Source organism: Salvelinus namaycush, chromosome 41 (assembly GCF_016432855.1).
Source record: "Salvelinus namaycush isolate Seneca chromosome 41, SaNama_1.0, whole genome shotgun sequence".
Lineage (NCBI taxonomy): Eukaryota > Metazoa > Chordata > Actinopteri > Salmoniformes > Salmonidae > Salvelinus > Salvelinus namaycush.
In genome coordinates, this window is record NC_052347.1 from 13990434 (window position 1) to 14059016 (window position 68583).

The following is a 68583-nucleotide window of genomic DNA, read 5'->3' on the forward strand; positions in this document are numbered from 1 at the left end:
GGATGTCAAGCGCATGGGAAACAAAGACACAGGAGCCAGTGGAGGCTGCTGAAGGGAGAACAGCTCATAATAATGGCCGGAACGGAGCAAATGGAATGGCATCAAACACTTGGAAACCATGTATTTGATACCATTCCACTGATTGAGCTCCAGTTATTACCACGAGCCCGTTCTTCCCAGTTAAGGTGCCACCAACCTCCTGTGACAGGAGCGTTACTGAACTGTCACCACAAAGCAAATGTAATGCGTGGGGTTTGGGCTTTAACATCTAACATATTACTGTCATGACAACTGTCATGACAATGGCCCATGATGGGAGCGATGGTGTTGCTCTACACTAGTGAGAACCAACTGTTTGTATCTTCGCCCCAGAACACGTTCCTCCTCACCTCAGCCCCCCTGCGCTGCGCACACAGATGACTCATCCAAGGGACTCAGGGGGAGATGGATTGTGATCCACTGGCTTTTTCTTTCTCTGAAATCCTTCACTCCATAGCAAGTCCACCACTGGGGGACCATCTGCAAAGGAAAGCTGATCTTAACAAATAATAATGCACACGGCTTCAGAATGGAAAACTGTCAATTGACAATACAGTAGCCTATACCCTGTTCAAGAGTTTGGTTTACTGGACCTAATGATATGGGTGTTTTAGATGTAATTATTGTTTTGCAAGATATTGTTGTGGATTGAAGATACTTGAAGACTCAATAATTTCTGCGGCATTTACCTGACAGCTGAGAGAAAGGCACAGCTGGTTGCAAATTACCAGACTCTGCGTCAGTGAAGACACCTCACTGCATTTCATTTGCAGGCCAAAAAAGCATACAATCAAGCAGCTGCACAGAGAGAATTCAGACGCATTACTTCCAACCCACCCTAATTGGAAGCTGCTGATTCTCAGCTAGCTCGTTCTCATATGCGGCGTGGGCCGAGACATTAAACAATCCCTGCACAGAAGATAACACGCCTCACCAATTAGAGACCATTTCTGGCAAACACATTTTTCTCTTTTTCTTTCTTCCTCCTGCCCTCCTCTCCCCACCTGGACTTCCCCTCTGGTTGTGAGTTGTTATGACAGAAAAGCTCAAAGCAGGTTCAGACAAATCAATTCCTTGTAAATACAACCCCATAGTCAGGGCTGTATGCTCCCCTGCTGTATGTATGTTGTTCCCTTGACAAATGATTTTGACATTTACACAAGTGAAACTAAATAAGAGATCTCATTGTACATGTCAGATATGGAGAGAGGTGGCACATTGGGAGGGATCAGGAGGCTGCCCACTGGAAGCTGTTGGTGGAGTGGAGGAATATCTCAGGCCTCTCACAAAGGGCCAGAAGAATAACCCAGCATGCCTTAATAACATGCGTCCTGCTCCAACTGGATGCAGCCACTCTTCACAGTTTTGTTCCCTGGCAACATGTCACCTTGCCTTTCAATGTAATGTTGTTGTTATTGATGAATGTAGAAATGAAGGCTGTGAGATGATTCTTTTTATAATTGAAAGCATGGTGTTAGAGATAGCATGCTGAGGTGAGGGGGTTTAAGTTAACAATAGAGGTGTTAGAATCTAAGTCAACATCATATCAAATTCATATGCTTTACAACATTAATCCAGTAATAACTTAAGCACTGTGCGTTTAGTGACATTAAAGAAATTAAGTATAGGTTCATAATGGCATCTCAATTATATATAAAGGGCATTTGAATCATGTGGTTTTGCAAATTTGCCTAGGAAGCATAGGTGAACACAAGTTGCAAGAGATGGCCTTTCCAACCTTGCATGTTGCTGCCTGTCTTTCTACTGTATCTCCATTGACCTGTGCCCTGTGACTGTGACTGGTATAATTTAATTCATTAGTGGAGGATTAGAAAACTGTTGAAGTGTGACAATGAGAGATTGAATCAATACTGGTTGATAGAGCTGTAAAATAATACTTCTATGAAATTGTGTTATCTGACTCAGGGTTGAGGAAGAGTTGATGAGAGTTGAGACCCTTTCCTCCATCACATTCTATGCATTTCTGCAACCTTTTCTAGATCAACTTGAACAGTATTTGCATTTATAACAACATGTATTCTGAAAAGAATCTAACAATTGGATGATCTAGTGTACAACAGCTAAATAATGTACATCTTCAATGTATCAAGTTACTGTCGATTATGTCTCAGTTCCCAGTTCAATATGTGATGTGCAAGATCTTTTAAACCATTGGCTCAATAACCGGAGATAGGAGAAATTACAATGGCCAGACATTGACTTGCTTCCAAATTGCATGGAATCTGTTTATATTTTCTATTCATCTTTATCACATTGACAGTGAGGATGTGACATAATTTTATGTGACATTTCTGTCTATTGGCTCAGAGCTGGGCTCAGTATTGGTGACCACTGGCATTTTGCAGTCCCTATATTGAACCCATGAGCTTCTTCTGAGAGAACAAATCACGCTGTGCCAGCGACTGTCTTTCAGCTGTGGATTGGACAGGTCCATGTAGGCTGGCTATTGGTTCACTGCAGTGGTCACCAAGACTTTGCATTGGAACACACTGGTACCCTTCCTTACAAGAAAGACCATTTCTCACACCCATTGTTCAACATAAGATAGCATGGGCCACCATGATTCAAGGGCTTATCACTCCCTAAACATTTTTATACCAACATGTCCTAATAAGAATTCCCCATTGCATTATGATTATGGTATACAAAGGCCATAATGGTTAATTCTCTCTGTAATCATCCAGATAGTTTTTGTTAGTGTTAATTTCATGGGTACAGTTCAGTGGAGGCTGCTGAGGGGAGGATGGCTCATAATAATGGCTGGACAGCAAATGGAATGGCATCAAACACATGGAAACCATGTATTTAATGTATTTGATACCATTCCACTCATTCCGCTCGAGTCCTTACCACGAGCATGTCCGCCCCAATTAAGGTGATACCAACCTCCTTTGGTACAGTTGAAAAACACTTGGAATCAGATGGACAATTGAATGCCATTGAAATACACATACTGTATGTGGAGCAAGATGTCACAGTAAATGGCCAGTGCCTTTTCAGTCTCTGTGCTGTCGAACCCAGTGATGTCAGAAAGCCCCTGGGTGTGACAGGCCAGCAGCAGAGAAGACCACAGGGATGGTTACCCTGATTCTCTCTTTACTCCCAGACTCATGAGACCATTAATGAACAAAACAACTATTCCAGGTGCAACACAGCAACTCACATATGATGACCACAGACAGTGACCATCTCTCAAACACTATCTGCTGCACGTTCAATATTCACACTCACACATGCAGTGACCGGCTCTGAAACACTCTCGCAACCTCAAAGCACCTGCAACCAAATCAGTCACACACAGGAAGATATGACACTTTTATTAGTGATATTATGGCAGCATATCTGTGAGGTACAGAACAGTAAAGGCAGAGACGGTGAGAGTAACACCTCTAAAGTGTTTTCATTTTTGTTTCACATGAGTCATTCTGAGTCACTCCTAGCAACTTTGCGGCATAACAAGTCAATTATTGGGCTTTTCTCCTGTATATCTCAGCCTCTTTGAGGAAGAAAACAACATTTAAGGAATGTAATTTGCAGGTTATTTAGTTTAAATGCACAAACTATTCAATATTTTAGCTATGCTATGACATTACAATGTCATAGCATCCACAGTACATATTATTTGTTCTTTTGTTGCACATATTGTCATTACTATCTAAAAACACTGGAATAAAATAATATAGACATGTCTATAACTCCTTATAGTGCACAGTAAATGAAGTGAATTAGCCTATATGAAATAGAAACCATATCATAACATAACTAGCGACTGACTGACTGTAGTAAATCTAACATCTCTGTCATAACCCTAACATGTCCTAACATGTACATGATCTATAATGAAACAGTGCGACCCAGTGGCAGAAAAATTAATTAGTTGAAATTGCTGTAAAGCGCAGAGCCGACAATATTGTTACTTTAAAATTTACTTGACTCAAGAAAACAATAACACAATTAGTGGATTCGGATATTTCAGCCACAACCGTTGCTGACAGGTGTATAAAATTGAGCACACAGCCATGCATTCTCCATACACAAACATTGGCAGTAGAAAGGCCTTAAAGAAGAGCTCAGTGACTTTCAACATGGCACCGTCAAAGGATGCCACCTTTCCAACAAGTCAGTTTGTTAAATTTCTGCCCTGGTAGAGCTGCCCCGGTCAACTGTAAGTGCTGTTATTGTGAAGTGGAAATGTCTAGGAGCAACAGCGGCTCAGTCGCAAAGTGGTAGGCCACACAAGCTCACAGAACAGGACCGCAGAGTGTTGAAGCACGTAACGTGTAAAAATGGTCTGTTCTCGGTTGCAACACTCACTACATAGTTCCAAACTGCCTCTGGAAGCAATGTCAGCACAAGAACTGTTCGTCGGGAGCTTCATGAAATAGGTTTACATGGCCGAGCAGCAGCACATAAGCCTAAGATCATTATGCGCAATGCCAAGCGTTGCCGCCAATGGACTCAGGAGAAGTCGAAACACGTTCTCTGGAGTGATGAATCACGTTTCACCATCTGGCAGTCCGACGGACGAATCTGGGTTTGGTGGGTGCCAGTAGAATGTAACCTGCCCCAATGCATACTGTCAATTGTAAAATTTGGTGGAGAAGGAATAATGGTCTGGGGCTGTTTTTCATGGTTCAGGCTAGGCCCCTTAGTTCCAGTGAAGGGAAATCTTAACGCTACAGGATACAATGGCATCCTGGACAAATCTGTGCTTCCAACTTTGTGGCAACAATTTGAGGAAGGTTCTTTCCTGTTTCTGCATGACAATGCCCCCATGCACAAAGCGAGGTCCATACAGAAATGGTTTCTCAAGGTCGGTGTGGAAGAACTTGACTGGCCTGCACAGAGCCCTGACCTCAACTCATCGAACACATTTGGAATGAATTGGAACGCCGACTGTGAGCCAGGCCTAATTGCCCAACATCAGTGCCTGACCTCACTAATGCTCTTGTGCCAGCAAGTTCCAGCAGCAATGTTCCAACATCTAGTGGAAAGCCTTCCCAGAAGAGTGGAGGCTGTTATAGCAGCAAATGGGGGACCAACTCCATATTAATGCCCATGATTTTGGAACGAGAGGTTTGACGAGCAGGTGTCCACATACTTTTTCTCATGTAGTGTAGCTTCATAGTCCACGTATTTTGATGGCTGGGGTAGAATGTTTAGATGGTTTATCGTTTAGTCCATAGCTAAATAGTTTTTTCTTTTTTTGTCCCTCTCTGTGCAAATGTTCTGGTGGCCCTATTGTAGGCTACCCTATCATTCTGAATGTATTAATATGGTCTCATTTTATGCAATGTATAAATTCCCAATTAGTAGACAATAATGTTCAGTGAATGTAACTTTCACTTTAACAGATGACGTAACCTAATTTAATTCAATTTGTGCTGCTTCAGTTTTTTGCGAGAACTCCTCTGCTGTGGAAACGAACGAAGCGCAGTTCTGGATTTTGGTTTGACTGGTAGAAAGAAGGATGGAGTTTCTGACAGGGAACCCGTTTACTACACCAGTGGGCCAGCGAATAGGTAATTGTTACATTTTAACTAATAAAGTAGGTTTATAGTGGTTTGGCAGGTGAGTTTGTAGATAGTTTACATTGTTGCATCGGACATGACTCGCTACAAGACATTGGTAGGCTACTGTTGGAAAACAGACGCTATCACTCCATAAAACGCCACTAGATAATCCGTAGGCTATCGAAAGGGAAATTGGCGTTATTGGTTATGTATTTAATAAGAAACGAAACTGTGACAATTGCTTGTTTATAGTTAGTTAATTGATCAAGATTGACAGTACAAGAAGAGATTAGATTACGCTATTGACACTTGCACCGCACAATAATACCCTAGAGGCGGGTTTACAGTGGTTTAATCCTCAATTTAATTGGCCAGTTTGGGTATTGTTGGTGGTCTATAGACCAATCGTTTGGCAAGCTCTGGGTGGGGCGGTGAAAATTGTTCCCTTCCTTCGTGACCTAATTTTAATAAAGGGGCCTTTAATAAAAGGGCCAATGCAGCCATTTTTATCTCGATATCAAATCATTTCCGTGTAACCATGCAGTACCTTACTGTGAATGTTTTAAATTAAAATTGTCAAAAATAAACAATTTACTTCGTAGCAAAGAGCAATTTCTCAAGCAATAATTTTGCTAGGACTGGGAGAGGAAAACTAGCTGTTTTTTGCAGAGGTTTGGAACTCTTTCTTATTGATATATTAACTAATTTACCAGGTAGACCAAAACGCCATCCCACCAAAACAGGCAACAATTTCAGGTAGACTTTTCAAACATCTATTACACTAAAAGGTCATTATCATTTTCACAATAGTACACTGTATTATTTCCACCTAATAGTGTGAATATAAATATCAAACACAGGTAAATCACATTTTTGACTGCACTGGGCCTTTAAGAAATAATAGAATAACATGCATACTGTAGATCACAGGTGTCAAACTCATTCCACGGGGGGCCGAGTGTCTGCGGGTTTTCGCTCCTCCCTTGTACTTGATTGATGAATTAACATCACTAATTAGTTAGGAACTCCCCACACCTGGTTGTCTAGGGCTTTATTGAAAGGAAAAACCAAAAACCTGCAGACACTAGGCCCTCCGTGGAATGAGTTTGACACCCCTGCTGTAGATGTTTCATAGTGAGTAACATTGCTGATTTAATCATTAATCTGCTTGCCAACTTGTTTTTATGTAGACTACAAGTGGCCTACTATTTTATCTTATAAGCTTGAAAATTCCCCCGTGATGTAATTATAGATGGAAAAACAATCTGCCTATTTTAATGTATATGACCACAATGAGACGGTACAAGTAGGAGAGGTTGTTCTACTTTCTCAACTGAGCTAAATCCTCTTTCTATCCCCTCCTATTCAGAGGAATGAAGACAGAACATTTTAAATTGTTTAATAAGCGTCTGCTAAGGAACCTAATGCTGGTCACATGAACCAGTCAGTTGGATGGAGAAAGAATGAGTTTGACAAACAAAAAGGGATTTAACTCGCATGGATGAGTAGAGGCATCAGCAAAGTAGGCTAATAAACAGCTATTGAGAGTTGTGTTATGAGGCAGAGACCGTTTCACAGTGACTATGTCTTCCAGATAATTGTATGCAAAATGAAGTGCAATGTCTCAATTGTTTTTGTTCTCAGAATATGCAACCAGTTCCAGTCTCCAGTCGGAGGACTGGGCCCTCAACATGGACATCTGTGACATCATCAATGAGACAGAGGAGGGGTGTGTATCCTCTGTTGACATAATGGGCTGTTTTTTCCTTTGACAGCTTACTGTATTGTGCTCTTGTTGTTTGAAGTTGATTGTTTACCTACAATGATTACAGGCCTAGAGATGCATACAAAGCAATAAAGAAGAGGATTGTTGGAAACAAGAACTTCAGAGAGGTCATGCTGGCATTGATTGTGAGTGTCACATTTACCTCTCTCATTCACCATACTTTTTCCTTTTCTTCATGAACTTGTAACCTAACTTTCTTTCTCTCTCCATCTCTCTTATGTCATGTTGGTTCTCAGGTACTGGAAGCGTGTGTGAAGAACTGTGGCCACAGGTTCCATGTGCTAGTCTCAACCAGGGAGTTTGTTGAGGGGGTTCTGGTCAGGTCCATCTTACCCAAGAACAATCCCCCTCTGGTCCTGCATGACAGGGTGCTCAGCCTTATACAGGTGAGAGATGGCATTGGTACTCATACCTTCAGTAAGTCACAGAGCTGTGTTGGAATTGACTGCTAGCTATTGTCGGGTGTGTGCTGTTTATGATGTGTTTGTCTATTGTTCAGGCATGGGCAGACGCATTCCGCAGCTCGCCAGCTCTGACGGGCGTGGTCTCTGTATACGAGGACCTGAGACGGAAAGGACTGGAGTTCCCCATGACTGAACTAGACGGATACTCCCCCATTCACACTCCAAATAGGGTATACCTTCAAACAATGACTGGTGAAAATGCATGCATGCATTTCCTCACTGACAAATACAGAGTACAACTTTCTGCTAAACCTCTCTAAAGCTGTTTTAACTCCCTAACACTAGTCTCTAACTCAATTGGTCCCTGTGCTCTGTCCACCAGACTGTGCCTGATAACGGGCCTACTGTCACTGTATCTGCTGCACCCTCATCCCCCAGGCCTGTCCCCATATCACCACAGCTTCCTGCATCCCAACAGAGCGAGCAGGGACCCCTCACCTTCACACCTTATCAGGTGATTGGAACGCTCCCGTCATACAGGGGCCTCTAAAATGGCATGGCTTTTATTTTAGTAACACAACAATCTTTTGCATGCAGGCTGAATTCACTCCAGGGCATTACTTTAAAATCCAATTACCTTGTGCACTGTGGATGTTTCACAGTTACTTGTTTCACATTCAGAATTTATAATAAAAGTTGATGCTTTACCGTATTATGCCAACCCCACCCCACACAATTTAGCATATGAGTGCTGATGCCATTGACTCCTATTCCAGGTTAAAAAGTTGAAGACCGACCTGGGAGTGGTTCGAGGTAACCTGACAGTGATGTCAGATATGATGTCTCAACTGGATCCAGCAACAGCCAAGCATTCAGACACAGAGCTGCTTCAGGTTAGTTGGTTCACTCGCTGGGCTCTCTCTATGGCTGTCCATCCGTGGCTGTGACACATGTCATCTGTTTGTATCCATCTCTCTTTTGTCCATGGCTGTCTTTTCACTGACTCTGTATCTCCTGCTCTCTCTGTCTGTCAGTAGGAGTTGTATGCAGCATGTAAAGACATGCAGGATAAGATAATGGAGCTGGTCCCAAGACTCAGTGAGGAGAAACTGACCGAGGAGCTGCTGGTTGTCAATGATGAAATCAATGCCACATTCACTCGCTACCAGAGGTATTGTCCTAAATTATCAACATCAGATAGTCAATAATTCTTGCTATGATAGCAGTATGATTTTCATTATTTCCTTTCCAGGTTTCAGAGACAAAGAGCTACACAGCAGGTAAGTGTTTTTTCTTAAGGATCTGTGGTCCTTTACCCTCATCACAAATGCATGTTTGGAAGAGAAATATGTACTGTTCAAGTTCTTCACATTTTTCCCAATCGCCTAGAGCCCGACCTACGTCAACCTTATTGACCTCAGCGCAGCAATCAAGCCTGTTGTTACAGCTCCCACCCACAGCCATCTCAGCCGATCAACAGTGGACACAGTGTCTAGTCAGATGACAGGACTCAGTAAGTAACTACAGTGTTCCTCTGATAGAGGTTCTCAATGTGTCTCTATAGTACAATTCATTCTCTTACCCTGTTTTCCACATAGGTATGAGGGAATTCGTTGACTTTGCACAGAACAGGAGCATCTCACAGACACAACTTAGACCGAGGTAATAGACAGCTCCCGAGGTATAACAAATGGACTAGTGCTGTTGTCTTGTCACTCCCTGGCTTGTTTAGGTAATAACAGTCCTGCTCCAGCTAAGCTGGTGCACTAGTCTAGACCGGAAGTGAACCTGACTGGCTCAGGATGGCTGCTTATCTCTCTCAAGATATTTGTGCCCTTCATTCGGTCAATAAGGATTATGAATGGAGTCTGACATGAACTGCAAGCTTACATAGCTAGTGAGAAAACTGCAAACATTTGCAATACAAATGTTGAAGGAATGTTCCTCCACTGTATTTGGTTTTCCAATAAAGTTGTTCATACTTTGGCCAATGGTTACTTGTGGAGATGGCTATTATTCTACTACTATATGTACACTGTAAACGGCATAATTTTCTAAGCAGTGAGATGTGTGTTTCAGTGAGCGAAATGAAGGTGTTGCCGACAGTCTGACTCAAGCACAGAACACCAGATTACACAACACTGAAACGGTCAGTAACCCCAGAATGATTTAACCCAGGACAGATTTGAAAAGATGTTTGTTTAGGAAGGGCATTGCTTGTGTCCATGGAGTCCTTATGCCCTGTGGAGTGTTACTAAGTGTCACTAATATGTACAATAACCCTGTGTCTTAGGTAATGTGTTGGTCTGCCCTGCCTCTATATGTGTAAACAATGTTCTGTGTCCTGCCACAATTTCATGTGCAAAATTGGCAATTTTGTTAGTGCTATAAGATTGTCTGTCTCTGTTTTGTCTCCTTCTTCATAACCCAATGGTTTTGTGTTATGGCATACATGTCTACCGGTATCTTTGTTCATAAATAAAAATGTCTATCTGTGTAAAGGGTGACAGCCCAGACTCCACCACCCTCAGCTCCTCGACACAGTTTGATTGGATGATGGAAAAGGGAATGGTGGGTCTGATTGGCTGGCACAGTGCCAATCCATTTGCATTCTACCCCTGGGGCTTATGCTGGGATGTTTTGCATTCAAGCATGTTTAGTGTGTATTTAATGAATGATTGTTTCCTTTCCGTCTTTGTACTGAGATGGTTGTATGATCTTTTTTCCTGTGTGCCTGATCTGGTTATTTTTTAGCTTACTTTGATTTTTGCATTCATGTGTAGAGTGTTATAAGTGTTCATTTCTGAAACTGATAGATGGTGTGTATTGGCACATCTTAAAGGGATACTTCTGGATTTTGGCAATGAGGCCCTTTATCTACTTCCCCAGAGCCATATGAACTCGTGAATACCATTTTTGTCTGTGTCCAAAATGGCCTCATTGCCAAAATCTCCAAGTATCCCTTTTAAATCATAACTCTTCTGAATCATTACTATACTTGCTAATTTACTCCCATTCTGTTCTGTTTTCCCTGCCGTACCTTTGGTGTGGTGGATGGATCCTTAGTTTCCCCTGTCTAAAATAAACTGGTTTCAATCAGAATACTAGGGGTCAGCATGTTTGAATGGTGGTTGTGTAGATTGCCCAAGAAAAATCTAATGGTAATGGTACTCCAGAGTCTGGTCATCACAAGAAAACAGTGGCTTACAGTAAATCCTGACAGTAACCTCTTGCCTAACTCCCCCAGATCCCTGTGAGTCAGACGTCTGTGATGGATGACATTGAGAAGTGGCTGGATGTGGACGAGGTGGGTCACTGTTAGCATTCACTCATTATCATGGTGTACAAGCAGAGTCCAACTTGGTTCCATGTTATACCAGTGCCAGTCCTTGCACCCTCTCTCTAATTTGGTTTTATGGACTTTATGCTTTACCCCAGCAAATGTAACATTCCTGAATTCTTGAAAATATTCAATTTTGTTTGGACATGTAACTTTTGGCGTGAACACAACAGTCATGGCTTTCATGTGTGTTATGTGTATCACAGGAGGACGACATGGCTGATTCAGAGGGTGTGACAAGTGAGGGTGAGCTTCTATTTCTTAGTTCCTCATCCAGCTCTTATCCACTCCCTGGGTATCGCTATGTAGATCCAACAACAGTTTAGTTTGCTTCCTTGTACTATTACAAAGTCCTGAGTAATCCCTTTTTGAGACCGACAAAGCCCGCCTAAGGCAACTTCTCCTTCTCCCTCCTTTTTAGAGTTTGACAGGTTTCTGGCAGAAAGAGTGAGAGCAGCGGAGCGACTCCCGTCCCTGAAAGCTTCTTCTCGTGACGACAACAACCACTCAGAATCATAGGCCAAGCCGCAACCTGTCACATAACCAATGCCATTTTCCCAAATAGTGTGAGAGGACTGAACTGCCTGAATGTATGATTAGCACATACAGTGAGAAAATGACTGGTGGGAACAACTCCTCCTGACAATAGGGTTGTGCTACTGACACTCAGGTACATTACAGAACTACTTTATGTTCAACTCTCCTGGGTTAAGGTCTTCATCTAGTATGTTTAATGTATATTTTTATGTTAAGGCTAAATGAACTTGGACCAAGTGTTTTTAACTTACACTAAAAGAGTGCTTTATGATAAGAACTTAAGTCGTCCAGTGCCACTATGTATATGGATATCCAGTTGAGGAGGCTGGTGGGAGGAGCTATAGGAGGATCGGCTTATTATAATGGCTGGAATGGAGTCAAACGTGGTTTCCTTATGTTTGGTACTGTTCCATTTATTCCATTCTAGACATTATAATGAGCCTGTCCTCCTATAGCTCCTCCCACCAGCCTCTGGTATGGCTGCGGATACAAACATTTGCACAATGATTAAGTTTAATTCCTGTTATGTTTCTTAGAAGAGAATGGAATATGCCCAATATTTTCAGATGAACATTCAATGGTGTGCATTCCAGAAAATGCAGGCATGATAAACACAATGTTAGTAGATTGCAATAAGATATAATTAGGGGAAATTAATTATGTGATGCTCATGATGAATCCCATTTGTAATACAGAACACTTTTAGGAAGAGCAATACAAACCTAATTGTTTCTGGAGTACTTGAAGTTTATCAAATGTTACACAATGTCAATCAAGAACTTGTTCTCAACTGGCCTACAAGGTTAAATAAAAAATGAAATACGTTAATATTAAACACAGATGAAGTCTTAAAGATAGTTTGCTTTTATTCACTCTGGGAGATGAGGAGTTCAGCGTGTGGTCTGATTTCATGGTTCTGCAAATATGACTGATTTCTGTGTTTGTAAAATTGGTATACCATAATTCCACTAGTCTGTGACTGTGAATAACACAAAAGGTTTTGCAGTTTCCAATGTCATTTAAAAAAGCATGTTGAATCTGTCAAGTACTTACAGGAGTGATAATGCTTTTGTCATATCAACTTTAAAGGTGTCTGAAGAAACTGGGATGCCATAGCTTTTACATGGAACAGCAAAGGGCTGAGAGGAGCTCCAAACAGCTGGGGCAAGGGGAAGTTGAACTATGTATTTTTTCCTGATTATAAGGAATTGATATCCCAAGTTCAACGTTTTAAAAACGATCGTGCCTAAAACCAAAGTATGGAAGAGGCAATTTAGAAATGCGTTGTGAAGCATAAACTCAGCCAATGTTTGGTTCTCTGAAATACTGCATTTTGATCTGTAAATCTCTATTCTGCATGGTATCTAAACTATACTGAACTAAAATATAAATTATGATTTTACTGAGTTACAATTCATATGGAAATCAGTAAATGTAATTAGGCCCTAATCTATGGATATCACATGAATGGGCAAGGGTGCAACCATGGGAGGGCATAGGTCCACCCACTTGGGAGCCAGGCCCAGCCAATCAGCATGATCAGCATGACAACTCCTACTGAATCTTTTTTATCAGTGGTTTGGTTTTCTATAGGTTTAATTGAAAATTAAAATGTTTTATTTGAAGTAGGCTACTTTCTGTTACTTGCAAATTAAATGTGCGAACCCCGCTTACCGGACAACTGGCCATGTGAAACGAACTCGCCCAGAGTGTGGTTATACCACGGCGTTTCTAAACCCAGAAGTGCAACATCGCGAGACTTCCAGCCCGGGATTTAGGTTTTGAGATGTAAAACATTATTCCTTAGTTGTACATTTTCTCGAAATCCAAAGGCACAACCTAGATTCGAGCCAATGTCTTAAGTAGTTTAACATGTTATTACTCCAACCTCGTGAAAGTGACAAACTGAAACGTTTTTATTTTCGTCAAAAACCATTTTACATCGAAGGAGTGCCTTTGATTTGACTGCCTGCACATGCGTAGTTAGGCGCCAGACGACCACTAAGACCCGATGACGTGATTCTACGCATGAGTTTAGCCAGCCAACGTCGCCTACAAGTGTGATCGGATAAACTGTCTTCATACTGTACTGTCTTTGGCTATATGTTTCGAGACTTGGTTAGATTCAGAAAGCACCTCTATACTCCCATCGCTTCTGATTGGTGCTCCATGATACGCCCACGTGCGTTACATATCACTCTGACGTCACTTACAGTATTTTTGGCCACGCCTTACGTTGTTATCCTGTCTAGTCACAACCTATTAACTGCTTGGAAAGATTTTGACAGAAATTCACCATGCCTCTTCGAACAGCTGTCCGTTATCTTAGTGCCCCAATAAGATATATTTTGAGACCCTCAACTACCACCTCAAACCGCTGCTATGCAGCTATCGCCGAGGCTAGATCGGTGCTGGAGCATGAACTTGAAACGATCCGAACTGGTGGAACGTGGAAAGGAGAAAGAATAATCACGTCCAAGCAGGGTCCTCATATCAACGTGGACGGCAGTCGTGGCGGTGAGTAGTCTGACGTTATAGTTAGGGGTCAGCTCACCAACTTTCAATTATATTGATTTGCCTACCTATGTATTGCTGTCCTCAAGTGACATGAAAAACATGGCAAAAGTTGGCACCGTGGAATTTAAGTCTAGCCTACCCACGTTGTCTAACGAGGTCGAACTTGTTGCATACAGACAGCTAAGAGTTGTAGCAAGCTAAGTTCGCTAGCAAGTTTACCTACTAGTTTAGTCTTGTTCGCCCCATCTGAACTTCGCGGAAATTCATCTCAGCCTGGTGGTGTTGGGGTAGCTAGCTACATGACCGAGACTTGCCCTACTTGGCAACTGGAAGTTATACGTGTGCTTAGTGTTATCGTGATTTGTGGTGGCTGCTGGTGTTGTTAAACCCATATTTCTGCCACCAACGTAACTACTAAATTGTTACTGTTCACTTTTGTGTACCAGAGAAAGACTGACCCCTAGTGCTGATTTATGAATGGCTTATGTCCTCTCGTGTACAGCTGGCACTCTTCTGTATTTGCCAGTAAGTACACAATGGTAGAAATCCATCACTCATACTCCCTCCAGCAGTCATGCAAGGTCACTGTGGTAATTGTTACTGGTAAATCAAGATTTCTCTGGCGGTTGGGTCAGTATTGTTATGATGTGCATGTCCTCTGGAGAACCTGACTTATATATGCTTACCTATTGTTTCTCTCTCCCCCTATATAGACATATTGAATTTCTGCGCAAACAACTATCTGGGCCTCTCCAGCCATCCCCAGGTAGTGGAGGCAGGGATTGAGGCCTTGAAGAAGTATGGTGCTGGGCTGAGCTCAGTGAGATTCATCTGTGGCACACAGGTAACCTAAAGACTGCTTGCTCAAGTGTTTCTGGTGGTTCTGTGTGAGTTCACATTACTCTGTGATGGTGTCTCCTCTCATTCTCGTATTACCATATGATCCCCAGGACATTCACAAAGATCTGGAGCAGAAGCTGGCTCAGTTCCATGAGCGTGAGGACTGCATCCTATATGCCAGCTGTTTTGACGCCAACGCAGGGCTATTTGAGGTTTGTGATTCTTGAATAAATGAACATGTGATTAACTGTTTTATACATTCTGTTGCATGGTCTGTCTTTACAGTTTCTGTGCCACTGTATTAAACAGTCCTAAAGTAGTAATGCACTCTTTTTCTACGTCAGGTTCTGTTGGGCCCTGACGATGCAGTTCTTTCTGATGAGCTGAATCATGCCTCTATTATTGATGGGATCAGATTGTGTCGGGCCAAGAGGTTCAGATACAAACACATGGACCTGAATGACTTGGAGACCCAGCTGAAAGAGTCCCAGGTAAAGAGGGTGCTATACACACATTGAAATAAGAATCTCCTTGAGGTGATTATGTGGGATAATGACAGCGGGGTGAGGAGTAAGACAGGCATCATCTGCTGTCCATCTTCCAGCTGGAGGATTTCTAAACCCTGTCTTCCCCATCCTAATACCTGCACTACTTTCAGCCATTACACATATTTCTTAGAATATGATTGCACAGTATATTTTTTTTAATTAAGGGCTCCACCTTTCATGAAGCTTATTATGCTGAATCCTCTTGAAATCCATGAAGCTTGAAACCATAGTGATGGGTAAATTAAGGTTGCTGAATTGATTTGCTGAATTGGTCATCATGGCTCCCTGTCCTCAGTCATCTCGTCTACGCCTCGTTGTCACGGATGGTGTGTTCTCCATGGATGGTGACATGGCTCCATTGAAGGGGATCTGTGACCTGGCAGAGCAGTATGGAGCCATGGTCTTCATTGACGAATGCCATGCTACAGGCTTCATGGGCCCACGAGGCAGGTGAGTGAAGGTCCGGGTGGAGAGAAAAAAGGACAGATGGAGAAATTATGCTAGAACTTTAATGATGTAGTTATGCCTAGGAAAACTAAAAAGGATTATGCCGACCAATAGTGTTATTACATTTTGTTTGCAGAGGCACAGATGAGCTCCTGGGAGTGATGGACAGGGTTCACATTGTCAACTCTACTTTGGGAAAAGCACTGGGAGGTGCAGCTGGTAGGTTTCCCTCTGTTTTGACTCATATATGGAGTTGCATAACGGTACTGTATGTTCTCAATTGTTATGAAATGTCACTATTGACAATGTAGGCTGTGTAATTGAACTCCATAAATGGATGACAAAACTAACTTGAAAATGTACATTGATACAGGGCATTTGGAAAGTATTCAGACCCCTTGACCTTTTCCACATTTTGTTGTGTTACAGCCTTATTCTAAAATGGTTTTTAAAAAACTGTAGTAAATTAATTTGATTGGACATGATTTGGAAAGGCACACACCTGTCTATATAAGGTCCCACAGTTGACATTGAATGTCAGAGCAAAAACGAAGCCATGCGGTCGAAGGAATTGTCCGTAGAGCTCGAGACAGGATTGTGTCGAGGCACAGATCTGGGGAAGGCTACCAAAAAAATGTCTGCAGCATTTAAGGTCCCCATGGGCCCACGAGGCAGGTGGCCTCCTCAGTGGCCTCCATCATTCTTAAATAGAAAACGTTTAGAACCACCAAGACTCTTCCTAGAGCTGGTCTCCTGGCCAAACGGAACAATCAGGGGAGAAGGGCCTTGAGTCAGGGAGGTGACCAAGAACCTGATGGTCACTCTGACAGAGCTCCAGAGTTCCTTTCCTCTGTGGAGATGGGAAAACTTTCCAGAAGGACAACCATCTCTGCAGCACTCCACCAATCAGATCTTTTCCAGACGGAAGCCACTCCTCTTTTTCAGCGGCAGAGACTTGTCAGGATCGAGGGAAAGGTGAACGGAGCAAAGTACCGTGAGATCCTTGATGAAAACCTGCTCCAGAGCGCTCAGGACCTCCGACTGGACAACGACCCTAAGCACACAGCCAAGACAACGCAAGAGTGGCTTTGGGACAAGTCTCTAAATGTCCTTGAGTGGCCCAGCCAGAGCCCGGACTTGAACCCGATCGAACATCTCTGGAGAGACCTGAAAATAGCTGTGCAGCGACCCTCCCCTTCCAACCTGACAGAGCTTGAGAGCATCTGTAGAGAAGAATGGGAGAAGCTCCCCAAATACAGGTGTGCCAAGCTTGTACCGTCATACCCAAGAAGATTCAATGCTGTAATCACTGCCAAATATGCTTCAACATAGTACTGAGTGAAGGGTCTGAATACTTATGTAAATGTGATATTTCAGATTTTTTTGGGCGGGGCTGTAACATAACATAATGTGGAAAAAGTCAAGGGGTCTGAATACTTTCCAAATGCACTGTATAAGGTGGATATGGGTTTTCTATCTGTTTTCTCTCAGGTGGGTACACAGTGGGTCCTAAACCTCTGATTGACCTGCTGAGGCAGCGCTCTCGTCCGTACCTCTTCTCCAACTCCCTACCCCCTCCTGTCGTGGGCTGCGCTACCCGGGCTGTCGAGCTGCTCCTCGCTTCCAATGAGATTGCCCAGAGTGTCGGGGACAAAACCACGAGGTGGGAACCGGGGAAGGGACTGGGGCCTCTGTTTTGGTGAATGTGGTAGACACCATCTAAGCTTATGGAACGGTTAACATAGGAGCACGGACAAAAACAGATAAGCTTTTTTGTGTTGGCCTTTGTGAAAAATACGTATGAGCTAAATCATGAATGGGACATGTTTGAAAAGAGCAATTGAATGACCTTGAGATTGACTAGTCTCTTGTGCTGAAAAAGTCACAAGATCTGTATTTATTCTGCATTCAACACTTTTGCTTATTTCATCTCTTATCTGTACTGTGTTCTTCACAGGAGGTTGGGGGCACATTTTAATTGGGGAGGATGGGCTCGTGGTAATGGCTGGAGTGGAATAGTATCAACCATTCCGTTTGCTCCGTTCCAGACATTATTATGAGCTGTCTTCTGCTCAGCAGCCTCCACTGGTGTCCTTCCACACATGTTTACAGTTTCAAGAGCACTACATGTTTCCCAGAGAAACCAGTTAGCAACAATGACAGTTGAAGGCATTGATACTGTATAAGGAACGAGTGCCATTTCTGTAATGTCATTATTCTCTCACTCTCTCGTAGGTTCAGAAACAAAATGACCGGTGCTGGGTTCACCATCTCAGGCTCTGACCACCCTATCTGTCCTGTGATGCTGGGAGATGCTAGACTAGCCTCTCTGATGGCTGATGACATGCTGAAACTAGGTGAGGCAACAGTTTAGGCTGAATATGAATGGAGCACAAGCACATTTCAAGCATTATCAAACATTACAACAGTCTGTATATTGGTTTGAAATACTCTATGGATTTTTTGTCCACTAATTTTATAGAACTGAACTACACTGCTCAAAAAAATAAAGGGAACACTTAAACAACACAATGTAACTCCAAGTCAATCACTAGTCTGTGAAATCAAACTGTCCACTTAGGAAGCAACACTGATTGACAATAAATTTCACATGCTGTTGTGCAAATGGAATAGACAACAGGTGGAAATTATAGGCAATTAGCAAGACACCCCCAATAAAGGAGTGGTTCTGCAGGTGGTGACCACAGACCACTTCTCAGTTCCTATGCTTCCTGGCTGATGTTTTGGTCACTTTTGAATGCTGGCGGTGCTTTCACTCTAGTGGTAGCATGAGACTGAGTCTACAACCCACACAAGTGACTCAGGTAGTGCAGCTCATCCAGGATGGCACATCAATGCGAGCTGTGGCAAGAAGGTTTGCTGTGTCTGTCAGCGTAGTGTCCAGAGCATGGAGGCGCTACCAGGAGACAGGCCAGTACATCAGGAGACGTGGAGGAGGCCGTAGGAGGGCAACAACCCAGCAGCAGGACCGCTACCTCCGCCTTTGTGCAAGCAGGAGCAGGAGGAGCACTGCAAGAGCCCTGCAAAATGACCTCCAGCAGGCCACAAATGTGCATGTGTCTGCTCAAACGGTCAGAAACAGACTCCATGAGGGTGGTATGAGGGCCCGACGTCCACAGGTGGGGGGTTGTGCTTACAGCCCAACACCGTGCAGGACGTTTGGCATTTGCCAGAGAACACCAAGATTGGCAAATTCGCCACTGGCGCCCTGTGCTCTTCACAGATGAAAGCAGGTTCACACTGAGCACATGTGACAGACATGACAGAGTCTGGAGACGCCGTGGAGAACGTTCTGCTGCCTGCAACATCCTCCAGCATGACCGGTTTGGCGGTGGGTCAGTCATGGTGTGGGGTGGCATTTCTTTGGGGGGGCCGCACAGCCCTCCATGTGCTCGCCAGAGGTAGCCTGACTACCATTAGGTACCGAGATGAGATCCTCAGACCCCTTGTGAGACCATATGCTGGTGCGGTTGGCCCTGGGTTCCTCCTAATGCAAGACAATGCTAGACCTCATGTGGCTGGAGTGTGTCAGCAGTTCCTGCAAGAGGAAGGCATTGATGCTATGGACTGGCCCGCCCGTTCCCCAGACCTGAATCCAATTGAGCACATCTGGGACATCATGTCTCGCTCCATCCACCAACGCCACGTTGCACCACAGACTGTCCAGGAGTTGGCGGATGCTTTAGTCCAGGTCTGGGAGGAGATCCCTCAGGAGACCATCCGCCACCTCATCAGGAGCATGCCCAGGCGTTGTAGGGAGGTCATACAGGCACGTGGAGGCCACACACACTACTGAGCCTCATTTTGACTTGTTTTAAGGACATTACATCAAAGTTGGATCAGCCTGTAGTGTGGTTTTCCACTTTAATTTTGAGTGTGACTCCAAATCCAGACCTCCATGGGTTGATAAATTTGATTTCCATTGATAATTTGTGTGTGATTTTGTTGTCAGCACATTCAACTATGTAAAGAAAAAAGTATTTAATAATAATATTTCATTCATTCAGATCTAGGATGTGTTATTTTAGTGTTCCCTTTATTTTTTTGAGCAGTGTATTTTTGAAAAGCTTGATCAAAAAGATTTCTGTGGAATTACAAATGAATGGACACACATCAACCTGTAGAGGGAGACAGAGATATACTCATTGATTTTTTTGTATTCAACAATTTTGTCTCACAAAATGGGAGCTGACAACAATCAATGACCTAATAGTTTATTAGCTGCAAACTACACTGCTTGAATACTAGGGCTGGAAAAAAATATTCATTTGAATCAGTCTGGCCTTTCTTGAAGAACCGTAGTCTTCAGTGTTATGTCTATCTACTACAAGTACCCATTATTCTGTCTCCCACAGGAGTGTATGTGATTGGGTTCTCCTACCCAGTGGTACCAAAGGGCAAAGCCAGAATCCGGGTCCAGATCTCAGCGGCCCACACTGACCAGGACATCGACCGCGCTGTAGATGCTTTCATACAGACAGGCAGGAAGCATGGAGTTGTGTCTTAAATAGAAGGACTTGTGGATCATTTTGCTGCCAATAAGCAAGTTAAAAAGACAAGCAGCTTGCAGAGTTTGGACTGTGGTTACAGGTCACACAGGAGGCCTATGAATGACAGTGCGACAAAGATAATTTATTACATACAGGGTAATGTATTACAGATGAAGCTCAATTGTGGTCAATGCTATTTGTGTTGCTTTTGTGTTGCAGTTGAATGAATAAAATACTTTTGTTAACAGAACGTTGGTATTTTCCTATGGAGCTAGCTAGATATGGTTGTAATACTGGGTAAGCTAGAAGATATATTAAAGTCTTGTTTTTATTTAGAGCAATACACGTGTGCTTGCATCAACAGTAACTTTGTAAACACAACGAACAGGGTTGTTGTTCCAGTTTGTTGTAACGCCACCACAATGTAATGTACCTGGCTTAGTCATATTTATTTTTGATATTTAAAAAGAAATCCTTGTTCTTTTCCCGCCACAAACTCTTGCAAGTCCCACCTTTCTACAATCAGGACACGCCTCCTGCAATGTATTCAGCCAATCATTATCACTCGTCGATCATATCTACCAATGGCAAAGCGTCACTGTTCGACTTCGCGGGAAAGTGACGATATTTATTTGCCGCGAAAGAGTCAGCGTGGAATTCATTGTCCACAGAAGATCACCAAAACTGTTGCTTTTAGGATAATAAATATAATTTTCAGCACTTTGTAGATATAATCGGTGAATTATGTCTGGTTTCGACGACCCTGGAGTTTATTACAGTGACAGCTTCGGCGGTGGAGATGGACCCGGGGATGAAGGTGGAGTGAAACGGAGCCAGATCAAGAAACGATTCCGTGAATTTCTTCGGCAGTTCAGAGTTGGGACCGATCGCACCGGTTTCACCTATAAATACAGGTAAGATCGAGATTGTATTAAGTGCCACGAAGTCATTGTCGATGGCCACCGCCTGTTGGTGTGATGTTCCACAGATGCCCAACGTTAAGTTAGCTAGCCAGTTACTGTAACGTTAGCTAACTAACTAACACTGATCACCACAATGGTCTTGAAGGAATAAAGTTTGACTCTTCAACGTCCTGTGATTGAGTTTGTATTTCGTTTTTGTTTGCCCTATGATTATATTCGTATTCTGTTTTATTAAGCTATTTATATCTTATTGTTCATGTTGTATTGTTGACATTTTCTGCTGTGTAGAGATGCCCTTAAGAGACACTACACCCTGGGGGAGTACTGGGTGGAGGTGGAGATGGAAGACCTGGCCAGCTTTGACGAGGACCTGTCAGACTGCCTGTACAAGGTGCCCTCTGAGAACCTGCCGCTGGTGAGACGATTGAATAGACTAATAACAGACAAATAATTTGAGGAGTTTTAATTGGAGCAATTGCAGGCTGAATAATTAATGTATTTGATGGATTCCTATATTTTCTGTTGCTGATCTTATCATGCTGATCTTATATTCTATTTGGCAAATAATTATATCTGAACATTATCCCTTTAAACTGAGCCCTGGCATTATGATTGACAGCTGGAGGAGGCTGCCCAGGAGGTGGCTGACGAGGTGACCCGCCCCAGGCCCCTGGGAGAGGAGACAGTGCAGGAAATCCAGGTCATGCTGAAGAGTGATGCCCATCCTGCCTCCATTCGCAACCTCAAGGTAAGAGACTCTGAGGATGCAATGCTGGGCCTTTCACCTTTCAGTTGGTTCATGTAGAAGGTGGCATGAAAGATTCCCTCAATTTTCCATCCATGTAACATGCCATGACTCTGAACTCTCCATCTCTTTCTCTCTGGTAGTCGGAGCAGGTGTCCAGGCTGGTGAAGGTCCCTGGGATCGTCATCTCTGCCACGGCTGTGAGGGCCAAGGCCACCAGGGTGTGTTTGCAGTGTCGTGGCTGTCGTTCCGTCATCAGTAACATCTCAATGCCCCCAGGCCTGCAGGGCTACGCTCTTCCCCGAAAGTGCAACACGTGAGTGCAACCCTCTGAGTTGAGTGTTTGTGTACACTCCAGTGCATGAAAAAATGCAATAAGTCATTGTGTGTGTGAAATCATCTGCTTTATCATTGTGTGTGATTTCATTCTTAAACATATCTCTCTCAGTGAGCAGGCAGGCAGGGTGAGGTGTCCTATAGATCCCTACTTCATCATTCCAGACCGCTGTGTCTGTGTGGACTTCCAGACCCTCCGTCTGCAGGAGTCTCCAGATGCTGTGCCACACGGAGAGATGCCCCGCCACCTGCAGCTCTACTGTGACAGGTAACACACACAGCATCGTCTGTGTGCCTCAATATTCTCAATTAAATACAATTAACACATGCCCGATATACACAGAGTGCAAAGTGAGACCGACAAGTACATACCACATTACAGCTCATGTTCTGCCTCCCGTCAGGTACCTGTGTGACCGTGTGGTCCCTGGGAACAGAGTGACCATCATGGGGATCTACTCCATCAAGAAGGTGGCCCAAGCTAAGGGCAAGGGCAGAGATAAAAGTGCAGGTGTGGGCATCCGCTCCTCCTACCTTCGTGTGGTGGGCATTCAGCAGGACACAGAGGGAGCAGGTAGGCAAGATAAGGCTACTAGAGGTTAGATTACTTATCCAACATTATGTCCTATGTGGGATAGTACTATAGATATAATGCTATCTTTGTCTCTCAGGTCGTGGGGCCACAGGGTCAGTCTCCCCTCAGGAAGAGGAGGAGCTGAGAGCGTTGGCCTCCTCCCCCGACGTCTACGGCTCCCTCGCCCGTTCCCTCGCTCCTTCCATCTACGGCAGTGATGACCTGAAAAAGGCCATTGCCTGCCTGCTGTTCGGCGGCTCCAGGAAGAGGTGAGTCATAACCATTGGAAATGGCATGTAGAATTCGATTAGATTTTTGATGTGTGTACATTTCTCTCCAGTGTGTATGTATAATGACCTTTCCTGTCTCAGGCTGCCTGACGGGCTGACCCGTAGAGGAGACATCAACTTGCTAATGCTGGGAGACCCCGGTACTGCTAAGTCCCAGCTGCTCAAGTTTGTGGAGAGGTGCTCTCCCATTGGGGTAAGGATGGGCTTGATGAATGAATATAGGTATATGTGTGTGTATATTCCAAGATTAATTGGAGAGAAAGAAAAAAAAAATATATATATATATACAGTGGGGCAAAAAGGTATTTAGTCAGCCACCAATTGTGCAAGTTCTCCCACTTAAAAAGATGAGAGAGGCCTGTAATTTTCATCATAGGTACACTTCAACTATGACAGACAAAATGAGAAGAAAAAAAATCCAGAAAATCACATTGTAGGATTTTTAATGAATTTATTAGCAAATTATGGTGGAAAATAAGTATTTGGTCACCTACAAACAAGCAAGATTTCTGGCTCTCACAGACCTGTAACTTCTTCTTTAAGAGGCTCCTCTGTCCTCCACTTGTTACCTGTATTAATGGCACCTGTTTGAACTTGTTATCAGTATAAAAGACACCTGTCCACAACCTCAAACAGTCACACTCCAAACTCCACTATGGCCAAGACCAAAGAGCTGTCAAAGGACACCAGAAACAAAATTGTAGACCTGCACCAGGCTGGGAAGACTGAATCTGCAATAGGTAAGCAGCTTGGTTTGAAGAAATCAACTGTGGGAGCAATTATTAGGAAATGGAAGACATACAAGACCACTGATAATCTCCCTCGATCTGGGGCTCCACGCAAGATCTCACCCCGTGGGGTCAAAATGATCACTAGAACGGTGAGCAAAAATCCCAGAACCACACGGGGGGACCTAGTGAATGACCTGCAGAGAGCTGGGACCAAAGTAACAAAGCCTACCATCAGTAACACACTACGCCGCCAGGGACTCAAATCCTGCAGTGCCAGACGTGTCCCCCTGCTTAAGCCAGTACATGTCCAGGCCCGTCTGAAGTTTGCTAGAGAGCATTTGGATGATCCAGAAGAAGATTGGGAGAATGTCATATGGTCAGATGAAACCAAAATAGAACTTTTTGGTAAAAACTCAACTCGTCGTGTTTGGAGGACAAAGAATGCTGAGTTGCATCCAAAGAACACCATACCTACTGTGAAGCATGGGGGTGGAAACATCATGCTTTGGGGCTGTTTTTATGCAAAGGGAACAGGACGACTGATCCGTGTAAAGGAAAGCATGAATGGGGCCATGTATCGTGAGATTTTGAGTGAAAACCTCCTTCCATCAGCAAGGGCATTGAAGATGAAACGTGGCTGGGTCTTTCAGCATGACAATGATCCCAAACACACCGCCCGGGCAACGAAGGAGTGGTTTCGTAAGAAGCATTTCAAGGTCCTGGAGTGGCCTAGCCAGTCTCCAGATCTCAACCCCATAGAAAATCTTTGGAGGGAGTTGAAAGTCCGTGTTTCCCAGCAACAGCCCCAAAACATCACTGCTCTAGAGGAGATCTGCATGGAGGAATGGGCCAAAATACCAGCAACAGTGTGTGAAAACCTTGTGAAGACTTACAGAAAACGTTTGACCTCTGTCACTGCCAACAAAGGGTATATAACAAAGTATTAAGAAACTTTTGTTATTGACCAAATACTTATTTTCCACCATAATTTGCAAATAAATTCATAAAAAATCCTACAATGTTATTTTCTGGATTTTTTTTCTTCTCATTTTGTCTGTCATAGTTGAAGTGTACCTATGATGAAAATTACAGGCCTCTCTCATATTTTTAAGTGGGAGAACTTGCACAATTGGTGGCTGACTAAATACTTTTTTGCCCCACTGTATGTATATATTTCAGAGCAATCATGACACTCCCTCAACATAGATTTAAACCAGAATTACAAAGATGGATTCCAGAAATGTCATTTGCTGACAATTAATCAGCATGCTAGTGACCCCTATCGAAAGCGCTAACCCGTATCTTCCCTCTCTCTCTCTTCCTCTGTCAGGTGTATACCTCAGGTAAAGGCAGCAGTGCTGCTGGTCTGACGGCCTCTGTACTGAGGGACCCCGTCACCCGTGGCTTCATCATGGAGGGAGGAGCCATGGTGCTGGCTGATGGTGGGGTGGTGTGCATCGATGAGTTTGACAAGGTATGGAAACATGGACAGAAGTACATCAATTGCTGAGTACTTGACTAGTTTGTTTGCAGACTCTTAACTATCTCTCCTTCCTCTCAGATGAGAGAGGATGACCGAGTAGCCATCCATGAAGCCATGGAGCAACAGACCATCTCCATTGCCAAGGCTGGCATCACCACCACCCTGAACTCCCGCTGCTCGGTGCTGGCCGCTGCTAACTCTGTGTTTGGCCGTTGGGACGACACCAAGGGAGAGGACAACATTGACTTTATGCCTACCATCTTGTCCCGTTTTGACATGATCTTTATCATCAAGGACATCCATGACCATCAGAGAGACATGGTGAGGGAACACACTTTAGTCTTCTGTGTGTGTGGGGGGGGGGTTTATGCACAGGGATACTGAACACGGCCCAGGCTAGCACAGTGTAAACACTATTGTCCTTTTCTCTCTCAGACTCTGGCCCGCCACGTGATGAACGTCCATCTCAGTGCTCATACTCAGACTGAGGGTGTGGAGGGAGAGATCACACTGGCCACACTGAAGAAGTACATTGCCTATGCCAGAACGTGAGTCTTAAACTCCTTTTTTTCAGCAGATTTATTCTGTGTAGGTTAGATTCTGTTTAGATTGAGTTCATGCACTCTACTTGCAGAGAAACAATACTAGACACTAGTATGTACACATGGAGGGATTTGGTTTGTAACGGTCAAATGTGCCCTGACAGGAAATGCGGCCCACGTCTCTCTGCGGCTGCAGCTGAAAAGCTGAAGAACAGATATGTGGTGATGAGGAGTGGAGCGAGGGAACATGAGAGGGAGAGCGACAGGAGAGCCTCCATCCCCATCACTGTCAGGTACCTATATGATACTTCACCTGCCAACATCATTACCAGTCAGGATACTGTCCATCTTCAGTGTCATAATGCTTTGTACTCCGTGGTCCCCTGCAGGCAGCTGGAGGCTGTGGTGCGCATCTCTGAGTCCCTGGCCAAGATGAAGCTGCAGGCCGTGGCTGGAGAGGAGGAGGTGGACGAGGCCCTGCGGCTCTTCCAGGTGTCCACACTGGATGCTGCGCTGTCCGGCAGCCTCTCTGGTGTGGAGGGCTTCACCACTCAGGAGGACCAGGAGATGATTTCCCGTGTTGAGAAGCAGCTGAAGAGACGCTTTGCCATTGGCTCCCAGGTGTCCGAGCACAGCATCGTCCAGGACTTCACCAAGCAGGTCAGTTACACTAGTCTACTTTGAACAGAAGACGGTACCACTTGGTCAATTACATGAAAGTACTTTGGGCATTGGAATGTTTGGCATTTGTCTATATGATTCAGTGCTGTCCTCAGTTGGCCTACGTGTTGCCCTGTAGCCTGTTTATCTGTCCACTGACCAGAAGCTCTCTACCCTCTCCCATATACAGAAGTATCCAGAGCAGGCCATCTACAAGGTCCTTCACCTGATGATGAGGAGGGGAGAGCTGCAGCACCGCATGCAGAGGAAGGTGCTCTACAGAGTCAAGTAGTCTCTCAAAACGATGCATACGCACAAAGATTAAGTCACGATGGGCTTTGTAAATAGTAGAAGGGACAGGCGTCTCCTCGATTCACTCTTCCTCACAAGCCAGTGGACATCTTCATGAAGTCACGTCGATACGTCTTCTCCATCCTAGGCCATGGTCCGCCTACAGAGCCACTGATGTCTACCTTTTCATGTGTTGCTTTGCCAAGTTAAGCCAACAGTTATTTGCTGTTCTATTGCTCTCATAAGTATTTTGGTGTCTATTCTTTTTAGTCAAACAAATGATGTTAAGGAGGCAATTTGGATTAACTGTGTTGAATTGTTTGGGGTAAGAAAATTGACAAGAGAATGCCTTTAAGATTGTTAATGTTAAATCATTAATTGTGTAAGGTATTTTGTATTGAAAATAAATAGCAAACTTCTTTATTTAGACATTTCTTATGTTGAAATGGTGTGCATCATTTTTAATGAAACATACTATGTACACAGAATTGCAATTAATACAGCATGTCAATTTTCATTTTAAGATTGCCTTATGCATTTAAAAAAGTACAGTCATGACAAAGTGCTGTAAGTGCACACACCCTTAGGTGGTCATGATTAGTGAAGTGATTCGGTCAACTACATATATACATATTTAAGGACTTATTTCAAGGCTTTAGAACACATAGATACCCATCCCGACTGTTGCTAAAGCAACACAAATACCCAGTGACAACTGCACGATGGACAAAGAAGGGATGAGAGCTGGCGTCTTGGCCTTTACTTGGTCCCCTGCAAAAGCAAAATAAGACCTTTTTATAACACACAAGGAAGGTGAAAGATCCCATTTCCAATCAGCATATGAGCTTGTACTTACCATAAGCGTCCTCTGTGACACTCAACATTTTCTGTAGATCATTGAAGACCTGTACGAGAAATAACACAGGATGTCTTCATTGAACAAGACGTACACAATCAGCAATATGCTATGGCAATGGCACCCAGTAACCCGTTTACACTGCATCGTTGACTTGACCTTCCCAGTTTCACTTCCTCTGCACAGTTATGTTTAGCTACTTTTAATGTCACATGCACAAGTACAGTGAAATGCCTTTCTTGTAAGCTCTAAACCCAACAATGCAGTAATAAATAAGAATGTAATACTAAAAATAAAGAACAAATCACGAGAAAAAATAAGAACACGAGAAAGCATACTATATACAGGATCAGTCAGTTCCAGAACCATATTTAAAATGTGCATGGATGCTGGAGTGATATCGGTAGATATGTGTAGGTATATATGATAAACAGAGTAGCAGCAGTGTGTGTAGTCAGTATAAATGTATGTGCATATTATTTGTGTGTGAGCAAATTATGGAGTGAGTGTTTGTGTCTATGTTAGAGTGTCAGTGAGTGTGCATACAGACTGCAAAAATAAAATATAAGGGTCAACTCAGTCTGTGTAGCCATTTTGTTAGCTATGTAGTTAGCTATTTAGCAGTCTTATGGCTTGGGGTTAGAAGCTGTTCAGGAGCCTGTTGGTGTCAGACTTGATGCACCGGTACCGCTTGCAGTGCAGAAGCAGAGAGAACGGTATATGACTTGGGTGGCTGGAGTCTAACGATTTTCCAGGCCCTCCTTTCACACTGCCTGATATAGAGGTCCTGAATGGCAGGGAACTCGGCCTCAGTGACGTACTGGGTTGTCCGCACCAACTTCTGTAGCGCCATGCGATCGAGGGCGGTGCTATTGCCATACCAAGCAGTGATGCAGCCAGTCAAGATGCTCTCAATGGTACAGCTGTATAACTTTTCATAGTGACTTTTCATTACTGTATTAGTTCCCATAACCTATATTCTTACCCAGTTTGTTTCCTCCCTCTTCCCTTTCACTCACCTGGATGTTGAGTTCGAAGGCCATGATAGCCTCCTCAAGCACCACCTCCCTCTCATCCTTGGTCAGCTCGATGCTGTTCATTCTGCTCCTGTACAGCTGCTTGAAGCGGTTAGGGCTTGACACTCCGGGGAAGGAGAAAAACGACAGTCCCTCTCCGCTGCTTAACCCAATTGACTTCTGGGTAATCTTCCCCAAAATTTGTCCCCCTGACAGGTCACCTAGGTAACGGGTGTAGGCGTGGGCCACCAGCAATTTAGGATTGCCTTCACCAATCTGGAGAGGGAGACAAATAAATTGTTATTACTAAGCAGGTACACAATTAAGATAGTGTGCCTACCCTGCATGTTGGTATATCTAAAGCCTGTACCTTGTGAAGTCTCTGTGTATATCTGTGTGTTGCAGCAGGAATGATGACTCTCTTTCGCCACTCCTGTCCAAAGAAGTGTTCCAGATCTCTCTCTAGTGTCTCCAGTCGGGCCAGTTCCTGGGGGAAGTATATCGGTGCAACACCTGGGTGGGAAGCATTTCTGTCCATCTCCTCTTCCAGTGCTTTGTAGATCTCGTAGAGGGAACACAGAAGAAGCTGCCATGGAAAAGAGGGGTTACAGATTAATACTTAGTACACAGTGAGTGCTCATTTTCCATGACTATGTAGGAAGTGTAAGAAAAGGCATTCTAGGTAGTTCATATTATGAAAACCACTATAAATTATTTTGGCAAGTGGTTTTTAATTCACTCTCAGATTGGCTTTTCTCACCTTGTACTGCGGAAGAGTTATCTGTCCCTTCTGATAGCTCAGCATCAGTTGGGTGTTTTCTGCCCTGACATGGATCTCTTTAGTCGCTGCTTTTATCTGTTCTGACAAATCACTGAGGAGAGATGGAGAACATTAGGAGGACATCCTGATTTACCAGAGTACAATAAATGTGAGCACAGAGTTTGCAGTTAGTAATTGTGTTCTGTATGTTCAATACCTTTACTTTACCATATATCAGCCCTGACCTGGTCTGAAATACAATAATCTAGTTAACATATCGACCATTCGTTACAAAATTACTGTACCTGCCAGGGTTCTGCATATCATCTTTCCATGCCGAGTTGACTGTCTCCATGTCTGTAATCCAGAATTTTTTATATGGTGGTTATAACATTATTACCCAAATGTGACCAACTGTTACAGTTTATTAAAAAACAAGTCAGTGAAAGAGTTGATAATTTACCTGTGGGGTATTTCCTTGATGATGTCTTGTTATACAGCTGGTAAACAAAAGCTGCCTCCTTCTCAAACGAGTTTAGAGTTGCTGTGTCCTCTTTGACCTGTGCCCCTGTCTTTATATTTGACTCCCTCGCCTTCTCTCCCAATGTTTGTCAGCTAAATCAAATGGGAAGTGAGAGTGTTGACTCATTTCCCTTATGCTGAAGCTTAACATGACAGGGCAGATTTACCAGTGAGGGGAGAGCATGAGTGAACAGATGGAATGGTAGAAATCATTAATCACAGAGTCACATGAACCACAGGTAGTGAATGTGTTCCTTCTGCTATTGAGGGAGAGTATGTTGACTACAGGCGAGAACAAAGTTATAAACACTGAGAGTTCAAAATATTAGGAACACCTTCCTAATATTGAGTTGCACTCCCTTTTGCCCTCAGAACAGACTCAATTCTACAAGGTGTTGAAAGCGTTCCACATGGCCCATGTTGATTCCAATGCTTTCCACAGTTGTGTCAAGTTGGCTGGATGTCCTTTGGGTGGAGGACCATTCTTGAAACACACAGGAAACTGTTGAGTGTGAAAAACCCAGCAGTGTTGCAGTTCTTGACACACTCAAACCGGTGCGCATGGCACCTACTACCATACCCTGTTCAAAAGCACTTTGATGGCGTACATAAACAATCTATGTCTCAATTGTCTCAAGGCTTGAAAATCCTTCTTTAACCTGTCTCCTCCCCTTCATCTACACCGATTGAAGTGGATTTAACAGGTAATATCAATAAGCGATCATAGCTTTCACCTGGAATGTCATGTTTCTAATGTTTTGTGCTCTCAGTGTATGTACCTTTTAATTTTCTGAAGATAAATCAGAATAACAAGAGTGATTCAATATGCTGACTTAACTACAGGCAGGACTCACTGGTTAAATTAATCCAATTTAATCCTATTCTCTCTCCCATTGTGTTCATTGAACTTTGTGTTGATACAAAGTTTCAGCCACAAATGACTAACTGCAGGTCAAAATTCATTTCAGGGGATTACATTGTAAACTCTTGTCCTCAACATTCAATTAGTATGATTTACCTTACATTTGTCTATTATACATCTATTGATCTATTACCAATCTATAGATAACCTGATTCAACAGGTTTCAACAAAATAGAGAAGGGGGATACCATGACTCAACAGAAGTGTATGTTGCAGTTGTAGAAGGCAAAAATAAGAGCAATTTCTAGGCATGAGAATTTTATGAATAGTTCATTGTGTTTATGATATTATAATAATATCCATGCTATGTTTCACTTAATTAACATTTTATAATGATTAGTATGTATTTCACCAAAACATTATCAAACTACTACAATTATCTCAAAAATTGCAACATTACAAAGTTTATAACACTGTAATAAAGAAAGTAATAAAGAAGGTCAAATGTGTTACTTTGGCTACATGACACTTTTGTATTAAAAGTGTGGAACATTTCTTGTCCATCACTTTAAGTTTCATCACGCCCTCTATTTTACACACAAGCTCTTATTGTCCAGAATAGAGCAGCGTTTATTGGTCAGAATACTGAGGTATGCTGTAGTGTCGTATAAAGGGATGGGGCTCCGTTATGAAATTCAGACTATAGGTTGTTGGAGAGTTTTATTTACAGACCAAATGCAAAATGATATGGGATTAGATGAGAGGGAACCACTGCAGTGAAAGGTAAAACATCCTACTTTAATAGATATGTTGTGTGTTTTGTGCTCGTGGAGCGCTTCTCAACCAGCGGTCTAGTGCAGCTGCATCCCCTCATGTCGAGTTATGATGTCGGGCCAGAGTTTCAAGGCAAGCACGGGGATACATCCCATGAAGGCCCGCTATTGTCGTAGTTTCTCTGTTTTTCCACTCACTTGAACAATGCTGTCTGATATGTCATTTCAATTGACCTTCTTATGTTGGTAAAGCCATTGAAAAGAGTTGCATAACTTTGGCAATAATATGGTTGCTGCTTGTCAGTGGATATTTTCAGATTGCAGCTTTCAAAACTTAAATTTGCCGTTGATTATTGTCACCAGGGTATTGCAATGACCTTCACTAAACCCACTCTCTCACCATTAAATGCCTTCATTGCCTTTTACTCATTCATAGGTCATGGATTCCCCTATCCTTCTTCTCCTAGTCCCCTTTGTCGCCCGGGTCCAATGTTTTCCTGATGACTACCACAGTCACAACAGCACCCGTCACCATGACTACTGTGTGCTTGGAGCCGGGCCCGCGGGCCTTCAGATGGGTCACTTTCTCTCCAAGAGTCAGAGAGATTACATCATCTTGGAGAGGAACTCGGGGCCAGGGAGCTTCTTCAATATGTGAGTGCCTCTGTAGTAATGGGTGTCGACTATATCGGTATTGCACCTGCTGAATCAATTTACATACTCAGCAAAGTATTTTGTGACAGTGCAACAATGATGCAACTTTCTCTATTGCCCTGCTCATAGAAATATGTTCTGACCTACACCATGTACATGAACATGTGTTGTATCTTATGGATGTTTTTTTCTCCTTTTAAAGATACCCTCGACACAGGAAACTCATCAGCATCAACAAGATCTACACAGGGAGGCGGAACCGCGAGTTCAACCTTCGTCATGATTGGAACTCCCTCCTGAGTGACAGGCCCGACCTGCTGCTTCAGCGAGTCAGCCGGGAGCTCTACCCAGACGCAGACTCATTCCCCCGCTACCTCTCCATGTATGTGAAGGAGCTGGGGCTGAAGGTCCAGTATGGGGTGGACATCGGGAAGATCAGGGCCTCAGAGTCTGAATCACCTAGAGGCAGGGGATACATACTGACTGACCAGCGTGGACTGGACTATACATGCAGGTACTGTGTTATATCTATACACATATCTAATGTAAAAGGTTGGAAATATGGAACAATTCTCCACTATGCATACCATTAAAGAGATGATTCTCTCTCTCTCTTTCTCTCTTACCCACAGAGTCCTCCTGGTGTCCACAGGACTGTGGGATCCTCAGAAGGTCCAGTTTGAGGGCTCAGACCTGGTGGAGGGCTATGAGTCCATCCCTGTGGACCCAGAGGAGTATAAGGACCAGGCTGTGCTGATCCTGGGTAAGGGGAACTCAGCATTTGAAACAGCTCAGAGCATCCTGGGTCGGGCCAGCCGGATCCATCTCTACAGCCCAAGCCCGGTCCGTCTAGCCTGGCAGACACACTACGTCGGAGACCTCAGGTACTGAGAGGCATCATCAGGTTTTGACTCCCATATTGTCCTCTCCTACCAATTGTTCTTTCTTTTGTTTCACTGATTTAGTACTCCTGCAGCAGTGTTTTAGATCGGAGTATGTTGCTATCCCCTTAGCATAATCTGTTCATATCAAAGTGACCTATTTTCTCTCTTCCACAGAGCTGTGAACAATGAGCTGCTAGACACGTACCAGCTAAAGTCCCTTGATGGGCTGGTGGAGGGAGGCCTTGAGGACATTGCTATCGTCAGAAATGGAGATGATGAAAAGAAGCGCTCAGGCAGAAAGAAGAAGTGCAGATCCAGTGGGAAGGAAAATCGTGGCAAGTTGTTCCTTACTCTAGCTGAGCTACTGGACAGTTCGGATGGGAAGAACAGTTCAAAGGTCACAGCGACAAACCTGGCTGTGTACCACAATGACAACTTCTCTCTCCGCCAGCCATATGATCGTGTGATCCGCTGCCTGGGGTTCCGGTTCAACTTCAGCATCTTTGATGGGTATGTAAATGAATACTTTACAGTGGCATGTCTTTACATAATGCGAAAAGAGTTCTGTTAAAGTTATTGTTTTCTGTGGAAGTGGTGGATCTTCTGTTTTATCATTTTCATTGGCAAAGCCATGCTGTTTCAGTCAGATAATGTCAGTCTGTTCTAATGATACCGTTAATCTCTCCAGCTCGGCCCGCCCACCAAGCAGTGAGGGTGCCAGGGGGCGGTTGCCAGGGGTGACAGCCTGGTACGAGGGGCGGGGAACCCCAGACCTTTTTGTTTTTGTTCTGGGGACGGCTGCCCACTCAAGAGACTATCGCTCTTCTGCAGGGGGGTTCATCCATAGCTTCCGATACACAGGTAACCATTCAAACTGCTGGTATTACAACGTAGACAAGAGTAAATCTGACTTCTGTATAGTTAGTAACTGCCTGTAAAGGGGGGGGGGGGACTTTGAAGTTACAAATTTGTCTATAAAATAATGTTTTTATAGACAAAATGTGTTTGTTTTTTGACTATTTATTGTTTTAACTTTGCTATGTGTTCCACCCTAGTGCGTGCTGTACATAGAGTCCTTGAGCTGCGTTACCATAGCAACTCCTGGCCAGCAATCAAACTGTCAATCAGTCAGCTGCAGTCCTGGCTGTTGAGGAGGGTCAATGAGGCCTCCGGACCGTACCAAATGTTTGGGGTACTTGAGACATCATTTTACTAAGAGGGTAAGTAGTGCTGAAACACTGTGCACATTTTTCTTCATGATTATTGTCCCTCATGGTAATTTACCTTTCTCTACCAATGAATCTCACATTGATTGATTGCCTATAGATATCCCGATTTATGTTCACTAAGGCTGTGTTTACACAGGCAGCCAAATTCAGATATTTTTTTTCACCAATCTGTATTTTGACCAATCTGAGCAGCTCTGAAAACGATCTGATGTGAAAAGATCTGATGTGATTGGTAAAAATACCAATTAGTGTAAAAAAGGTCAGAATTGGGATGCCTGTGTAAACGCAGCCTAAATTAATCAATTTCTGAACCAGTTTAACTTTGAATAATCTTCTCCTTTCCTTTCAGCTCTCACTGTGAGTACCTGGAGGAGTTTCCCCTCCAGGCCCTGCCCCAGTTCTCTTCTCTGTCTGGCCACCAGCTCTCCAAGCATGGGCTGCTGGTTCTGGTTCTACAGTACGGGCTGAACCGCACAGACTCACTGGGCCCTGGCAGGGCAGAGTCAGAGTGGACCCGTGCCTGGAGGTCCAACTTCCTCCACCCTGTTCTATACTACTACGACAAACTTCCCACTGGTGAGTGTGAGAATGTTAGAAACCTTATGAAGAGTACAAAACAGTTTGGCCTTATGGTTGTGTTAAAGACTAAGTTAAGTAATGACATTCAAATGAAGAGTATGTCTGTGTATAGTACAAGGCATCTTTGTGGTATGACGTCAGCACTCAAACCTACGTATGTATGTAAAAACAAATACATGTTATTCTTTCATTTGTCTGCCATCCTAAACAGAGAGGGACATGAGACACCGTCCTGTTGGCTGGCCACTGCCACGGCCCAAGGCAGTGCATCACATGATCGAGGACTTCTTGACTGAGTGGGATGGGCCCATCTCCCACAGCCAGCCACTGCGGCGCTTCCTGGAACACTGTCTCCACACTGACCTCAGGGCCTTCTATGCAGGTAGAGCATGTCCTCAACTGATCCCTCATTACAACACCTTATTATACTAGGGTAAATATGCCCTTAGGATATGTCCTTTATATTTCCATATACAGTACCTCCTACTCATCTTCTCATATCACACACGATTTGTTTGTTCACTTGTGACATACTTTCATACAGGATCTGTGTTATTACTGTTTTATTACGGTTCTGCCCACTCAGTTAATGAGCCATTTTATTACTTGATTACTGTTTTACAATGTGTAAAACTGAACTTGTTTCTTTTCCCCACAGAGTCATGTTTTCGCTTTTCCCTTACCAATCAAAAGCCACCCCTGTTTTGTCGTCAGGGATACCTGAGGAAGCATGGGGTTGTTAGGAATAGTCAGCTGTGGCAGCATGCCCATGATGCTGGGCTAATGCCTGGAGGACAGGACTCTGCATCCCCAGACACAGACCCATCGTTCCCTGATTACCTTACACGAGCTGGAACCTCAGTGTCCTCTGCAATAAACCTTGACTTCTGATTGTTTACCCAAGGATCCCAAAACTAAGCCTATGACAGTTTTGATGTCCCAAGACATTCTCTACCTCCCATTATAATGTCCATGAATATATACAGTATATACAGAGTCTACAAAACATTAAGAACACCTTCCTAATATTGAGTTGCACTCCCACTCCCCCTCCCACTCCCTCTTTTGCCCTCAGAACAGCCTCAATTTGTCGGGGCATGGACTCTATAAGGTGTCGAAAGTGTTCCACAGGGATGTTGGCCCATGTTGACTCCAATGCTTCCCACAGTTGAGTCCAAATTGGAGAGTTTTAGTTCCAACTGCCGTGTCTTTGTGAGACGCAGAGTAGGTGAACGGATGATCTCCGCATGTGTGGTTCCCACCATGAAGCATGGAGGAGGAGGTATGATGGTGTGGGGGTGCTTTGCTGGTGACACTGTCAGTGATTTATTTTGAATTCAAGGCACACTTAACCAGCATGGCTACTACAGCATTCTGCAGCGATACGCCATCCCATATGGTTTGCACTTAGTGGGACTATCATTTGTTTTTCAACAGGACAATGACCAAAAACACACCTCCATGCTGTGTAAGGGCTATTTGACCAAGAAGGAGAGTGATGGAGTGCTGCAAAAGATGACCTGACCTCCACAATCAGCCGACCTCAACCCAATTGAGATGGTTTGGGATGAGTTAGACCGCAGAGTGAAGGAAAAGCAGCCAACAAGTGCTCAGAATATGTGGGAACTCCTTCTAAACTGTTGGAAAAGCATTCCAGGTGACTACCTCATGAAGCTGGTTGAGAGAATGCCCAGAGTGTGCAAAGCTGTCATCAAGGCAAAGGGTGGCTACTTTGAAGAATCAAAAATATATTTTTATATTTGTAACACTTTTGGTTACTACATGACTCCATATGTGTTATTTCATAGTCTTGATGTCTTCACTATTATTGTACAATGTAGAAAATAGTAAAAATAAAGAAAAACCGTTGAATGAGTACGTGTGTCCAAACTTTGACTGTATATTCCAAATATTTTGGTTGAACAACCATTCTGATTCCTCTTGAGAGTTGATTGCTTATCCCATTTTATTCCTTAAATCATATTTATATATTACACTAAATTGTGGCATGTTTTATATGATGGAACTTTAGATTTGAATGTGTGTACAAACAGTATGGGTGATGTTGGGTTTTAATTACATTGTGATCTATGAATTATGCATTATTATTTTTTTTATACTATTTGTGTAGGCCTACTGCTGTTATTTATCTGCTTACTTTATTTTCTGTTGCAACAGATGTAAGACATTAAAGAGAGAGAACATAATGCTCAGATGTTTCCATGTTTTTGTAGTATTATACAGCGTACACGGTTATGGGCAAATAATATTTCTTGAATTTCTTCACTCTAAATTGTATCTGTTTTCAAGATTTCTTGAGTGTAACAGCATCCATGATTTTATTCACAATATCAAATTTGATGAAAGATATTCAATGTTCCTTGCTATACCTGGGATCCTTGGGACGACACCCCCATTGAAGTTGAAACGCATAATGGTTAGGGTAAGGGTTACGGTTATTATCCCAAGGAGCTCATATAGAACTAACCGGATATTGATACTGCAGCACACATCCCGCATGTCCTGCTTGCTCATTTGCTTCTTTTGAACGGGGGTGGGTGCTTTGTTTATGAGAGAACGAACAACGTAGGCTCTGATTGGTAATAGTCATTGTCAACGTTTCTCTTTACAATAGGACCGCCTTTTACTGCTTGTTCTCGTGATAATTGAAATTATGAAACAGGAGACATTTTGGTTCTTGTAACAGGGACGTATCTTGAATTCAAAGCATGAACATATGAGCCACAATGGTAAATATGCGTAGAATCGTTTCTGTATTGACGTTAGTCATTGTCAACGTTTCTCTTTACAATAGGACCGCCTTTTACTGCTTGTTCTCGTGATAATTGAAATTATGAAACAGGAGACATTTTGGTTCTTGTAACAGGGACGTATCTTGAATTCAAAGCATGAACATATGAGCCACAATGGTAAATATGCGTAGAATCGTTTCTGTATTGACGTTCTAGAGCCAGCGATGGCAACGGAGAAAATAAACGACGTATTCAAAGTTGCAAGTCAGTTCATCAACATAAATGACTCTTTTCGTAGCTCCTAGTACTGGCTTGCGAACGAGGATAATTTTGAAGAGAGAAACACCAAAATAAATCTTCCACATGAGTCGGTGAACATGGACGGGTGGAGTCCAATTGTTGCAACAGCTTCTGACGATGAACGTTCAAGCTCCGAGGGTGAATACACGGTGGACACTGGACCAAAAGAAGCGGAGGAGAAAGAGGGTGAACTAAAGATAAATGATGAGAGGATGGATGGAGGTGCTGCTGAGGGATTTGGGATAACTGGCTTTGGAGAGGGCACCGTGAGATTGAGTTGTACAGGACAGACCGCTGAACAAGAACTTCGTTACCTCCACTTGCTATGGGAACCCAGTCGAGTTGGATCAGGGTCGGGTGTGGCGAGCAGCAAACCCGGGAAGGTGACAGGGTGTAGAGCAAGGCGACAAGGGAGAGCCCGGCGAAATGTGGGGCCCATTGGAAAAGATATTTATGGTACAGAAATTCCACACTCAAAATTGGAGAGAAAAAAAATTGTGTTGATGGAGAGAGTTGGCGGTGAATTCCACACCCAATCATGAGGTGTGAATAGTGTTAAAGCTGTGTGAATGTTGCGGAGGGACGGGATGTCATGCAAGGCATCTGCCTATGGCTCCTGAACTTTGACAAAAGTATCATCAGTATGCATTATACTAGCCAGTACATCAGACGGTGATAGGCATGTCAACACTCAAAGCACAGAGTTTAGCATTCTACCTGATGTTTACCTAACCTTTGGCTTGTTTGTTCATTCTCTCTAGCGGTGAAGAGGTTCCGAGAGGCTGCCAATGGCAACGACATTGATACAGGTAGGCACTGAAGATAACTATTGGAACATCAACTATTGTGAGACTTAACAAGACTAAGTAATATATGGTATCCCTTTCAGGTGTTTAACGTTTCTGTCTCTTTTTTTATCCAGTGCGCAGGCTTCTTCTAGAAGACATAGACCCTTGTGCAGCAGATGACAAAGGAAGAACAGCCCTCCACTTCTCCTCCTGTAATGGCAACGAGAGCATCGGTAAGTCAAACTGAGAAGTGCAAGGGGCTCATGATTCATTACTCAACAGTAATGACATTGTTATGAACTAATAATAGTCACAGCAGCATTACTGTGAACAAATGATTAAATCGTCCCCTTCCTTCCAGTGCAACTTCTTCTGAGCTACGGCGCTGACCCTAACCAGCGGGATGGCCTTGGGAACACCCCTCTCCATCTGGGTAAGAACAACACATGGCACTGAAAGTATAGCATTTAGTTCAGGGATGTACAACATTGCTACTTTAGGTCCCGATGGTAGAAAAGTAAAAGATGAACATTTTATTTTGATTTAACTTTTCCATGTCTGAAAAATGTATATTTTCCACAATCTTTCCACTTCTGCACCTGTCTCTGCAGCGGCCTGTACCAACCACGTGCCTGTAATCACCACATTGCTGAGAGGAGGTGAGATGCCATACGGTATGAACACACATAGACATACATACTTGTACACCTGCTAACTTGTTAATTTTGTTTTTCTGTTCAGGAGCACGTGTGGATGCCCTAGACCGAGCAGGAAGGACCCCCCTGCACCTGGCACGCTCCAAACTCAACATCCTGCAGGATGGAGACTCGAGGAGTATAGAAACTCTTAGAGGGGAGGTCACACAGGTAATAAGGGGTTATTACAACAGCACTATGTAAACATTAGTATACCAACATTTATTTGTGCAGTCTGAAATTCTCTCTCTCCATGGCTCTGTAGATCATTCAGATGCTGAGGGAGTACCTGAATGTGATGGGACAGAGTGAGGCCAGAGAGAGACTGGATCATATCTCAACACAGCTGCAGCACACACGCACCAAAGAACAGGTAAGAGACATTTGTGTTTAACTCACTCTCTCTCACACACACACCTGTTTTTTTTGGCATTGAACCAAATGGTAACACAACCAATTGGTATCATTCTTATTACAAGAATGAATGAGTCTTCATTGGTGACAATTATGGCTTCTCTTCTGTTTCAGGTTGATGAGGTAACCGACTTGCTGGCCAGCTTCACGTCACTCAGTCTACAGAAGCAGAATTTGGGGGATAGGTAGAGGGGGCTCTCTTTGTGGATACATTCTTCTGTTTACGGCGGGGTAATGGGAATACTACTGTGATAAAGTAAATAAAAAAGATCTTTATGAACTCATTACCCTTGACTGTTGTGTTGGTCTTCCTCTCAGCATCTTTGTGTCACTGCCTTTTTTCTGTTGCCTTGCATGTGTTGTACATGAATGTTTACTGTAAAAAAATAAATAATCATGGTCATTGTTGTAAATGGTTGTAACAATCTGAGTTAATGGATTAATAAAATGTTTGGAAATATTTGTTGCCTCTGCTTTATAAGAAAAGACGGTGTAACATCAATATGCATTGTCAGTTAATGTAGTTATCATTATCCATTCATATAATTAATACATGAAAAGTAATTGTTACATATCGGTTACAATATCTTCAAATTAATAGACGCAATGTATATTTCCAGCCAATTGACATTGTGCACTACAATAACGTACACGATTTCATTGTTCTGATTCGCTACATCACAGTCAAGTCCCTCCCCCTGCCGACACGCATCGTTGTAGACTGATATCAAAGATGGCGACTGGAACCGCGTAAATTGGTGAATCCGGAGAGGTAGTAAAATTACATATAATTGTACATTTCTTCTCTCTTTGCGACAGTAAAATTCACATATTCTCACCTCAGCATGCTAAACAGAATTTATGAACCAAATGCATGAAAATTACTTTCTTTGTCCGTTTAGACTGACATAGGCCTAGCTGCACCAGAAGCCACGGACTGCTATTGCAGTACCTTCCGGATAACCCAGCACATAATCAGCAATAGGAGTTAGAAGAGGTTCCAAATGTTGGGAGTTAGGGACTCTCAGCTAATGAAAGGGGGTGTGTTTGTGTATTTTTTCGAAAGTAGGCGGGAATTTATCCTTCAATTGCCTAAACACACTTCAGTTTTGTAATGTATCTATTATTACTATAGGCTCAAGCATGCCATTTATCAGTGTATACTGTTATCCAAACTTTAAGGAGAGAAATCAATTACAGAAATTGAATGTCCTCTCTCATCAACCATATGTGGTGGCGAGTTGTAACAAGGCACTTCTTGCTTTTTGAAGGGGCTTACTCAGTTTGATCAATTTGGTGTTAAAATACTTCTTTATTGTTGTCTGTCTCTTATTTTTGCCATTCTTCCATTCACAGTGAAATGTAAATATCCTGTATTTTGCAGTAAAACTGCTCCAAGTCACAAGTTGCTTGTCTGTTATATTGGCTGAGTCAGTGGCTGATGTTTCCTCCATATCCTTATGACTGTGTTCTAATATCTTGCTATTGTTAGTGACACAGAGAGACGAGCAAGCCTGTTGAGGAGAAAAGAGAGATCATGGCTTTTGAAGAGATCAAGAAGAAAGGAGTAATTGGTAATTTGTGCCAGTTCTTTCCTCTAGTACCGCTTATGTTCTTTTGAAGAAATCTGTCAATCATTTAGTTATTAAAAGTCATCATCGTTATTCCAATTTTCATGCAATGCCTGAAGTTCCCAGTGTGCATTACAACTCCCTCTTTCTCAGAGGTAGGGATGGAAGGGGAAGTGGGCCTTGTGGCTGGTCGTAGTCAGAGAGAGAAGAGGAGATCGTACAAGGACCTGCTCAGAGAGGAGGAGGAGATTGCTGCACAGGTCCGCAAGTCCTCCAAGAAACGGCCCAAGGTAACAGCAGAACACTGGTTTCAAAATGTAGTGCCATGTAGTTTCTGTTGGTTGTAAATTTAGTCAAATCCTGACATTTTCATTTAGGACTCAGAACTTTTCTTATTGGGAGGGGACTCCCACAAGAAGAAGAAAAAGCACAGTGAAGACTACTATTACAGAGGTAAATGAGGAAGGAATTCTGCTCTTTCAATAAAAAATATTGAATTATTTGCGTGAATTTTATGCTGAACCGATTCATTATGTTCTCACTCTCCCTTCACTATGTTCTTTACCAGACCAGCAAGGCTCAGGCCCACCTCCCCACAAGAAGAAGCGAAAGTCGTCGGACCACTCCCCTTCCCTGTCCTCCTCGTCTTCCTCCCATCCCACAGACACAGCCATGGGGCTCCTACAGGCCATCACCTCCCCTATGGCCACCGGCTCAGACCCGAGCCCACACCTGCACAAGAAGCCCTCCTACCCCTCCTTCTCTTCCTCCCACTCCTCCAAAGACCGCAAACGTGATGGGAGCACCGGAGGAAGCAAAGGCAGCCACTCCTCTCATTCCCGTCCTATGTCCTCATCCTCCTCTTCCAAAAAGCACTCCTCCTCCAAGTCGTCGTCTCTGTTCCATGGTGGTACCGGTACCCCTAAAGGAGATCTCCTGAACATACGTGAGCCAGATGGGCTGAGGATGAAGCTCATGGTCTCGCCTAAGGAGAAGGCAGAAGGAGAGGGCTTTCCCTTCCCTCCCCACTCCTCCTCATCCTCAAAAGGGGGGATAAAAAAGGAGAAGGACAGAGACCGGAAGCAGCTCTCTAAAGTCCCCAAGAAGATTCAGCAGAGCCGAGATCCACTGCCTGTTGTGGGGAAAGAAGTGGAGGTGGAGGGTAAGATTGCCTTTGGCTAGATTTATCGCTATGAGAGACATTATTAGAAACACATTTGTATGTGCACTTAACCACTTTTCCTGTATTTGTGTTGATTCCTGCATGATCCCTATGTCCTCTCTTTCTTGTGTGTCAGGGCACTACGGTGGGGGTATGGGGGGAGACAGCTCCTCCTCGGGGGGCGAACTGGAGGCAGGAGAGCTGGTGATAGACGACTCGTACAAGCATCTGTCAAAGAAAAAGAAGAAGAGCAAGAAAAGCAAGAAGAAAAAGGAGAAAGAGAAGGACAGGGAGAAAGACAAAGGCGGGAGAGAGAAGAAGCACAGCAAAGGATCAGGAGGTGATTAGAAACTTTTGGAACGCTGTCTCTAGTCTGCCTTAGTCCTATTGCAGAAAGATGTTTAACATTGGTTACTTCAACAGTTACTTTTATTATGCATTCTAATATGTGCTCCTTGTATGCTTTCTCCAGGGGACCCATCGAGAGGCCACACCCATACCCATGGCTCATCCAATCACTCTGCAGCTGGTGGAATGTATGCCATGGGGGCCCCCATCCCTACTCCCATCCTTACTCACCATCATCAAAGTAATGAAGTTGCAATGATGGAGAAGAAGAAAAAAAAGGAGGAGAGGGAAAGGGAAAAGCACGAGAAGGAGAAAGATAAGGTAAGAACCAAAACAGATTGGTAGTTTAGGCTTTTAGACAGTGTTTCCTGCATTTTGTACAGTGTGTATATATATATATATATAATATCAAATCAAATTTGATTGGTCACATACAAAGATTTAGCAGATGTTATTGTGGGTGTAGCGAAATGCTTTATATATATATACATACACTCTTCTCATCTCCTTTCTCTCTCAGCCCAAGAAGAAGAACACAACAGCGTACCAGGTGTTCTGTAAAGAGTACAGGGTCAACATCAATGCAGAGCAGCCGGGACTAGGTGGGCAGAGTTATCCCTTTTTTATAATTACATTGTAACTATTAATGATTGTGGTACATATGTTATACAAGATTTAGAGAAAGACTTTACTGTGTTTGCAGTGTTCGGGGAGCTGAGCAAAAAGTTGGCAGAGGTGTGGAAACAGCTCCCAGAAAAAGATAAACTGGTAAGTTTCACTTGAAATTACCAATTTAAGAAGAGAGTTGATTTCTGATAAACATTTGAAATCAATTTAAGAATGGCTTGCCAGCACTTTGCTATGAGTCATGGTCCATGGCCTAAATTGCTTCTATATACATGTAGGTGTGGAAGCAGAAAGCTCAGTACCTGCAGCACAAGCAGAACAAAGCTGAGGCCACCACAGTCAAACGCAAGAGCTCCACAGATGGAGTCAAAAGCAAAGGTAAGAGCTAGGGATGCACGATAAATCGGTGGAGCTAGGCATATCGGAATCAAACGATATTATCTAAAAATGCCAACATCGGCATCGGCCCAATGTCTAGTTTAACACTGATGTGCAAAACCGGTGTCAAAGCTGACGTGCATACGTATATAACGTAAGTAGATGACGTAATAGCGCTACACAGAACGAAAGCAGAAACATACTAAGCGCACACTTCCAACAACTAAACAAGTTCAAGTTGAGCAGTCATTTGAAAGAGTAAGATCATTTCAGCGAGACAACGCAAAGGCGAAATCCACTAACGCCAAGATAATGGAATTCATTATGCTACTTGCTATGGGCATCACAACTGACATTTGGACCAGCGATGTCAGCCCCATAAGAATGTTGAGTCTGACAGCACAGTGTGTCAACGCAGTATTGCATGCTAAAGAATGTGCTGGTTCTCATACCGCTGCTTCCATTTCAATGGCACTAGAGAACATGTTTGAAACTTGGAAACATGAACCCACCCCTAGTGCCATTCAAACAACTGACTGGAGAAATAAGGTAATCAACTGCGTCTGCAGCAGATACCCTCTGTCACGGCATTGAAACGCCTGCTCAACAAAACTGCCCACACCGACCGTGGGGTTATAACTTAGGCCGTGAACAAGCGATTCTCTCTGAGCCTCTTTACTGTGTCACCACCATGCTCGATGCTAGCTACAAGGACCGCTACTTCGATGCAGACAAACAGGGTTTACGTGAAATGTAACAATGCTGGGCCAATTGTGCGCTGCCCTATGGGACTCCCAATCACGGCCGGATGTGATACAGCCTGGATTCGAACCAGGGACTGTAGTGACACCTCTTGCACTGAGATGCAGTGCCTTAGACCGCTGCATCTATGTGTGTGCGTTAACTATTTAACTGTTCTAGAATGCTTAAAAGGCTGCTAAAATTTTAAATATCGGTATTGTTTTTTTTTTGCCAAGGAAAATATCGGTATCGGTCAAAAATGTGATATCGGCGCATCCCTAGTAAGAGCCCATCTGCAGCCACATTGGCCTTGCAGCTCTATCAGCTTTGACAGTGATTAGAAGTAAATCAGTAGTCCTGTCCCTTCTCTATGCTGCTTTATCTCTCTCTCAGTAGCCCACATGACACTCATGGTCAGTTGGTCACTGCGTGTGTTGTATTTGTGTGTCTCAGGCTCTATGAAGGGCATGGGGCTGGGAGCAGGGCTGGTGTCCCCCAACCGGGCGTCTGTGGGTGTGTCCCTGTCACCAGCACGGGTCCCTGATGTCGACCCCATCGATGCGGCCGCCCACCTGCAGCTACTGGGAGAGTCCCTGTCCCTCATCGGCCACCGATTACAGGAGACAGAGGTACACACACACCAACCAACTATTCCTTGTATCTTTTAACTTAGCTGTTGTGTCCAAACTTACTCTCTTCACCTACAACAGAAATGTCTCATTATCACGTTCATATGAGTAAAGACTGAACAAAGATTTGTGTGTGACCACTAGACTAACTGCCTCTGCTCTCACCTCACTCAGGGGATGGTGGCGGTGTCAGGCAGTCTCTCTGTACTGCTGGACTCCATCTTGTGTGCCCTTGGACCCCTGACCTGCCTCACAGCACAGATCCCCCAGCTCAACGGATGTCCCCGCCAAGTCTTGGTAAATCACTCACACCTTGCCATCTATTTGAAATGTTGTTCTGAAAGGTTTCATCTCCCACTTGGGCTGTAAAGTAAAAATATGTGGCTGTAGTGACAGCACATTGTGTGACAGCAAGTGTGTTGCATGAGGCCAGCCTGAAACATTTCTCTCCTTTTATGTCTCTTTCAGTCCAACACCTTGGACAACATTGCCTACATCATGCCAGGGCTGTGAAGCCAACAGAAACATTCCTTTCCTGTCTACTGAGTGTCCTTGCCATGAAGTAAAACGTTTGGAGTGAGAGTACCCATTATAGAAGCGTGGCTTGTGGCTTGGGATGCAGACTATTATTTATGCAGCAAGACATTGGAAAACGTGGATATTAATACTTTCAACATGTTTTTAAAATGTATTTAAAAAAATTTTTTTGTTTTTACTGAAACCTATTTTAATGAAGACTCTTTTCTTTCCCTCTGGCATGTCTGTTAGTGTCTTCAGATTTAACTGTATGTTCTTGTGTGAATGTGTGCGGGCGTGTGTGTTTTCTATGTGTATACAGTATCTCCAGAGGCTAGTTTTTACTCAAAAGGACAAGCCAGGGCCCAAGTCCACCATTGTTCCTCTTCCATCAACATACCATGAAAATAATATATTTGACAACTATTCATGTTTGTTTTACCAGTTAATTACATAATGACTTGCTCTTTTGTATATATGCTATTTTACTGAGTATTAAGGTTTAGATTTTGATTGTAGAATGAAATTTGTATACGGTAGAAATATTTCGAGGCAACTGCAATCAAACTACTGTTGTGGGTTTTGCAGCTTTTGAAGCACAAAGCTGTAATCCACATTTTCATTAATACATTTCTTCCTCTGAGTATACAGTATGGAAATGTTGACAATAAAAATGACAGTGGCAACATGCAGACTGAGCATAGCAGACTTATGACTGGTATGTACCACGCCACCTTATTTCAACTACAGCTGTTGTTCTGACACCTACACAAACCAATGAATGAGTAAGGCTTATATTTATTGTAACAAACCATTGCAGTGTATCAAGATAGTTTACATTTTAAGGCCAGTTATACCTACAACTGAAATTGCTATTTTTAAGTGAGTAAAGTGAATTGTACATGAACTGCAGCAGCTGCCTGTGAATCTTCAGGATCCTTGTCAGACTGAGGATGATATGCTTTTCTCTACACATACAATAGAACTAGAACACTATGTCTGTGCTTCCACATGCCTCTATGCCCCAGCCAGGGAGGAATGCAAAACCTTCCCTAATGACGTGCTTTGGATTTTTGTTAATCTCTGTTAACCGAGAAGTAAAATCTAGTGTAATTTGGTCAGCTGCGTGATTAACTTCGTGTTCATACGTGTTAGAAATTGAGAGAACGTTTGGTGATACTGATGATTTGTCGCCACAAATGGTTTATTTACATGGCAAGTTAAGCGAACTAATAAACGTGTCAGGTTAGGAGAACGAGGTCAAGGTTACTCCTCGAGCACACTAGCATTGTTTTGCATTTTGGTTCACCAGAAGTACATTTCCGATGGAACGCTGCGTTTGACTTGCAACATTGCGTTGCAGTGCATTATATGTGGAGCATACGTTGGATTTATTGAACGTAGACGGCTTGACAGAAATGGTAGCAGAAGGTGAATGTTTAACTTTTGTGGCACACATATCCAGATGATGCTGCGTCCATTTTGCGCTTGTCTGTTGGTGTGATTGAGGCGTTATGAAAGAGCTCAGTTACAACGTAACGTTGTCCCCGACGCGACCACTAGATAGAGCTGTAGGCCTACTCCATTTAGCCAAACCGGTAGAAACGTAAACAAACCATTTTTGGCGACCAATCACTGTATGTGTATATGAAGATGGCGACAAATAATCAGTATCGATATAACAATGGTCTTCAACCTGTTCTTGCCCAGGGACCGCCTTCCAGGCAAATCGGTGTTCCAGGGACCCCCATCCTATATTAGCACCCGAAAAATATCACGTCGTATCAGGTGAATGAAGTAATCAACATTTTAAAATGAATATATTTGGTAAATCGTTTTTCATTATTTTGACACCACATAATTTGGAAGAGGAAGTGTAAACTCTAGCATATCATATTAGGTAGAACGGTAACACATTTTCGCTAAGAGCATCTGTTTAACTGGTTAAACAAAGGTTAGCCATGTGTTGTCAAACATTTATGTCCAAATCAAAAAAGCTTACCAGAAAGCCAGTGGCACTTCTGCACTGGTGGTCTATTTGCAAGTGCTTTTTCAATGCCTATGTCAGACATTCCAGTGAGTGTAAATCCAAAGACAGTGTCATTTTGTATAATTTTGACCTGCACTGTTGGAGCGTGAAGTTTAAGAATTTCACTGTACCCTGCAATTACATCTGCGACCATGTCATTGTGATGAATAAACTGAGAAATAAAACTGACGTCATTGTATGCATGTCATTCAAAGTTCGTTTATTCTGTTGTTGCTAGCAGTAGTCATAAAAACATTGAAATACAAATATTTATATTCGCGGACCTCCGGTTGAATACCCCTGACATAATATAATGCACATCCCTTTCAGTTCTGGCAGATTATCAGTCTACAGAGAATGTGCTCACGGGAGATTAGATTTTTTGGAAGTTTGAGCAAGTATGCCATGAACATATTGATTCGAATGTTGATACATAATTGGCATTTGAAGAAGTCAGCCTACTTTACTTTTTTGTCACTGCATCAAAAGACACTACAAAAACGTAGCAGGCTAAAACCGGCTTTACTTGAAGAGCATTGACTGTACGGCTACGACCTGAAGACTGCAGAAGCACACGGCACAGACTGATCCTTCTTCTAATGAGTCAGGACGTAGGCACGAGGAAGTTGACTAGCGTTCATGCTAAATACGGCAATAATATCTGGCAATATCGCACAATCAAGAGATGGCATCAGGTCCCCCACAAACAGGTACGTGTAGCCTACCAATTATTCACGCAGGTTCCAGGAAGTGTAGGCTTTGACTTCGCGTTTGTTTACGACTATTTCATACTCGCTTGTGCGCTGTTAACTCGCCACAAACGCACTTTACGGCCTGTCAGTTTTTAGAACGTGAGGGAGGCTGTCTCCGCATTTCGTTTGAGCTGTCTCTTTGGAATTTGATAAAACGTGTTTACATCGTATTCTACATTTTATAGCCCAGGGTTTCCCAAACTCGGTCATGTGGCACGTTTTTTTGTTTGTTGCCCTAACACTATACAGATGATTCAAATAATCAAAGCTTGATGATGAGTTTGTTATTTGAATCATCTGTGTACTTAGTGCCAGGGAAAAAAACAAAACGGACCGAGTGTGGGAAACCCTGGTATAGCCTATGAGATGTTTCGTGATTCGAGTTCGTTCTATTCATATTTTTTTTGTCTCAGGAAAAATATGTACAATGTCTCCATTGTTACAATACATATTTTGGCAGAACTTTCAGAGATACAAAAGTCTTTGCTTATTGAACAGTACTAATGTAAACGGAAACTGAAAGCAGAGATCAGATGACAGAACTTGTGATGTGTGCGGGCTACTTAAATCCTCCCTTTCTAAGAACACTCCATCTCCTGGCCTTGTCCCAATGCAGAGCTGAGGCTGGTTCTGCTCGGTCGGACAAGAGCAGGACAGAGTGCAGCTGGAAACGCCATACTGGGCCGTCAGGCTTTCCTTACTCAGACTGCCAGTGAGCCAGCTGTCACTCAGGAATGTGAGAAGCACAGAGGAACCATTGCAGGGAGATGGGTAAGATACTTTGTTGATACTTTAAAAGGACAGTAGCCTACACACTGATCAAATGACTTAAATGTCAACCAGAGGATCTAACATTACACACTGTGTTTGCCTGCAGGTATCAGTGGTAGTCGCCCAAGACTGGTTCTGCTCAGAGCGCCCCCCGGAGGAGGTGAGGCACCATGTCTCCTCTTGCGTGGCCCTGTCCGCCCCGGGGCCTCATGCCTTCCTGCTGTGTGTCCCTGTGGACCGGCCGGCTGACATGGAGCTGCGGGCCCTGGAGGCCCTGGAGAAAGTTTTTGGCCCCACTGCAGTCAGTGGACACACCCTGATCCTCTTCACCCACACAGACCAGATGGTTCTGGGACAACAGCTGGACGAGTACATCGCCACCAGACGCAAAGACCTACTGGAGCTGGTGGTGATGTGTGGAGACCGCTATCACTCTCTGGAGAGGAGGAGTAGAGGAGAGAAGGATGAGAGGAAGAGTGTAGAAGAGCTGCTGTTGAAGGTTGAACAGACTGTAAAAGAGAGCGGGGTGGAGTTCTACAGCTGCCCCCTCTACCAGGAGGCTGAGGCCAGGGTAAGAGAGATGCAGGCAGAGATAGTGCGGCAAAGAAGAGAGGGAGGTGGAGAGGAGCTAGATGAAGAGGTGCCCTCCTCAGCCTCACCTCCAGAGGAAGAGCTAGACGATGAAGAGATGGCAAGAGTTAGGGAGGAGGCAGAGAGGAGTGTGCACAACCTGAACATAGACACCGAGGGTATTACCTCTCTTTCTCCTGCCTCCTCCTCTCCCTCATTTCTCTCGTCCTTGTGGCAAGGATTGACAGGGTGGCTGAGGAGGCTGCCCAAGATGCTGAGGATGGAGTCTCTGCTGGGGGCTTTCGTTGGCCTGTTTGTAGGTGGGCCCGTTGGGCGGATGCTGGGGGCCACTGTGGGCTCAGTAGCCACTGAAGTGGGGAGAAGGAAGACCCTAAAGACAGAGAAAAACAAATAATGGCAATGGGATACATAGCTCCAGTTATTAACCTCAAAAGGGACATTTCACAATTTTTCAACTTCATATTCATCATCTCCAGCACCACCCCAATATCAACATGTGTAAATTGTGTATTTCTGTTTTATAGTAAAAAAATGGAGAAAGATGTGTTTCCAATGACATCAACCATTTTGTATTTAATACCTGCTCACAATTAGTCATAATCATCTTTCTCTTTCTTTTTTACTACAAAACATAGGAACATACCATTTTCACATATGTTGATGTTGGGGTGGTGCTGGAAATGGTGAGTATGAAGTAGAACAATTTTAGTTTCCCTTTGTTATTTCACTGCACTTATATTTTATTGTGCAATTGGCTTGTATTTGACCAATGTACATTCCTCACAATACTTGTTATAATATTTGTTGTTTCACTGCTGGCATGCCTATTGACTGGTCATATTTTCAAAACCAATTATTATAGAAGGTATGGTAGAGTCTACTAAAAACTTCAAATAAAGGGGAAGTTACATACATGATCCACTTGGTGGAGACGTTGACCAAAACATTGAAGTTGAACATTAAATATTTGCGCTCAACTGAAAACAAATACCTTACTGCTAACTGAAGGAAATAAAATACAATTTCCAAGGCAGTTTGTTGTGTCCTGTATACGTCACACAGTTTATACTTGTAAAGCATACAATTACACATTTCCCTCAGACTGAATTTAGTCATTTATTGGCCAACATTTTCAAGCACTTAATTTAGGAGTTGAGTATAGGCTACTTTTCGAAAACAAGATTTTCACATGATGCATGATAGATAACGAAGACCTCCGCTATAGACTGACCATCTGCAGCAGTGTGTGTTAACTGAGGACAATTGCGAGAGCGTGTAGAGGGTGTTAATAATAGTGGTGATGAGTGTGGAGTCCTAAGTGAAAGTGCCTCTGACTTTGAAAAACACTGAAGCACTGCTCCCAAAGCTTCCTCTTTTCTCTTTATGCAAAACGGTAGGTTACGGGGTAGACATTGATGTAATTGATACTCTGTTAAAACCATCAGTCAAACCCATCTTTACATCTCTCTCTTTAAGTTTCGCTCTAAGCTGACAGACCCTGCCTGTGGAACAGCTAGGCGTTTCCGAATGTGGGTGGTCCGCCGGGGGTGGGAGGGAGAGTGAATTAGTCCAGCTCTCATGTTTCCTGAGAATAGATGGAGGAAAGGAACGAGAAAGAGAGTGGGGAGAGAGCGAGAAAGAGGAGAGAGTGAATATGTGTGCGCAAGCGAGAGAAAGAGAGAGAACATGCTCAGGGATTACATCTGTCTTCCAGATGTGGCCTCCACAGTTGTCTGAAACAGGAAAAGAAAGTTTAAAAGTAAAGGAAAATTGGTGCTAAACAGTTTTTTATTGTTAAGGATTACGCATACAGTACAGTGCGGACTACAGTATAGCGGTCTACAGTGAATCAGGGTATGATGCCAGTTTATTCCTTATGAAACTGCAATGAAATGACGTGGTGCACCCGTCCAGTAGACCCCTTAAAGATAATGCATATAAAAAGGAACACCTGTCCAAATATTGCTCTGTCTTATTGGATATGCATCAGCGAGAGGACAGTGCGTAATGATAGAGGGAGATAAGAAGAAAGAATAAGAAGGGATGAGAGAGGGGTGGAAAGTAGGGAGATGGATTGCCATACGCAGACAATGTGAGTAGAGGCAACCATGTCGTTAGGCCTAAATCAGAGGGTGGCTGTATCTCATCTGTGTAGACAGTTGTGGCCCAGGGTTGGTCCTCAGAGGCTGAAGCCTCATCAGGACGGCAAAGGATGCAGAGTTGATTTGTGCCTGTATGCATAACCAAAGCCAAAATTCTGAACAAATAGCTCATGGAATCACTAGTGACCCATCATTAACACAACGGCTGTAATTTATGAAGCTCTCCCTCAGAGCAAAAATGTTGTTCTAAGGATCTTGTGGTCCTCCATTGAAGTGGGGGCAGCTCGCTGTGAGTCGTGGACACCGCAATATTTTTTTGTTATCGCGCAAACCAAAGGAAAATAAACAGGATAACACACTTTTTCCTCCACCGCACGCACACAAGACCTCTCCCTTTGCTAGCTTACACAGCACTCACCGTAAACTGCTCAAAATATCACCAGGACAGGACTGATTACAACCACGGTATACCCTCTAATACACATCAAATACTATATGGTCTCTTTGTGGTTTGTTGAGAAGAACATCTGAATAAAAATACAGCAGGCTACAAAGGCATTGGCTAAATGAATCTGGACCATATAAAAAGAGACTGTTTAATCCCTGGAGGTAATCACAGAGGAAATAACAAATACTATGCGTGCCAACCAGAATTTACAAGAATAGGTTTTGAGAAAGGTAGACAGAAACTTTTATTAAAAATGTGGGCTAATAATGTGGTGATATGGTGTGTCTAGATATTAGAAAGGCCTTTGATGGTGGCTAGCCTACTAGGTGGGTAGCAAGTGGTATGCCAACTTGGAAATTCAAGGTTGATTGTTACTTTGCATCATATAATTTTTTGCTTTGCATGTAGCGAGGCATACTGTAATAATTATATCACAGCCCATGCTGTTCCCCTTCCAACAGAGCAAGGCCTAAAAAGTTAGGTCCAGCAGCCTGCCTGCCTGCTCTCCTCTCACCAAGTGTTCTCCATGGCACAGGCTCTAAGTCCACTCATCTTTTTCCTATTAGTGCTGTTTTCATGTTCCTCCCTGTAGCGTGAGCGTGTGTGTGTCTGCAGTTGTTTACGGAGCACTGTGAGGAGCTAACATTTGCCCTGTCCGTGTGTGGGTTGGTGCGACAACTCATAAAGCCAAGATGAAAGCTTCGGCCAAGTTAGCAAATAATAATGCAAGGAAGATGTGTCCATTGTAATGGCGCAGTGAAGGGTTTGAAGATGTTTATAGCTGGCTGGCAATATTAAAGTAGTTGACGTTGAATGGTAGTGGCAGTTTATTGCTTCATGAGGTAATATGTCATGCCAAACACATGATTTACTATTATGGCTTTTGACATTTTTTTTACCTTAGAAGGGGTAAACCTACCTCTGTCAATAATCACATGGAACAGTCAACATAGAACTTCCAAATGAATCTGTTTATTTCAGTTATCCAGACCATTTGACATTGCTATGATTGGTAAAGCATGCAATACATATTCTGTAGCTATTAACAAAATGTATTATAATGCACAACTGAAAGCAAGGACAGCACTAATTTTCGTAGAGTACAATTAGTGCATGCTTTCACGCAAATCAATGTAAGTGTCAGGACAAAGAAGAGACCACAGCCAACATGACTGTAGGCCTACAATCACGTACATCTGCCGAGGTTAGGGGAGCTAGCACGATTCAGTGGACGGACGCACGCACACAGCCTCACATGCACCAACAGCTGGACTGATGTTTAGGATGGGAGAAGCACGACTGGAAGTGGACTGGTGCAGTCAGCCAATATGAGAGTCACTATTCATCCCCTCACACATTGCTGGACTGCCTTGGACCTGAGCCAGATGTGGAGAGGAAGCTAGCGGAGAGGGACGGAGATGGAGACAGAAGAGGGGGAGTGTAGCGAATGAGAAATTAAGAGAGAGAATTAGGACTTTCTTTTGGAACTTTTGTGAGTGTAATGTTTATTATCTATTTCACTTGCTTTGGCAATGTAAACATGTTTCCCATGCCGATAAAGCCCCTTGAATTGAATATATATATATATATATATGTGTGTGAGTGAGAGTTAGAGTGAGAGTGAGAGTGAGAGGAGACTACATCTCTGCCAGGAGGAGTGTACAGTATATGGTCCTACTGTGAAATGTTTTATGTGTGTGAGAGTGGTACCACAGGAGGGAAGAGGGGTGTGGATGGACAAGAGGCAATTACGTAAGGAGGAGGCAAAACTTTTAGAACGGTGAAAGTTTTAGAACTTGGGATAAAGGGCTGGGTTGTTGTTTGTGTGACAGTTCTTAAAGGTTTGTGGTTTTACACCACATCTCCTACAAAAGCCAGTGCTTGAGAATTTACAGGGGGGGGAGGGGCCTGACTCCGGACTAATGACGACTCACTATGGGCTGTGGGTGCTGGATGGCCCCAGAGCTGGCCATAACTGATGAATAGTGTGGTCCACACTAACTGACATGCGCCGTTGGCTATAAGTGGGTGCGGTGAGCAGAGCCTTTTGAAGCTGGGGCCGTGGGCTGTGTTTGAACCATCAGCAGAGACCCTGCTCTCTGTAATGGACACCGACCTGTGGTTTGATCAGGGGCTCCGGCAGGCCAACACAAGCACACACTTTCCTCCAATTGTATTACTGGGCTTGGGGGAGGTGATGGTATTATTTCTGCTACAACACTGGTTTAATTCAAGGCAGATCTGACCCCAGCCTCACTTCTCCAGTTCAACTCATTGGATCAAGTCATAATCCTGCCTCAACCACATGAATAAGACACAGAGGGGCGATGCACTCGTTCTTACCGCATACGTCAAATGTCACTCTGGTCCACATGCAAGTCATGTGGCTCATGATGATACCATTTCATCTGAAAGTTGAGGGAGCTTAACAGAGATCTACAGAGATGAGAGGAGAAGACAGACAAGTAGGACGAATGGTGCCACGCCACATTGACACAGAATCAACTTGGAGCTCTGTGACTCTGCTGTTTGCACAGATCCACAACCCAGCCCAAGATTCAGTGGATTACACTCTGTCCCTGCCTTTTACAATGCTGAAGTTACTTGGTGGCAAGTTGATGTATTAACATGGCAAGTACTTGTCACCAGAGGCAATGTGCGAAGAGCCTGTTAACATCTAGTAAACCATGAGCTACGGTTTGACATGTCGTACTTGGTTCGACAGGGGTATTCATATTTGACTGTTTAGAAACGGGGAACCATTATTCTGGAGAAATTCTGAAGGTTGCGTTGCCACAACCACACATAGGCCTACTGTAGGCCTACACTGCACCAGATAAACTAGTGGCTGACCCATCACACCTCTTCACAGGAATAATGCGCCAAACCGTCCCTAAACAGCAGAGCCTTATGAGGCGTTTACTGTGAGCTATGACTAAACTAAGGCATCTCCGAGCACTCTGCGAAACATCCAAATTCCATCCCAGAAATACAGGCCTTTCTCCAAAACACATAATAACTCCTGTTCAAAGGCCCTATCTTGTATTATCATTTCAAAGGGGCCAAACACAAAACATACTCACACTCAACCTTGAGCTAGCTAATGAGAACAGGGCCCGGGCGAGGCAGGCTTTTCCAGTGACTGCGCAGCAGGCAGCGGATAGCGGCGGTTGTGGTTGCGGTTGGTTGCCGTTTGGTGTGTGACTCGGTCCGGCTCCCACGCAGTTGAAACCAGGGGTCCAGGAGCGGCGGATGCTACTGAGGCCCCTGATCCTCGCGGGGGGGGGGGGGGCTTTAATCTGAGTTTGAAATGAGAGACAGGCCGTCGGCACTCAGGGACGGCCCTCTGATTTGTTCTGTGGTTCCTTTGATAGCATGCATCCTACAGAAGAGAGGGAAACAATAAAAGATGACAGAGACAGGTCTTGGGGAAAACAGGTTTTAATCCATGGAGCTTCAATTGCTGCACTTCGGTCATAGCCTCACCAGAGAGGGCAAGGGAGTCAAGCTGAGAGTGATAAGCTAATATAACGTACAGTTAAAACACAATAACGTACAGTTAAAACACAATAACGTACAGTTAAAACACAATAACGTACCGTTTCTGATAGAAATTAGAATAGTATTCTCTTTAAAGAGATTGAAGGGGATCTTAAGCGCTTACAATTCGTAACATATTTTATGAATTGGAATTCATAACACATCATATAAATTGCATTTGTTTATTCATTTGCAGGACACAACCCAGTAAGCAAAATGACATTAGATGTCTTTTCCAGACGAAGTAAGCATTATATCACAATAATCATTTTTAATATGGGAAGAGGAGCCAGCTGAAGAACACAACAGAATAATTAGTATTGCTCCAATTTGCCACACATACACTTACAGTATGTTAGCTTTATCAGAATCTTTCAAACTGACAGTCCAACCTTCAAAATAAACCAACAGACCACTTATTGTTTAGTTCAATGCACTGACTGTACGTCGCTCAGGATAATAGCGTCTGCTATTATTGAAATGCAAAAACAAACAGCTGCAAAGAATGCTAGGTATTATTCTAATGAGCTCCACCCCCAAACAAGTACACATTTGGTTGGTGCTGATCAGATCCAAATCTGAACAAATCATAGACGTCTAGGCTATGTTTCACAAGTTTGAACATCACAGTACAGTATGGCGCAGTTTAGTACAGCAGAGTAGAGAGTAGAGTACAGTACAGTACGGTACCAAACAGTACAGTTTAATTCAGTAGAGTACAGTACAGTACGGTACCAAACAGTACAGTTTAATTCAGTAGAGTACAGTACAGTACGGTACCAAACAGTACAGTTTAATTCAGTAGAGTACATTACAGTAAAGTATAGTTTAATTCGGTAGAGTACAGTACAGTTTAGTTCAGTAGAGTAGAGTAGCCTACATTAGAGTAAAGTACAGTAGGGTACAACACAGTACACCATAATTTACTGTACTCTAGTATGCTCTACTGTATTGTACTCTACTCTACTGTACTATACTCTACTTTTATTTACTGTACTGCGTTCTGTAATGTACTGTAGGTACTCTGCTATGCTCTAATGTATTGTATTGTGCTATGCTGTCCAAACCTGTGAAACATAGATGTCTATGATTGGGCCAAATCAAGGCTGGTCCGGACCGGACCAAATCTTTTTATTTTATTTTTTATACTTTGTTTTTATTGTAGGAACACAAAGAAAGTACAAATAAAGTAAAATAAAAGAACAAAAATGATCTGGCAGTTACAGTGCACTTCATACCTTCATCATCATATTAGTTCGGACCGGACCAAATCTGAACAAATTATAGACGTCTATGTTTGGGCCAAATAAAGGTAGGTCCGGACCGCATCAAAAATCAACTTCCTTGGACTGCACCAAAAAAAAGTGCTTAGTGGGAACATATCATACGAAATGGATGAAGTTGTACCCCAAATGTATATTTTTTATTGGTAGTACTGGGCTCCTAACTTCTTAAAGATAGTAGCAAAACACAAAATTAAGGAATACCAGAAAATATTTTGACATCAATTGAGATATAGCCTATATTGGGCCTAGTGCTTTTTACACAATGTAGAAACCGAATATTCCACAAATGACTTTCAATGACAGGTATTTGTATCAACATTATAGCTGTTTATAATAACCATATTATCCCATCACTGTCTATAGTGAATGATAATTCTTCACATTTCACAGATGAAACGTCCAAGCTGCAACTGCATGCCAACCATTTTATCTCAATCAGTTTCATGGGAATATGCATTTAGATTTTCTCGAATGATGAGCGAATTTTAGAGCAGATGGTGTTATCAAGCTACAGCCTACCTGTATTTTGTTTCAATCAAAACACATATTTAGCCTTGTGGCGCATGCTGTTGAGTTATGAGATCCTTTATTTAGATGCTTTACAGATGGACTATTCGGTCTATCCAAATAAAGTGTCACCTTATTCATCCTAAAATAAATTAATTGGTGTTTTTGGTCTAACAGTAACTTTATACTATACTATTATTTTCGGTATGTTAGGCATATGTAGAATACTTCTTAATCGTTAAGTGATCTTGCGAGACACTGAATCAGCTTTGATCTAAACTTTATTAATCGATCACCATTCTGAGAAGTGCCAGAGCTGAAACAACGGTAGAACTCAAATTCCAGGTTGCACAGCAAAATATTTAGGAGCATCTGCGACCAAAATGGCTAACTTTAGAGTCCTGGTGGTACACCAATTCTGCACAATTTTCAGGGAACCACTTTGGCTCGTGACCGCTACTTTCAAATCTACTGGCTGAAATTATACCAAACCTCTGTAGCATCACTTTAAGGCAACATTCTAAAGACATTATTGGTGATAGTCAATAATCAATATGGTAGTAATCTGTCATTCCTGATTTTGTCAAATAGAATGTCCATGCTTTGGCACGTTAATTTTGGTCACATTTAAATCAATGTGTCAGTCTGAGAAAGCGTTTGCAAGACTGCCATGAAAATATGAAAATATAATCTAAACATGATCTAAAGAAAATGTTTAATCCCTCACATAGCATATTCCTACACATGTGTTTCAGTTTGTATATGGTTTGTTTAAAGGCGTGGGCTTGAGAGAGAAATCAGAGTGTGAGAGACAAACCGTGTGAGAAACAGACAGATCGGGGCTACTTTGATGTGCTTCGGTGCTGCTAGGAATAGATGCTAGATAGAAAAAAAGCACACATCGCAGATTCAATGGACAAATGTCTGTCTACACGACCACCACAGTAGAACTGTGTGTGTGTGTCGCACAATAACTCACAAGAGACTCACACTCATCCATGTGTGCAGACTCAAGTTGTCAATCACGTGAACTGAAAAAAAAGAAAAGAAAAAACCTTTTCTCCCAAATATCCTCAAGCGAGGCAGACAACCGACACGCCTTTAAAGGGCATCAAAACAGCCTCCACCACATTTCAATCTTTGTTGTATTATGTTCCCTCCAGAAGGAGAAGGAAAAGTAGTATTTGTGTGATCAGAAATCTGCGACCAATATGCTTCCCATATGTCTGACTTTAGCGTTGTGTCTTTCAACTCTGGTCTTGTTTTTGTTTTAGAGGAATTTGGCTTTTCTGCACATATCTAGTTATCTATTCTTTGCTCTTATATACCCAGCGTATTAAGTGAAGCCTGTCTTTGTGTGGATGCTGACAGCCCATCACTTAGCAGTGACTGTATGGTTTGCTTTATCAATAGCACATACAGCACTATTAGGAAAATGGGCCTAAATGGGGCCATAGGCCTACATTAGACACAGACAGAGCCCTGTAAACAGATCATGTAGAACTGCAGTTCAGATATGAAGCACATCAAGAAACGTCAATGTTTTTTCAATCTACATTCCAAGATTACTTCATTTCCATCACACCGCCAGACTAGAGTTGCAGCCAACATCTGAACACTTCATCATTCATTGAAATATTACAGACACTAAGCTCAGTAACTCACAGCCATAGTTTGAAAAATTCATCTGTGTATTCACGTCTATTGCCATTACTCAACGTGGTTCAACATGGTCTCTGTACAACAGTAATTATCTATGGAGGCTGTCATATTTATTTGCCTAGTAATTTTAGACTGCTGACGTCGGTTGGTCAGTGCGCTCACTGCATCGTGTAGATTGTTAGATCGTGTCAGATTGAAGAAGTAACAGATTGTGCCGATTTTTCCTTATTTGAGGCAGGGTGGTCTCTCTACAGCCTAGTGTCTGGGACTGTCACAACAACTTGACCCCCTGAACATTTCCAACACACACTCACCCCTGTCCCATCTGTAGGGCGAGGGTGCAATCCTCCCCAATAACAAATCCGCCATTGACACTGACCCTAACCTCCTTCCTCCACCCCTCCATCCCCCTGCTCCTCATCACCCTCCCACGTTGCCCGCCCGCCCGCCCGGGCCCAGTGCTGGGCTGGTCATAGGGCCCCGGAATGCGGTTCAGGTGGAGAGCTGTGCTGTTTCTAATTAGCAGGGTATAAATTAGCATTGCTCTCTCCTGTCTCCTCTCCAAACATTGCTGTCTCCCCATTCTTTTTGACTCCTCCACACTTCACTCTTGCTCTGACCTCCCCTCTGCCACTCCGCCACATAAATTTCCTCTCTTTATGGCTCTTGTCTGCAGCCCCTGCACTACCCACTCTCATGCTCTGTGTGGTTAACATGCAGTACATTTGGTATAAAGTTTGTCGTCGGTCAATGAGTGTATAAATCCAGTGTTTTATATTTGAGTCTGAAAGGATATATACCTCCCAGGTTTACTGTAACTCTGCTCAAATCCTGTACAGAGGACAAGGACAAAGAAGGACTCATATATTGTTTCTGTCTGCAATCCAGTATACTGTATGTTGGTTCATATTAATATTCAATTACAAAGTAGAATGTGCAAAATGTGAAACTGAGCGAGTATAGTCTTTTATTTCTGGACTTGTTACAACGTATTTGCGAGCTCTTTTTCCACAGGTCAGTCTGTTAAATGGAGTGTTATTTTTCCAGGGCAAATATATCAGGTGTAGCCAAGTAGGACCTGAGGTCAACCTGGCACTGAGGGTTCACATCTGTTTAAATAAATCCTCCACGGTGCCATCAGCAGTATAAACACACACACACACACACACACACACACACACACACACACACACACACACACACACACACACACACACACACACACACACACACACACACACACACACACACACACACACACACACACACACACACACACACGTAGAGAAACACACACAGTGATAGTTTTTCATCATTAACTTTTTTCACATTCCCACATTTGGCACCTGTCATCCCTATATTTTTTTGTTTCGTTTTTTACGAGCGCGGGCTGCCGTTACTGAGAACACTGCACATGGGAGGGAAATTTACAGTGTGTCCTCCCCGTTCTCAGGGATCAAATGCTCCCAAGGTGTCCTACATATAGCTCTATATTTTCCCTCTGCCAGACCCCCCCCCCCCCCCCCCCCCCCCCCCCCCCCCACTACCACTGCACTCTTTTACAGAGCCCGAGACCTCCGCTTGCCCTCTGAGCTCTCACTTTATGAGCCCCAGCTCATCCCTTGACTTGTAGAGAAAACAAGACCGGGGCAGCCTTTTATAGGGCTGCTGGGGAAAAGACAGGGGAAAGCCCCAAAAAAAGAGAAAAGTATGGTTTAGTCTCATGCTCCCTGAGCATCAGAGAGAGACATGAGGAGGGTGATAGAGGGAGGGAAAGTGGGAACGAAGAGGGAAGAACTGCGGAGAAGAGAGGAGCAGTTTGCTGAGGAAGTGGTCATGCTGTGTTTTGCAGCAGCCTGCCACCAGTGTCTGCACCAGAGACCAGACCAGCATCCCCTCTTCGACTGGCATTCCCTCCATTCAGCTGACCAGGAGGGTGTGGGGGATGAGGATGCAGAGAAAAAGAGAGAGAACAGGGACGAGGGCGTGAACTCTCCTCCCTGACACAGGCTCACTTGTGGGCTCCCTCCTCCGCAGGAGTCCCGTGCCTCTTTAGATAAACACAGCGGATCAGTTAACAGCTTTCACCTCCCTCACTCCCTCCTTCCCTGTCCAGATGTTTGGCCCATGGCAGCCGAGTGCACCCAGGGCTGAGGAGTGGAGATCTCCAGCATCGATTGGAATGCTGCTCCTTCATCCATCTCCATCAGTGGAGACGCCATTTGTTTGACTTGAGATGTGATTGTGTTTTCCCTTCCCCACACCTGCAGCTTCCTCTGGACCTACCCTGAGACATATGATCAATCGCATTGACTTGGGAAAATAGTAGCAGAGCTACTCTTCCCTTTCTGCACTGCTGTGACTTTGTGTCATTCAACAGACTGTGTTTTATATGGATTAAATGCTCCTCTAACACTGTCTTATCATGCACCAGGCCCAACCTCATTAGTCAATAGCGCTCAGCAACTGGTAGTGGGGAGTTCTGAAGAGACGGCCCAAACTTAGCAGTGCTCATTTCAACACGGTGGGCTACCCTGTTGTTCAAATCCTCTCAAGCTGTTCCAGACATCTGACAACCGCTACTTTTATTTATTGACTTCATTTTGCTCAGAGGGCAGGTTTTACTTCTCCCCGAGTGATGTAGAGTTAATGTAGAGCTGTGCACTGCAAGTGCTTTTTCTCTCCCCTTCAAACCGTACTTAAGCGTTTAAACACTCTGGGTAATGACGTGCTGTTGTGGAAGTGAAAAACCATGCCGGATAAAAAAGACAAACATCCCTGCAGGCTTTCCCTGAGGAGAGAGGAAGCCATCGAGGAGAGGATGAGAGAGAGGAGGACCCTGTTAATCAAAATGAATGAGCACCTCTTAGGGCCCTTGTGTCGACTGAGCTAGCAGCGCTCAGAAACCCCTGGGCTGAGTCACTGCTTGCTCAGAGTGTGAAGAGAGATCCAGATTCTCTCCCACACACAGACAAGATATCACCCCAACCAATTGTAGGTTTCTGTTGTATTAATTGTTTTCTCTTCTTTGCTTACTTTTCCAACATGTTGAATATTTATATTGACGTCATATTTTGTCAGTGTATCCCTCTAGAAATGATTAAATAGTCTATTTATAAGAACTGTTTTCTCACATTCGTCAGCACAACTAGGGAGGACTTCAGTTGGCATCTGATAGATCCTCCCGGAAATTGGAACGATCACATATCAAATGTATCTTAACCAGCATTTTTACGTTTCGCCAGTTGGTTTTAAATTCTACAAACTCTACTGCTGCTCTACTGTCAAAAGTAAAAGTCTGCTATGAAAATGAAAGTAACAGACATACAATGGTGAGTCCATACTGCATTTCAAACAATGTTTGTGTATGCAATTTAAAAACAAGAGTTACTTGGAGTGAGCACATGTTACAATGATTAATGAATTAAAAGAGCTCTGATTGTTGGCAGAAGCTCAGAAGGAAGGGTTTCAGTCTCCCCAAGTTATTATTACATAAATGCCTTTTGAGTATGGAGATCATCATGTTTTGCTGTGTCTGTTTTCCTTTTGATGCATTGAAGTGATTCTCCCTACTGTAGCTCTACTGCCTTATAGAATGTCTTCCCCAGAGCAGCTTTTTCAAATTTGGGGCTTGCGACACTCAGCCAAAAGCCGCAAATTACCCCCCTCTAGCAGCAGCGAATTAGGAACAATTTTGTGTTTGCTATAAAAAAAAAACAGGGGAGAGAGAAGCAAGGGGAAAATGTAGCTTACACCAGGGACCACCAACGGAGGCAACATGGGATGAACAGCTCGCTGGCCGACAGATTGGGTGGCAGGGCGGTGCTTTTACGTTTACTCTCTAATCTCTGATCATCACAGCAATCAGCTTTATCACATCACTGCTACATAGTATAACACAACATTCATTACATACAGTAAGAATTACTGGACTTATGTTACTGTTCCATTGTTTACAAGCCTTTGAATTAGCTTTGTAATTTCCCCAACCCAGACCTGCAGCACTGATAAAATAAGGCTTTTGCTCCAACACCAGCACCCTCAGGGATGCAGTGACTTTGTTGACATTGTGTAGCAATGGGTGAGAGATATGAGGTGCCAATTCAATGGATGTACTCTCTTTATGTCATTGATGTCATTCTTTTCAGTAAAGGGAGAGGGCTAGGTTTGGCTTCCCTGCTATGCGGTTGGTCTGAGCACCATCGTAAAAAGGCTTTTTTTCTTATTTTTTACAAAGCGTGAGGTTTGGCTCGCCTGCCTAATCTGCTTCGATTGAGCCAGTCCATGTTTTTCCCATTCTGGCAACATTTTCAATGCCCTTTTAAAATCCACTTCCAAGTTGTAATATGCCACTGCAGACGTTAGAGAAGGAAGAAAACCAGAACTGGAGAGAGAGGGGGTTGTAGGAGGGACCTATCCCCTACTGTTACCCTTTAACTTCAGTTTCCAAACTTCATCACGTCTCCATGGTGATGTCTGGTGGAGCAGGCAGGCCACTCTGTCTTGCTCAGAGATCAGTTGGCCAGAGCAGACCATGGCCAGGTTGGGGTTACTGAGTTATTCTCGTTAAGCCATAGGCCTACTACAACTGTAATCAGAGCCCGGCTAGCCTGACCCCACTCTGACACGTCTTGGACCAGATGTTAATTGTGCTTCCTGCTTCTTTTTGATTAAATGACAGCAGGTTTCAGTCTTTGTTTGTATGGCTAATTGCGCTCATTTGGTGCAATAAGCGGTTTAGGGGCTGCTGTGGGTGACATCACCCCTCAGAGTGCCTTTGATCTGAGCTCTCTGAGGATACGCTAGCTAGCGTTTCTTGTTGGCCACGGTTGTGCTAGGGTTAGAGCTGTTGGTCCATACCTGGGGTCTGGACTTGATGATGACAAGAAGGTAGAGTACATGATATTGCCCGATTCTTGTTGCCCAATCATTGGGCACATTGGGTAGAGCTCTCTTCACCCACCAGCCCTAAGAGGTGCCAGGCTGCAAGAGAATGGTGAGGGCATGAGGTCGCCAGCTGGGATGCAGCAGGGTACCAGGAAGATTGAAGGGGGGCATTGAGAAGAGTAGGGGGGTCATGACCAAATGCCACCCATTGAACTGCATAATGGCTGCATTAGAGGGCCTGTGTTTTTGTCTCACAGATGTTATAATGAGGCTGATTCGATTAACAATAAAACCCAGAGCGCAACTGCGGATATTTTGATGTTGTTTGCGAGAATATTTTGATCTTGGTGTTTCGTGAGAGAAGTTGGGTATTTCTTCTGGAACATAGTCAGTGGGTGGAGGGTGTGGTTAGTCAATTCATGGGTATAGAGGCAAAGTCCATTAGGGTTCTATGATTAACACCAGGAAATCTAAGGCTCGACACCAACTCTGAGAACTTCACCCTTGTCTTATCAGGCACCTAATCAGACCCCATGCCTACTAGTCTTTTCCTGTCTTGCAATCTCTTTATCTCCATCTCTGTAAAGCCTTCTCGCTACCTCTCTCTACCCCGCTCTCTCTCTCTTTTTCTCCCTCCCTCTCTCTCTACCACTCTCTCCCTCTTTTTCTTCCTCCCTCTCTCTCTCTCAGCGCGTGGCTGAGGTGTGAGATCATTCTCCTTCTGGGTGGCTTTCCTGCTATATGTCACTGTCATCTGCTGGCACCGAGGGTTGGGGGGGGGTCCCTTTTCCGAAAACACACTGCCCTCCACCGCGCCACACACATAAATTCTTGGGCACGAGACTGGAGAATGGTGCACCAACGCAGCGCTCTTTTTTACTGGGCCTGGCAGGGTGAAGCACAGACCGGTGAAGCAGGGGAGAGAGGGAGACGTGGAGGGTGGAAGATATATAATTGAATAACTCTGAAAAGCGGGGCAGCAGGGATCAGCCCTGCCAGGAAAAGCAAACGCCAACAAGCCGGGCCTGTGGAAGTCAGCCATTAAAGTGAGAGGAGAAAACCTCCGCTCTGATCAGCCGTAGCAAAGGGCTAGCTTTTCAAAGGCTAACTCAAAATGCCACCTACTTACTGTAGCTTCCCCCTCTATACATTGATACTACCACCCCCTCAATTCTGATCACTGTAGCCAACAGATAATCCCTTTGAAATTGTGCTGCACTTAAATGCTTGCATTGTCTTTGGTCTCTTTCAATTCAATTTCAATTCAATCAGGTTAAGTAATTTACAAACCACTCTCAACAGTTCAGGAAAATAAAAACATTCAAGGGAACTCATTCCAAATTACGCATTTCAAATGTAGGAATAACATTGAAACATTGTTTTTCCTCTAATGACTGAATTAGCTAAGGCTATCCCACAATGCACCACTCTCTGCACCGTGATCTGGCTGTGGAAAGGAAGAAAGGGGAGGGTGGGTGTTGGAGGAATGAGTTTACCTTGCCTGTTTGGCTTGGCCTTAATAATGCTAGAATGAAAGCATGGCATAGCAACCGTGTCAGGCATGAATAGACTTCTGACTAAATCGACAGACTTTGCCCAGGAAATGGCCTCTACATCAGAGGGAAGATGTGAGTTATGATAAGTCATAACTGATAATCCACGTGGAACTGAGTAGAAACCTGGAGCGGTAACAGGGCACGCATCACTGATGGGAGTCACATAACCTACATTCATCAAGTTCATAATGTCATGAATAACCATAATGTGACATTGATTGGAGTCTTCTGTAGTGACGTATTCAATTTAAGGCCCAGTGTCATTGTTGTTACAATTGCTGAGCCCTTTTACATATTTAATATCTAAATGAATTGGCAGTCTCAAGGTACATTCTTTCACATGCCATTTAACAAGAACAAAAGTGAGACTATAAGAGAGAGAATGTAGGAGAGAGGTGGTGCTGACCAGGGGTTAATGCAACAGGTCTCCACTGACAGACAGAGAGGAGGTAGTAACAGTTTCTCTCACATCCTGTTAGACACCCATCTTGAAGGAAATAAAATAAAGTCAAACACAACTGATTATTGGCAAGTTTCTTCTTCCCTTACGACAGGGGTGGAGAAGTCATGTATGTTAAAGGACAGCTGAACACACATACAAGAGGACATACATGCACAGTTTCTGTCTTGCTTATTTTGTCAGGTGCAGTGACTTTCCCCGCAGATAAATGTCACTCCTTTCTCTCTCTGTCAATAAACAGCACTCCTCTGCTTTTCTGATAGTTTGTTTGTCTCTTTCTCTATTTGTTCTTGATGAAAGAGGATTGACTTCTGCCTCATCTACAAAGCTTTCACACAGACCCATTGACTGACGCATGAGGAGCGCTTGACTTTGAGGTCTCATACCTGACCAGGGAAAGTGACTCTCAACCATAACGCCTGGTTAAAATGTAGACGTTTCAATGGCACGCATCTGCAGCTTCTATATGTGCCGAGGCCTGATGATGCTAGTGTAATCAATGAAGGCACTGGCTGTCCAAGAGTTTACACTTGATCTATTTTCTAATTTATCAGAGTTCTGAGATGAATCATGACTGACCACATAATAAAAGATTGCATTACGGCTCTGACACTGTTATCATACAGTCTCTATTCGATACATGGGCTAAAATGACCCATTAGTGGGTCATTTTACCCATTTTCAGTTTTCTTTCAAGCAAATAAGTATCATTCGAACACTAAATATTTACTGTCAGATTATATGAATCTCATGCTGGATCTATTAAGGCTACTTCACCACAATTCCCACCACACTGTTTAAGATTATCAATAGCAATAATAAATGTTTAGTGTTTTATGTGCAGAAAAATATATGACCACAAAAAGGATCAAATAAACAGTATGAACCAGTATGAGCGAGTCTGTACATTTAAGGAATCAAACTTATTCCAACGGGGACCAACAAAGAAAATCTATGCGTATTTCTCTCTCATTCAAGCATTTTAACAATTTGCCATCAGGCAACAATCTTTTTTTAAATTTTACTCCTTCAATGGTTGCCAAACGGCATTAGACTGAATTGGATATTGTACTTCTATCCATCAGCCCTTTCCAAAAGATTTAGAGTAGTCATCAATCTAAACTAGACTTAGAATAGAATTAAATAAATACTTTCCTCCCATGAAAACTAACATTATTTTCTTCCTGTCATTTTCAGTGTAACACAGCACAGTCTGGCATAGAAGTAAAAGAAAAACACACAATAAATCTAAACAAGGATGTTAAAAGAAAACAACAAATATGGTTAATTATATAATTCAACATTTACATGAATAATCTGTCTCAAATACTCAATCTTCATTATAATCCATGAGAAATGTCTGTTACTTTGGGTTGAAACGGTACTAGAATCATCTCCAATGTGGCTCCAGATATTTCAAACGATATTAAGAGGGTAAGGAAACCTTATATTCCTTTTATGTTTTGTTCCTTTTATGTTTACAAATATATAGCACACAGTATCACAATTTAACTTGATTGTGATGTATCTTCATAACTTGATAGATTTGTTATTAATTACTTTAAACTATTGTTTTAAAACATCCATAATTCTCAGGGCTTTAATAGGGCTTTCTTAGAATGTAATATTGCTTTTATTTTCTGACTAATAGATCTATATTCCACGAATCTGGTTCTAGCAAAACCGAGTTAAATCAGGTCTTGTCGATGTCTATTTAACCACATATTTGAATAAATCCTCAACTGGCAACGGTTCGTTTGTGGTATACCTCTTTGAATAGTAAGCTATAGGCTCAAGCTACATCTCCCATACAAACATATTAAAATATTTCTATAAAAAAAATCTTATAAGGAATGC

The 68583-nt window shown here is 43.3% G+C and overlaps 8 protein-coding genes across 10 annotated transcripts; 7 read left to right on the forward strand and 1 right to left on the reverse strand.

Annotated features, from left to right (window-relative positions):
- The first annotated feature begins 5467 nt into the window (after positions 1-5467).
- On the forward strand, positions 5468-12493 carry LOC120033975 (target of Myb protein 1-like). 2 transcript variants are annotated; one of them, XM_038980375.1, is made up of 16 exons: positions 5468-5582; positions 7218-7302; positions 7406-7484; positions 7596-7745; positions 7859-7993; positions 8146-8277; positions 8540-8656; positions 8801-8934; positions 9016-9043; positions 9153-9276; positions 9362-9425; positions 9843-9912; positions 10266-10334; positions 11011-11070; positions 11310-11349; positions 11525-12493. In XM_038980375.1, exons 1-16 carry the CDS (start codon positions 5531-5533, stop codon positions 11620-11622), a joined length of 1437 nt encoding a protein of 478 aa, XP_038836303.1. In that variant the 5' UTR covers positions 5468-5530; the 3' UTR covers positions 11623-12493. The 2 variants fall into 2 exon arrangements, with proteins under 2 accessions (XP_038836303.1, XP_038836304.1); XM_038980376.1 differs by lacking the exon at positions 10266-10334.
- Positions 12494-13877: 1384 nt separating this feature from the next.
- On the forward strand, positions 13878-20750 carry LOC120033977 (2-amino-3-ketobutyrate coenzyme A ligase, mitochondrial-like). Its single transcript, XM_038980377.1, has 9 exons — positions 13878-14157; positions 14871-15001; positions 15108-15209; positions 15342-15488; positions 15841-15995; positions 16129-16211; positions 17484-17655; positions 18228-18349; positions 20369-20750. Exons 1-9 carry the CDS (start codon positions 13938-13940, stop codon positions 20518-20520), a joined length of 1284 nt encoding a protein of 427 aa, XP_038836305.1. The 5' UTR covers positions 13878-13937; the 3' UTR covers positions 20521-20750.
- Positions 20751-20857: 107 nt separating this feature from the next.
- On the forward strand, positions 20858-27503 carry LOC120033974 (DNA replication licensing factor mcm5-like). The gene is made up of 14 exons (XM_038980374.1): positions 20858-21417; positions 21715-21841; positions 22046-22174; positions 22315-22487; positions 22620-22775; positions 22912-23081; positions 23179-23350; positions 23453-23564; positions 25433-25576; positions 25664-25906; positions 26021-26133; positions 26292-26420; positions 26517-26787; positions 26978-27503. Exons 1-14 carry the CDS (start codon positions 21248-21250, stop codon positions 27077-27079), a joined length of 2211 nt encoding a protein of 736 aa, XP_038836302.1. The 5' UTR covers positions 20858-21247; the 3' UTR covers positions 27080-27503.
- An 87-nt stretch (positions 27504-27590) lies between these two features.
- LOC120034470 (heme oxygenase-like) lies at positions 27591-30264 on the reverse strand. Its single transcript, XM_038981045.1, has 7 exons — positions 30174-30264; positions 30016-30067; positions 29711-29822; positions 29321-29536; positions 28954-29226; positions 27935-27983; positions 27591-27849 (listed from the first exon to the last, which is right to left on the reverse strand). The coding sequence occupies exons 2-7, from the start codon at positions 30063-30065 to the stop codon at positions 27734-27736; spliced, it is 816 nt and encodes a 271-aa protein (XP_038836973.1). The 5' UTR covers positions 30066-30067; positions 30174-30264; the 3' UTR covers positions 27591-27733.
- A 1498-nt stretch (positions 30265-31762) lies between these two features.
- Positions 31763-36274, forward strand: LOC120034261 (FAD-dependent oxidoreductase domain-containing protein 2-like). The gene is given in 11 exon segments (XM_038980766.1): positions 31763-31877; positions 32304-32521; positions 32724-33035; positions 33154-33405; positions 33580-33915; positions 34094-34266; positions 34461-34601; positions 34604-34625; positions 34984-35210; positions 35425-35595; positions 35872-36274. Coding segments are annotated over 10 exon segments (2082 nt in total). The 5' UTR covers positions 31763-31877; positions 32304-32306; the 3' UTR covers positions 36105-36274.
- Positions 36275-37840: 1566 nt separating this feature from the next.
- On the forward strand, positions 37841-40450 carry LOC120034111 (ankyrin repeat domain-containing protein 54-like). Of its 2 annotated transcripts, none has more exons than XM_038980544.1 (8): positions 37841-38722; positions 39028-39075; positions 39189-39287; positions 39416-39487; positions 39666-39713; positions 39796-39920; positions 40015-40122; positions 40278-40450. In XM_038980544.1, exons 1-8 carry the CDS (start codon positions 38344-38346, stop codon positions 40350-40352), a joined length of 954 nt encoding a protein of 317 aa, XP_038836472.1. In that variant the 5' UTR covers positions 37841-38343; the 3' UTR covers positions 40353-40450. The 2 variants fall into 2 exon arrangements, with proteins under 2 accessions (XP_038836472.1, XP_038836473.1); XM_038980545.1 differs by having other exon boundaries at positions 37843-38143.
- A 434-nt stretch (positions 40451-40884) lies between these two features.
- Positions 40885-46834, forward strand: LOC120034239 (HMG box-containing protein 4-like). Its single transcript, XM_038980723.1, has 13 exons — positions 40885-40935; positions 41656-41737; positions 41888-42024; positions 42112-42187; positions 42303-42896; positions 43033-43236; positions 43369-43565; positions 43765-43846; positions 43948-44012; positions 44150-44249; positions 45444-45619; positions 45794-45916; positions 46088-46834. The coding sequence occupies exons 2-13, from the start codon at positions 41701-41703 to the stop codon at positions 46130-46132; spliced, it is 1836 nt and encodes a 611-aa protein (XP_038836651.1). The 5' UTR covers positions 40885-40935; positions 41656-41700; the 3' UTR covers positions 46133-46834.
- Positions 46835-48555: 1721 nt separating this feature from the next.
- On the forward strand, positions 48556-51304 carry LOC120034224 (GTPase IMAP family member 7-like). Its single transcript, XM_038980703.1, has 3 exons — positions 48556-48874; positions 49533-49687; positions 49794-51304. Exons 1-3 carry the CDS (start codon positions 48850-48852, stop codon positions 50670-50672), a joined length of 1059 nt encoding a protein of 352 aa, XP_038836631.1. The 5' UTR covers positions 48556-48849; the 3' UTR covers positions 50673-51304.
- Positions 51305-68583: the final 17279 nt, after the last annotated feature.

What these genes read in the sequence shown, in the direction of transcription:
- LOC120034470 (XM_038981045.1), bottom strand. Translation starts at nt 30,065, where the DNA reads ATGGAGACAGTCAACTCGGCATGGAAAGATGATATGCAGAACCCTGGC. An exon ending in GATATGCAGAACCCTGGCAG is followed by an intron (nt 29,823 to 30,015) that starts GTACAGTAATTT and finishes ATCTCTCCTCAG; the next exon opens with TGATTTGTCAGAACAGATAA. An exon ending in CCTTCGAACTCAACATCCAG is followed by an intron (nt 27,984 to 28,953) that starts GTGAGTGAAAGG and finishes TTTCTCGTACAG; the next exon opens with GTCTTCAATGATCTACAGAA.
- LOC120034111 (XM_038980544.1), top strand. Translation starts at nt 38,344, where the DNA reads ATGGACGGGTGGAGTCCAATTGTTGCAACAGCTTCTGACGATGAACGT. An exon ending in CATTGGAAAAGATATTTATG is followed by an intron (nt 38,723 to 39,027) that starts GTACAGAAATTC and finishes CATTCTCTCTAG; the next exon opens with CGGTGAAGAGGTTCCGAGAG. An exon ending in CACCACATTGCTGAGAGGAG is followed by an intron (nt 39,714 to 39,795) that starts GTGAGATGCCAT and finishes TTTTCTGTTCAG; the next exon opens with GAGCACGTGTGGATGCCCTA.
- LOC120033977 (XM_038980377.1), top strand. Translation starts at nt 13,938, where the DNA reads ATGCCTCTTCGAACAGCTGTCCGTTATCTTAGTGCCCCAATAAGATAT. An exon ending in GTCGGGGACAAAACCACGAG is followed by an intron (nt 17,656 to 18,227) that starts GTGGGAACCGGG and finishes ACTCTCTCGTAG; the next exon opens with GTTCAGAAACAAAATGACCG. An exon ending in TGATGACATGCTGAAACTAG is followed by an intron (nt 18,350 to 20,368) that starts GTGAGGCAACAG and finishes TGTCTCCCACAG; the next exon opens with GAGTGTATGTGATTGGGTTC.
- LOC120033975 (XM_038980375.1), top strand. Translation starts at nt 5,531, where the DNA reads ATGGAGTTTCTGACAGGGAACCCGTTTACTACACCAGTGGGCCAGCGA. An exon ending in GGGTGCTCAGCCTTATACAG is followed by an intron (nt 7,746 to 7,858) that starts GTGAGAGATGGC and finishes TCTATTGTTCAG; the next exon opens with GCATGGGCAGACGCATTCCG. An exon ending in AGAGGGTGTGACAAGTGAGG is followed by an intron (nt 11,350 to 11,524) that starts GTGAGCTTCTAT and finishes CCTCCTTTTTAG; the next exon opens with AGTTTGACAGGTTTCTGGCA.
- LOC120034224 (XM_038980703.1), top strand. Translation starts at nt 48,850, where the DNA reads ATGGCATCAGGTCCCCCACAAACAG. An exon ending in ATCAGGTCCCCCACAAACAG is followed by an intron (nt 48,875 to 49,532) that starts GTACGTGTAGCC and finishes GTCCCAATGCAG; the next exon opens with AGCTGAGGCTGGTTCTGCTC. An exon ending in GAACCATTGCAGGGAGATGG is followed by an intron (nt 49,688 to 49,793) that starts GTAAGATACTTT and finishes GTTTGCCTGCAG; the next exon opens with GTATCAGTGGTAGTCGCCCA.
- LOC120033974 (XM_038980374.1), top strand. Translation starts at nt 21,248, where the DNA reads ATGTCTGGTTTCGACGACCCTGGAGTTTATTACAGTGACAGCTTCGGC. An exon ending in CTTCCCCGAAAGTGCAACAC is followed by an intron (nt 22,488 to 22,619) that starts GTGAGTGCAACC and finishes TATCTCTCTCAG; the next exon opens with TGAGCAGGCAGGCAGGGTGA. An exon ending in ATGACCATCAGAGAGACATG is followed by an intron (nt 25,907 to 26,020) that starts GTGAGGGAACAC and finishes TTTCTCTCTCAG; the next exon opens with ACTCTGGCCCGCCACGTGAT.
- LOC120034239 (XM_038980723.1), top strand. Translation starts at nt 41,701, where the DNA reads ATGGCTTTTGAAGAGATCAAGAAGAAAGGAGTAATTG. An exon ending in CAAGAAGAAAGGAGTAATTG is followed by an intron (nt 41,738 to 41,887) that starts GTAATTTGTGCC and finishes CCTCTTTCTCAG; the next exon opens with AGGTAGGGATGGAAGGGGAA. An exon ending in TGCAGAGCAGCCGGGACTAG is followed by an intron (nt 43,847 to 43,947) that starts GTGGGCAGAGTT and finishes CTGTGTTTGCAG; the next exon opens with TGTTCGGGGAGCTGAGCAAA.